Below are 60,948 nucleotides of genomic sequence, written 5' to 3'. Positions count from 1 at the left end.
TCATCTTTACCTGGGTTTACAAGCGTCTGCCTCACCATCACCAACACCGCACCGTTTCATGACACAAGATTAATGGAAATCTAACTGATAATATAAAACTGGAGCGTTCTACCCGTCAGGGTTGCTGTTTATCACCAACACTATTTGCAATTTATATTGAACCACTGGCACAACACCTAAGACAACATAAGGATCTCAAGGGTATTGATATACATAATGAATTTCATACAATAGGTCTGTTCGCGGATGATGTAATCTGTTATTTATCAAACCCGGAAAATTCGTTGCCTTGTCTGATCAAACAGTTAGAGATATTCGGCTTCTACTCAGGATATAAATTAAATTTGAAAAAGACGCAGGTTTTGACATTCGGTTATACACCATCAGAAACGATTCGTGGACAATATAAATTAAATTGGAACTCTACTTTGATGACATACCTAGGAATACAATTAACGAAAAAGATAGATGAGCTATATAAAGCCAACTTTATTAGAGTGGACCAAGAAATGAAGAGGGACATTAGAAGGTGGGATGCTCTAACACTAGATTTCAGCTCTAGAATTGAAACCATAAAAACGAACGTATTACCAAGGTTATTGTATCTTTTCCTGGCATTACCTATAGAAATCCCGGACAGACGTTTAAAACATGGAACCGGATTATATCTGGATTCATATGGAACGCCAAAAAACCCAGAATAAGATTCGCAACTTTACAATTACCAAAAGAGAAGGGAGGTATGGCATTACCGGACTTTAGAGAATATTATCACGCTGCCCAAATAACTTCCATAATAAATATAAGTGACAAAAATTATGAAGCGAAATGGAAAAATATTGAACAAAAGGTCCATGGAAGAGAACCGCGGAGTATCATTGGAGATATAGAGACCACCAAGAATACACTTGAGAAAGTTAATGCTATTACCAGTTCCTCACTGGGTAAATGGTTATATATATAATCCGGAAATGCAAACTAGAGGAACAATTATGTTTGATCCAGTGGCCAGCTTATAACAAATATTTTACTCAAGACCTAAGATTTAGCAGCGTTATGCCTAGTCCTTAAAGATGGGCACTTCAAAGGTTTCCAGGAACTACAGCAAGAATTTGCTCTAAGAACTCAAAACCATTTTAGATATTTACAATGAAGGGTTTTTATAACAAAGAGATAAAACACAGAGTAGGTCAAAATGAACATGGGATTGTCAAAATGCTGATCGAGACCTATAAGGGTAAAAAACACAGAACTGTATAAACATCTATTGGAAAATAGAGGCACTAATACTTTGGATATTAAAACAAAATGGGAAATGGAAATTCTGCTAACGGAAGACGACTGGTTGAATATCTGGAAGACCCAAACTACGACATCCTCTTCCAGAATTTGGAGAGAACATTGTTGGAAAAATATAATCAGATTTTTTATAACACCCAAATCTACTGTTCAACCGTGTTGGAGAAATTGTGGAGCAGTTAATGTTAATCGTGCCCATATTTTCTGGCTTTGTCCTAGAATTACACAGTTCTGGAAGAAAATACACAAAAAGATTGTAATAATATTAGGTTACATAATACCTAAGACCGGTCTGGTTTTATATCTTGGCCTTTTGGAGAATGTTGTTCTTAATAATGACTGTTATTTGTTTAAAATTCTGCCAAAAAGGTAATAACTAGGAAGTGGTGCCAGTCTGACCCTCCCACCACAAAGGAAGGACACAGACTGTGAAGTCATTATATGAGAAGGAGATTCTAACACTGAGGACCCAAGAAGAGCAACGTGAGGACAAATGGGAAAATGGAGAAACATCACATCAACGCTACAGGACTGATTTTGGATATGAACGGTAAATTCTGGAACAGGAGTCTCTCCCCCCACTGGCTTATATTTGTTTTGTTTGTTCTGTATTTTTTGTATTGTTTGATTTTTCTTTTTGAAAGTATTCTAAAAATTTTCAATAAAAATAAAGTTATAAAAATTTTTAAAAAATACAGAAGGACGGCCATCTTTAACCGGGAGGAGCAGCTGAACTGAACTGAACTGAACTGAACCGAACCGAACCGAACCGAACCGAACGGAAGTTCTTTCATGGAGAACTGTTTGACTCAGACTCGGTTGTTCGTTGCCGTTGCCTCAGAACGCTGCAGGACAACAGGAAGTTGCCCTCAGTGGGACTTCCTGTGCTCGGCAGGATTGGACGGATTCATCACGGTTCTGATGAGTTCTGATCGCTGCTCGTGGATCTACAAAACTCCAGGCCGAGTTGTGTTCTGCTCTGGGTTTCAGCCGTTCACCAGTTGCTGTGTTTGGACTGGTTCGGGTTCTGATCCGGTTCTGGCTCCTGAGAACTGCTTCATTCTTAGGCTCCAGAACCGATCCGGTCTGAACCTACGGGTTCCAGCGGACCTGCTGGTTCTGATGCTGATCCTGGTTCTAGAATGACAACAGAACCTGTTTTCAACTGTGAAACTCTGCGGATCAGAACTGGGTCATAACTGGTTTCTTCTACGACCAGACACACTGGCAGAACCGGTCCAGTTCTCAGACAGGTTGCCATGGAAACACTGTTCCCAGGGAGGAGGTGGGCGGAGCCAGCAGCAAAACCTGGAGTCAGCAGGTTCTCAGGTGAGCATCAGGGTGGTGGGCAGAACCCGTCCAGAACCAGAACCGCTGCAGCTGGATTGGCTGACAGTACACATGTGAGGGGGCGGAGCTCCAGGTGAGGCAAAGGAACACACACCTGCTTCAGGCTCGGTTCTGATCCAGTTGGGTCTGAGACGAGCTCTGAGACAGGACACACCTGGACCCAACCGGAACCAACTGGACCCAACCAGAACCAATCGGTTCTAGCAGGTTGGTTTGAGGCCGGGAGTGGTTCTGGCTCAGAACAGGAACTGGTTCGGCCGAGTCCAGTAGAGGTGGTACCAGAACCGGCAGGGGAAAACTATGGTTCTGATCCGTAGGTCAGCCGGTCCGGTTCCAGTCAGCAGCAGAAACGTCCCCGATCAGAACCAGGCGGCTGAGCAACCAGGTTGCCATGGCGACTAGAGGGCCAGCATGGCGGCGCTGCGGATGGTTCTGACTCAGCTTGCTGACCCGGTGGTTCTGATCCGTGGGAACCCGAGTCAGCAGATGTTAATCGGGACCTCCTGCAGAACCGCTGCTGGACCGTCAGAACGTCGTCATGGTAACCGGCAGGTCATGTGACCGGTGTCCGTCTGTCTTTCCAGGACCTTCAGCATGTCGTCCCTGGACCCAACTGGACCGGACCGGGACCGGCGCAGGAAGGTAACCATGACAATGGCGCTTCACAGGAAGCCGAGAGGAGACCCAGACCAAGACCAGAACCAGAACCAGAATCATGCGAGCTGGAGCGTAAACTTAGTTTAGCTGCAGTTCCAGCTGCAGGTTCCTCTGGGCCACCTGCTCAGGCTCGGTTCTACAGACCGGTTCTGACCGAATGGAGGACCTGATGCGTTCAGGGTCCTGATACTGGTATCAGGTCCGAACCGGCCTAAAATCGGCCCCGGTGCGTTCAGCTTGTTTTCCGCCTGCAGACTGTCGTGTCCTCCCGTCCAGCAGGGGGAGCCTCTGAGCCGCTCAGTCAGCCCCAACAGGAGGTTCTTCCAGCGGGTTCCCTTGAACTGGACCTCGGGTCCACGCTCCGGTTCGAACAGAACCTCCAGCTTCAAGATGAGTCCGACTCCTCCCAGAACCGTCTTCCCCGACCCGAGTGGACCACAGGACTCCGCGCCCAAGGCTCCGCGCAGGTAGCCCACTAGAACCGGAACCCGCTGGGTCCAGATAGTTGAGTCAGAACCGACCGGAGGATCTCAGGTTCTCCTGGTGTTCAGAATATTCAGCAGGTTCTGGTTTGGTTCTGGTCCAATTAGACCCGTTTGTGTTTCAGGCTGAGCTTCAGTGGGATCTTCAGGGCCTCCAGGGAGTGGAACCAGCAATCCGGGTCGACCCACAAGCTGATTGGACGGAACCACAGAGACAAGGCCAGAGGTGAGACTGCTGCCCCCTGCTGGCCGGAGGTGGCATCACAGCCCGGCCAGGACCAGAACCAGCAGTATTTGTCCTGCTGATTCTGGTTCTGTTCAGATGGGTCCAATAGCTAAGCGGCGCCACCCCTCGCTCTGGCTTTTGTGTTAAATGGACCCAGTTTGGCCCAGCTGCTGGTTCTGGTTCTTCTCAGGCAGGAAGTGGCTTCTTCTTCTTCTTTTTATTTGATAGAGAATCTCCTCTTGTCGCAACAGCTGTTCTGGTTCTGGTCCAGCCTGTTTGTTTCCTCTTGAGAGCCGTAGTACTGGGAGTACTGGAAGAACTGGGAGGAAGATCTCAGCAGAGACAACAACTAGTCTCTCAGAACTGGGTTAGAACCAGCAGGAGTGGCAGTGGACTGATTCCTGCGCTCTGATTGGACACCGCTGTCCTCCATGAAACGTCTCGGCGGCCTGATGCTGAGGAGGCGGAGCCAGCAGGGGGACGGCAGGACAGTACGGAGCCGGACAGACGAGGACGCTCCGTGTCTTGCATGAGGGTGAAGGACAGGGTGGGGACTTCCTGTGTGGTCCTGTGTGCGGGATTCGGAGCGCCGTCTCGGTGACTTCCTGTCCACACAGGAAGTCACCGAGACGGCGCTCCCGCGGCGTCCTCTGTCCCTCAGGAAGAGACGGGGGCGTGTCCAGGGGGACGTCCACTGTTCTACAGTAAGATAAATGTGTTTGTTACCATAGCAACCACCTCATGACACTTGTCCACCAGGCCTCCAAAAGGACAGAACCGGGTCGGATTCTGATGGATTCAGATAGGTTCAAAGGTCAGGGAGCTCCTCAAGGGAGAGGGGCAAACTGCTAGTTAGCTAATCTAGTTAACTGGTTAGCTAGTTGGCTAGTTAGCTAATCCAGTTAGTTGAACCTCATGGTCATATTTGAAGCATTGGTAACCTGGTTCTGGTTCCGGTTCTGTTTCCAGATGATGAAATGAGGAGAATAGAGCAGCTATTCATTGCCGAATCGGGCCAAACCGGGCCGCATGGCTTGTGGAAACAGTGTTTCCAGTGCTCCCAGTTCTCCCAGGACGAATGTCCAGTTAAACGCAGTCAGAACTTTCCTCTGTACCAGCAGCTAGGGATTATGGGTAATGAAGTTCTGGTGAGAGCAGCAGCAAGAAGCAGCTGAGTGTTTTCAGGCTCCTGTGTGTGTGTGTGTGTGTGTGTTAGGCTCCAGCAGCGCTGATGGAGGCATTATGGGGCCTTGCGACCTTTGCTGCCTGTGTCTCATTAACCATGGCAACAGCTGCTTAAAGAGTTGTTAGAGAGAGCAGAGCATCACTGGCTAAAGATGGAGCAGCTGGCTGCACGACCTGGACCGGGATCAGCAGAACATGGACCAGAACCCGAACCAGCTGGACCCGGACCGGAACGGGTTTAATAATGTTTGGTAGACTCGGCTGAATCAGCAGAGGTCCATTCCGCCCTCAGGTCCAGGTTTGGTTCTGATTGTTCTAACGGCTCGGCTCGTTTCCCAGAACCTCTAAGCCGGGGGCCGCATGAAAAATCAGAAATATGTTGGAGGGCCGAACCAGCAATGACTCTAATTTAATCTCGACTCATTAAACATTTTCTCATAGTCTTGTTGTAATAAAATATTTAAATCAGATTCTTTTAGTATTAAGAATATTCAGTAAATATTCATAAAAGTTAATTTGTGGTTTGGTTGAAGTGAGAATTAATACTAATTCTATCAAATTAATAGTTTGAAACAAATACAGTCATCACATCTGAGTTTATTTTTAACTTTTTAATCTCCCCACAACTGAAATGGTGTGTATTATATTAGTCAACTGATCGACTGCATATATGAGCAATAAATGGTTTTAAGTATTGGAAAGGCCTGACGGACCTGCAGTGCTGCAACCTGAAGGACCGAGTAACACAAAAGTACGGCAGAAACTTAAAGAGGTACACACACAAAACTAATATCACTTTAGGTAACAATATAATAACTCATTACAAAATGAAACTGTAATGACTTGAAGACCTGTAAGAAATTACAAAAATAAAGTACTCCAAAACTGAAGTACTACAAGGAATAGAAAGCTTCCAGTATCATGTCCAGTTGACTTGTTCAATGAGAAAAGTCCAGTCTGTCTTGAGCTTCAACAAGTGCACTGAAGTCTGGCTGAATGTCTGATGGAGCTAACGGCAGGACGGCCGCGAGGTGATCATCAGTTATGGAAGACCTGAATCTGGATTTGTTGAGCTTCATCACTGAAAATGTCTGTTCACATACATACGTAGATCCGAACAGCACAAGGATTTTTGAGCTCGTCTCCTCAAGTGTGGAAAGTTCTCCTGTTTAAGCAAAACTCGAGCAGTGGGACTGAGCCGCAGCGCTCTGCCAGAACTGTGTCAGACTGCAAGTCAATGAGCTCTGAACATCTCTGGATGCATTATCTACACTGCAAGTGAAGGGAGAAGACACCATGTGCATTTGAAGTCTTGAAATCGCCTTGAAAACTCAGCCTGCTTCTAACATGGATGAGAACCTCTGGATCTGATCTGCTGCTGGGGAGGCAGATGACTGAGATTATTAGCCTTGATTTGGCTTGACAGAATCTGCAACTTCCTACTGAAGGCTTTGACTGCACTGTACATTTCATACATAAAAAGACAATTGCTCTGCAGTTTGATCAGATGAATGAACTAAATGTCAGTCACATCAACAGTAAAACCAAGATCTGCCAGCCAGTCTGACTCTGAAAGCTGAGGGATGGCGTGTCCCTTCCTCACAGAGATCTCCTGAATCTCCTCTCTCAGGTCCCAGAAGCTTTTCAGCTCTTTTCCCAGACTGAGCCACCTGACTGCTGTGTGGTAGCTTAGGTCCTGGTGGTCAGTCTCAGTTTCCTCTAAAAGTGAGACAAACTGTCTGTGGTTCAGAGCCTTTGCTCTGATAAAGTTAACTGTTTTAGTTAACGACATCAACACATGAGCTTGCAACTTGGCTACCAATGGACCTTACCACAGAGGCCGCTTTTCATTGGCTGCTTTTCATTCTACGTGGTAGCGCGGCTACAACGTGCGTGGCCGTCTCACAAACACACTTAGCTTCCCGTTAGCTAAGTGCAGCATAATGGCAGAACTGATACAACTTCTACACCTTGAAGCCTGTCTGCTACACAGTCTGACGTTAGCTAAACAGATCAATATGCAATGTGTCTGTATCTGACATACACTAAAGATTTTATTTTAGCAGAAAAGGCTTTGGACTAAACTGTTGCTCATGTTAGCCACGTTAGCACCAAGTACAGTGTATCAGGTCTAGGCACACTCAAGCATTTCAACAAACCACAGGAATCACCCACTGATTTCAAAACGATGAATGCCCAACTTACCCAGCCTGGCAAGACCAACAGACATCAGTGATCTTGTCCACAGCTATACTGATGTAGAGGGTGTGTGGATCTGCCGTTTTCCTCATGGAGCAAAAGCATTTTGTTGTGACTCTCAATGTTGGAGGCGTCGCGAGGCTCAAACACCTTGATCTCATCCAAAAAGATGACATGAACTTGTTAGTTCATCTGTATTGTAGCAGCTGATATATTGTGAAGATCCTGTAGAAATGATGCACTAATGGAGTCAGAAATACACTGGAGAGAATCAGTCCGAGTGGAAGACGCCATGTTTACAGAGAAACAACGCGCTGCCAGGTTTTGTTTGTGAGACTTGAGGTCACTAGGTCGGCTGTGGGCGGAGCTTGGTAAGGTCCTTACAGACGACTCAGTGGCGCTCTTTCTCTGAAAAGTTCTTGTATCTCTTTTCGTGTTTGGTCACGTAGTGATGATGGATATTATATTCCTTTAACACAGCCACCTGTGCACCACTAACTAAACACACGGCCTTGCCTTTGACTTCAGTAAAGAAATATTTCGCTGTCCATGCCTTGCTGAAAATTCAGCATTCAGAACCAACTTTTCTTTTTTTACCGTGAGATGACATTTTGTGGGGATCGGCTGCTAGCATCACCTGTTACTGTGCGTTAGCATTTACCTACGTGCATTCATGAACGGTGCGTGAAGCCCTTTCAAAATAAAAGACAGCTGCGTCGCATCCACACAAAAATACGTTTTTATTTTTGACTGGGGGGCCGCGGGCCGGACAGGGATGCCCAACGGGCCGTAAAATGCCCAGGTCTGCTCTAAGCGGACCTGGGGAAAGGATTTCAGCCCAGAATGTTCTGCCTGGTTTTGGCGTTGACAACTAAGAAGAAGAAAGGTTGTGTCCATATTAGTGGGAAGTTTAGTGGAGGGAAAAACTAGGCACATTTCTATCTCTTGAAGGAATCTGTGTTCAGTGAAACTCGTTAACGTTTTCTGGCTCCAGCAGCTCTCCAGAGCATCCTGCAGGGGGCGCCAGTTCCTCATGTTGGTTTGTTGTTTCCCCTCCCCTCCAGCCCCCTCCTCCCACAGGCAGGTGGGCGGTTTCCACCTGGAGACGTACCTGACGGAGCCACGGCGCCCAGAGGCCAGCAGGCCGCGCTCCTACTCCTCCCCTCCTGACGCCGCTCACCTGGCTACCTCCACCTGCAGCTCTCTGCCCCCTCAGGCCCCGCCTCCACCTGCCTCTGCTCACACCTGGAGCCAGGTGAGTAGCTGAGGTGTTCGCTGCGGTGGAACTGCTTCCTGTGTGGACAGGAAGTCCTTGCTTCTGGCAGGGAGTGATAATCCATCTGACTCTAAACAGTTCCTAGAAACGTTAAACTGTATGGATTTTATTCAGCATGTCAGCCGGCCCGCTCACAACAGGGTCACCAGGTCATGACCTTTGGTCTGCGACCTCTGGTGGTGACCTGACCATCTCTGTGTGTTTTTTAATTTGATCCAGTGTGAGGCCACGGCTGTTAGGAGGCGCCACCTGACCTCTGAGGCGATTGGTCATTTTATTGAGGCTATTACCCATAATCCTCCTGTTATTTTAGCTGCTTCCTGTGACGCAATGGTCAGCCAATTTTTCAACAAACTGAAATCTAACCTGGACCATGTAGCTCCATTAGTTTCAACAAACTGTTTTTAATAAACAACTATGCCCTAAAAATGAAAATTTAAAGAACCTTAAAAGAAATGGCAGGAAACACAAACTGAGAACTGATCCCAAACTTTGTGAACAGTTCCACATATGCAACGCTGCTGTCCGAAATTCAAGAAATTCATATTTCACCCAAATAATTAACAGTCACAAAAATAATCCCACAGTTTTGTTTTCCACCATTGAAAATCTGATGAACTAACTTTACTGCTCGTTCACAGACTGACTCTGCGAACAGTTCAGATCAAGTCAATTAGAGCTGGAATTGGATCTGAGCAGAACCCTGTTTTTAAACCCACTGAATGTTTTTACCTGTGGAAACTCTGGACTGTCTACCTGAGCCTGATACTCAGCAAAGTTTTCTCTCCAGTCCAACCAGCCACCTGCCTCTTGGACCCAATTCATCATCACTGTTTCATTCATTTTATGGATGTTTTGAGTATGAGATTTTAAATATTGTAAATATCGTTTACAGCATTGGAGGAATACAATGATTCATAAAACTGTAAAAATAGAAGTTCTGGTAATGTGATCTGACAATAATTGATTATATTTGTATCTTAGTGAAAGAATTACTTTGAGTCTCTGTAGCGTTGTCCTTGTCCAGACGCCTGATTTGTTGCTCTAAATCCACCGACTGCTCGATTCCTTTTCCTCCTTGCTGCTCAAAGATACAGTATATAATATCTCCCCTTAAATAGGCTTTCAGTTTCCCACAGTATTTTAGGAGACGTTCATTTCAAGGAAAAACGTATCTGCTCTCTGATAAACTTACAGAATTCTGGCTCCTTCAATTTCCACGTCCTTTCAGTTTGGTTCAAATGATCTAAATGTAAATCCAGAGAAAGGGGGCGTGGTCTGAAGTTGCTATATTGTGATATTTTAGAATTGTAAATTTTAGAAGTGTAGAGCAAAATTCTTGCTCTACACTCGGGTAGAGCAAGAATTTTGCACCCATCATTAAATCAATCTGTGTGAAGACATTGTGAACATTTGAGTGAGAGTTCGCTCTGCTCTCTCTCGCTGAGGCTCCTGTCCTGCTGCTCCACAGCTGACCAGGACCAAGGCAGGCTCCCATCACACCTGCTTTAAAACCACTGCGCTGGCTCCCAGTATGGCTCAGGACTGATTTAGGATTCTTTTACTGGTTTTTAAATTTCTTAATGGTCTTGCACCATCTTACCTTGCAGAGCTGCTATTACCTTACAAACCCTCTGGCACCGGACTGATAACGGTTCCCGGAGTCAGAACTCACACTGATGGTGAGGATTCTTCCCAGTATCACGGCCCAGTTTGGGGAACGGTCTGCCAGGGAACCTGAGGGCTGCAGGAAACGTTTCTGTCTTTAAGAGCCGATCCAGACCCGATTTAACCGAATCATTTCTGCTCAGTCTGCATTTTCCATCTGGGGCTGGAGGGGAGTTGTTTGTTTCTGTTGATCTGTACAGCACTTTGATCTGCTTTTAGAATGAAGGGTGATTGATCGATTGATTGATCGATCCATCTTTACCTGTTTTCTGTCTCACCCAAATCACTAAAATCTGTTTGCTGAAAGCCAGAAAACTTGGTGAGGATTTTATTTTTGCATTCTTTGTCGGTATCAGGGAAAATCAGGACCGGCCCAAGCCTCCACGGCGCCCTGAGCAGCCGCTTAGTTTGCTTACGCTTTGGGCCGGCCCATTTCTAAACTGTGTTTTAAAATGGAGGACAGCTCAAACCTTTTGGTTTCCTTCACAACGTCTGACAGGTTAGCTGACTCGTCTGAGCCGCACCTGGAACGCCTTCTGGTTTGTCTCGATGGGAAACGAACCAGAACCAGAACCAGATCGGTCCATCCTGGGACTATTTATCAAACAGTAAAGGTTCTTCTGTTCAAACTGTCAAACAATAAACATGGACCAGTTCTGATCTGGTTCTGGTCCAAAATGTGCAGAGTGAGCCCAGAACACAGCCCTGCTGTAGCTGGTTCTGTTCTGACCGGAGCGGCCGCTCCAGACTAATGGAGGAATGAGGTCTGATGAGTGGAGCTGACCGGCCTGAGTGACCATCGTCACATTTGGAGGAAGAACGAGGAACCTTTCGCCACCCTTACTGTGAAGTATGGGAGTGGCAGCCTCATGCTGTGGGCCGGTTGCTGCAGGAGGACCCGGTTCGCGTCATGAAACAGTTAAAGCCTGGGCACAGGCTGGTCTTCCACAGCAGCCTCAGCTTTCAGCCACGGTGACCGACAGTCGATGGTCTGGAGTCACAAAGTCCTGATGGAGGCAGATCATCCATCATGAGGCGGACTACAAAATGGACTCCGTTCCCCCAGGAGGATCGGACCAGAACGCCAGGAGAAGCTTGAGGAAGGAAACCCAAAAGGTTTGATCCAAACGGGTTAAAGACGGTTATCAATGGAATAGAAATTTCTACTTTCAATTAAAGGAAAGTTACTAAACCATCTCTTAAAAATGTCTGACAGGGTTTCATTATCACACTGAAGAACAGAGGCATTGAGCCGGAACAACAGCGGCGTGTTCAGGGCATTTAGATAGCACAGGTGGGTTCTGTAGTTTCTATGACCAGAGAAGATAAAGTTCTGTTCAGGTTCTGTCAGCTGGGCCCATCTAACTATTCATTAGAAACATTCTGCTTTTATTTTCATCGCTTTCACCGGAAGTTAGTTAGATCAGCTTTTTATTTTGACCGAACGAAGCGACTGTTACCGAGAGAAGCAAGCTTTTTTCGAAAGTAGCCGAATATTGCCGAGAGCAGGCGGAGGTGTCAGACCGCTTTCCGGGCTCAGCGGGCTCTTCCATCCGGACTTAGATCCAAGATGGAGCACTGAAAACCTGCTCCATCTCCGAATAAAAGCCCTGAGGACTCTCGCGGAGAGAAGCCGCTCGGAGCAGTTCATGAACGGAGCCTGACCGGTAGGTGCTAGCCGTGGGCTCATCGGTTTCTAGATTCCCCTTGAAAAGTCTGCCATTTTAGCTGAAAAACCGTCATTATCTATTTCGCTGAACACCCTGGAGAGTCAGACCGGGTGACGTCAGAGCGGACCCGGTTCTGAAAGCATCGGCTGCGGTTTCATCACCGAACCACCGGTAAACACCGAGACGGGATTACCTGGTGACCAGATGATGCACAACACCAGGATGCTGTCTATGATGCTGCGTACGACCGCAGAGGCAGGGGCGCCGCCAGGAATCGTGGGCCCCATGACAAAACATTAAATTGCCCCCCCGCGCACCTTGTGTTACAATACAAGTCTATCTGACTCATCAAAAGAGTCACAATTTTAAAGGCTTGCAACTGCCTTGTTTTTTGTGGTCCAGTACTGATACTAGCACAATATTCACTGCTAATGAATTTTACATGCAACGGTCTGCATACAATTTTTTTTAATGATCAGTTTTAGCTCATTGAAATGTCTCTCCCCACCAGCAACAGTCACAGGCAACGTGCAAAGATACATGAAGCAATCCAGACTTCTCAAAAAATGCTATGTTATTGTATTTTGTCCAAGCTCCAGATTATAACCCTAATAAAAAAAAATTTTTCCACATTTGTTAAAGCTGTCACCATGTCGTGACAGGTAATCTGTGAAAAGATCAAGATCTCCTCCCTCAGCTGCTACTCCTGTCTAAGCACCGATCTGACCAAAAACCACCAGTCAGAACCAGGAGAGCAGTCTTGGTGCTGTCAATCAAATTCATTCACTCACTGCTAAGTGTGCTAAAGATTGTTTGAATTTCTGTCAGTAAGAAATACATTGTTTTTGTTGTGTAACTGTAAAGAAAGTAGGGAGACAGGGAAAATTCCTATAGATTCCCTGGAATGATGCTAACTAGCTTATCATTGAACACAGTGTTGCTCACCTTTTTTTTTTTTACTGGGACAGGGGTTAAAGGTTATGGTGGTATCGGGGTTAGAGCTGCTGCTGACTCACTTATCTGTTGTTAAGTGTGGTAAGAGGTGCAGGGACATGTTAAATATATGAACAAGTTGTTAAATTCTTTCCTTAATTCATTGAATGTTAGTGAAATGGAGGCAAACAGTAGCCTGTAGCTAAGCTAACTATGCTAAATGGTTGATAATCTCACACAGTTACTCACTTCTCTTGGAGAAAAACTGGGCTATACATTGACACTCTTGTCTTTTTCTCTCTATATATTTTGAAAACCTGGCTATAATTTTTCTAGGCATCATAGAAACAACCACAGATGTTCTGGTCTTTACTGACGAACCATTTTATGCAGATCCAGGGTTTTCGTACAAATATGGATGGGAGCTTTTTTTAGTCTGGGAGTGGTAACATTTTGTTTTTACTAATAAAACAATTTTAAAAACACTATGATTAATTTAGTAATGACAGGGCCCCCAATTTTTTTTCTACTTCTATAAGAAAAAAATAATTTTTGTGGAGGGCCCCCTGTCAGCCAAGGGCCCTTGGAATTGTCCTAACTTTTCCCCCCTATATATTCCCTTATTTTATTTAATCAGGTAAACCCCGTATAAACCCAGCGGTACCTGGGATTAGACCAGGTACCGCTGGGGAACTGGTCAGTTAGTGGTTGTCCTGGTAACTGGCTGTTCTAATGGGGAACTCTGGTGGTCAGTAGGTCCAGGCTGCAGAACTAACTGTTTCCACTGGAAGGAAAACCTCGTCCTTCGTCTCTGCTGTGGAGCAGCTGACAGGTTCCTCCAGTCCCACGGTCAAATAATCCCTGAACTGGGACTCCAAATCCTGCCAGCACTGACCAGGAAACTTCATGGATGCAGAGAGAAGGAGGAAGTTCAGATTTAAAGGGCAGCAGCAAAAGCGAAGGAGACGGATTAGCAGAGCTAGCTGATGGAGGCATCCAGCACATATTGCTGTGGAGTGAGATACTGAGCTGCTAGCAGGTCATGGTAGTCATGAGGTCATCAAACGCCAGCTGTCTTCAGTCAGAGGCTTCTTCAGATTCGCTGCCACACTGACTGCTACTGGAGAGCCTTCCAGCTCGCCTCTTTAACAATACTGGGATGATCCCAGTTCTGCCAACATTTAAAGTTTCCCTTGAGATGAAGAAAGTAGCAGAAAGTGATGCAGGCGGGGTCATAAAGATGGTTTATTGGGAAGATGCCTCACTCTGTCTGTGTTTTCCGTCCAGGTGGAGGTCGCTGGCGGCATGTCGGAGCAGCTGGATCAGACGGAACCCGGAGATGCCGGTAAGGCTCCTCTAATCCCTCGCCTCTCCGTCGGGTCGGCAGGTTTTGCAGCCAGGTGGGATGTTGTCTTGGCAACAGACGGTTCAGAAGCAGAACCAGCTCACTGGAGAGTTGAAAGGACAGCAGCGATCATAATCTGGGCAACAGGATCGGTTCTGACCCACGGTTCTGTGGTTCTGACCCGTGGTTCTGTTCTGTGGTCCAGGATCCGAGGAGTCGGAGAGAGACATCTACATGCGGTTCATGAAGTGCCACAAGTGCTACGACATCGTCCCCACCAGCTCCAAACTGGTGGTGTTCGACACAACGCTGCAGGTGAGACCAGAACCACGCTGGGTTCTGATGGGTTCTGTTGCAACAGCAGCTGTGTTCATTACTGAGGTTGGTTTTAATCAGATACCAGACCTCCCAGCCCCTCTGGGTCGGCCCGGTTCTGATCTGTGGGCCCTTCTGGGTCGGCCCGGTTCTGGTGGGGCGTTGTCGTTGCAGGTGAAGAAGGCCTTCTTCGCGCTGGTGGCTAACGGGGTGAGAGCGGCTCCTCTGTGGGAGAGCAAGAAACAAAGCTTTGTGGGTAAGAGTACCTTGCTTCCTGTTGAACCTTCACAATAAAAGCCTGACACGTCTCACCTGATGGAGGTGATGACGATGATAACAGGCGGTTTTTGTTCCAGGAATGTTGACCATCACAGACTTCATCAACATCCTGACCAGATACTATAAATCCCCCATGGTAACACACACACACACACACACCTGTCCCTGTGTTTGAAAGGGTGTTTTGTTGTCATAGCAACAGCTTATTTGACACATGAAAATCATAGATTTAGACCGTGCTCTGATTGGTTGTTGGAGCTGCAGGTATCAGGATTAGTCTGCTGAAGGTTTCTATGGAACCTGAAACCAGACGGGTTGACCTCTGACCCCTCCACCTCACTGAACCTCTGTGAGGCGTCAGCTGCCCCGCGTCATTGCTGCCGTCTCAGTGTGTTTCTTCCCAGGTGTGTCTCTCAGGTGTGTGTGTGTCCAGGTGCAGATCTACGAGCTGGAGGAGCATAAGATCGAGACGTGGAGAGGTAAGAGCCGACCGACCCGGAAGCCTCTGGAAAAGCCCTGAGAGTAACGTGTGCCCTCCATGTTCACAGAGCTGTACCTGCAGGAGACCTTCAAACCTCTGGTTCACATCTCACCTGACGCCAGGTAGATTCATCAGGTCATCCAGACAACATGGAGGTTCTGCTGGACCGCAGGTCAGACCAGAGTTCCTCCTGAAGGCAGAACAGCAGCTGTTGATTCTCTCTCTCTCTCTTAACCCCCCCGGCCTCCCCAGTGTGTTCGAAGCGGTCCACTCCCTGATAAAGAACAAGATCCACCGGCTTCCTGTCATCGATCCGATCAGCGGCAACGCTCTCTACATCCTGACTCACAAGAGGGTCCTGAAGTTCCTGCAGCTCTTTGTGAGTCTGGGGGCGAGTTGGGGGGACGAGTTAGTGGGGGGCGAGTTAGTGGGGAGTGAGTTAGTGGGGGCGAGTTAGTGGGGGGGCAAGTTAGTGGGGCGAGTTAGTGGGGAGTGAGTTAGTGGGGGGCAAGTTAGTGGGGACAAGTTAGTGGGGCAAGTTGGGGGGGCGAGTTAGTGGGGAGTGAGTTAGTGGGGGACGAGTTAGTGGGGGTGAGTTAGTGGGGAGTGAGTTAGTGGGGGCGAGTTAGTGGGGAGTGAGTTAGTGGGGGCGAGTTAGTGGGGAGTGAGTTAGTGGGGGCGAGTTAGTGGGGGGGCAAGTTAGTGGGGCGAGTTAGTGGGGAGTGAGTTAGTGGGGGGCGAGTTAGTGGGGGGCAAGTTAGTGGGGACAAGTTAGTGGGGCAAGTTGGGGGGGCGAGTTAGTGGGGAGTGAGTTAGTGGGGGACGAGTTAGTGGGGGTGAGTTAGTGGGGAGTGAGTTAGTGGGGGCGAGTTAGTGGGGGTGAGTTAGTGGGGAGTGAGTTAGTGGGGGGCGAGTTAGTGGGGAGTGAGTTAGTGGGGCGAGTTAGTGGGGAGCAAGTTATTGGGGAGCGAGTTAGTGGGGGCGAGTTAGTGGGGAGCGAGTTAGTGGGGGACGAGTTAGTGGGGGCGAGTTAGTGGGGAGCGAGTTAGTGGGGGCGAGTTAGTGGGGAGCGAGTTAGTGGGGGACGAGTTAGTGGGGGCGAGTTAGTGGGGAGCGAGTTAGTGGGGGGCAAGTTAGTGAGGACAAGTTAGTGGGGCGAGTTAGTGGGGGGCGAGTTAGTGGGGAGCGAGTTAGTGGGGAGTGAGTTAGTGGGGGCGAGTTAGTGGGGAGCAAGTTAGTGGGGGGCAAGTTAGTGAGGACAAGTTAGTGGGGCGAGTTAGTGGGGGGCGAGTTAGTGGGGAGCGAGTTAGTGGGGAGTGAGTTAGTGGGGGCGAGTTAGTGGGGAGCAAGTTAGTGGGGGGCAAGTTAGTGAGGACAAGTTAGTGGGGCGAGTTAGTGGGGGGCGAGTTAGTGGGGCGAGTTAGTGGGGGGTGAGTTGGGGGGACGAGTTAGTGGGGCGAGTTAGTGGGGCGAGTTAGTGGGGAGCGAGTTAGTGGGGGACGACTTAGTGGGGGCGAGTTAGTTGGGGACGAGTTAGTGGGGAATGAGTTAGTGGGGAGCAAGTTAGTGGGGGGCAAGTTAGTGGGGAGCGAGTTAGTGGGGGACGACTTAGTGGGGGGCGAGTTAGTTGGGAATGAGTTAGTGGGGAGTGAGTTAAGGGGGCAAGTTAGTGAGGAGGGAGTTGGGGGGACGAGTTAGTGGGGGGCGAGTTAGTGGGGAGTGAGTTAGTGGGGGCGAGTTAGTGGGGGGCAAGTTAGTGGGGCGAGTTAGTGGGGAGTGAGTTAGTGGGGGGCAAGTTAGTGGGGACAAGTTAGTGGGGCAAGTTGGGGGGGCGAGTTAGTGGGGAGTGAGTTAGTGGGGGCGAGTTAGTGGGGGTGAGTTAGTGGGGAGTGAGTTAGTGGGGGGCGAGTTAGTGGGGAGTGAGTTAGTGGGGCGAGTTAGTGGGGAGCAAGTTATTGGGGAGCGAGTTAGTGGGGGCGAGTTAGTGGGGAGCGAGTTAGTGGGGGACGAGTTAGTGGGGGCGAGTTAGTGGGGAGCGAGTTAGTGGGGGCGAGTTAGTGGGGAGCGAGTTAGTGGGGGACGAGTTAGTGGGGGCGAGTTAGTGGGGAGCGAGTTAGTGGGGAGTGAGTTAGTGGGGGCGAGTTAGTGGGGAGCAAGTTAGTGGGGGGCAAGTTAGTGAGGACAAGTTAGTGGGGCGAGTTAGTGGGGGGCGAGTTAGTGGGGAGCGAGTTAGTGGGGAGTGAGTTAGTGGGGGCGAGTTAGTGGGGAGCAAGTTAGTGGGGGGCAAGTTAGTGAGGACAAGTTAGTGGGGCGAGTTAGTGGGGGGCGAGTTAGTGGGGCGAGTTAGTGGGGGGTGAGTTGGGGGGACGAGTTAGTGGGGCGAGTTAGTGGGGCGAGTTAGTGGGGAGCGAGTTAGTGGGGGACGACTTAGTGGGGGCGAGTTAGTTGGGGACGAGTTAGTGGGGAATGAGTTAGTGGGGAGCAAGTTAGTGGGGGGCAAGTTAGTGGGGAGCGAGTTAGTGGGGGACGACTTAGTGGGGGGCGAGTTAGTTGGGAATGAGTTAGTGGGGAGTGAGTTAAGGGGGCAAGTTAGTGAGGAGGGAGTTGGGGGGACGAGTTAGTGGGGGGCGAGTTAGTGGGGAGTGAGTTAGTGGGGGCGAGTTAGTGGGGGGCAAGTTAGTGGGGCGAGTTAGTGGGGAGTGAGTTAGTGGGGGGCAAGTTAGTGGGGACAAGTTAGTGGGGCAAGTTGGGGGGGCGAGTTAGTGGGGAGTGAGTTAGTGGGGGACGAGTTAGTGGGGGTGAGTTAGGGGGGGGCAAGTTAGTGGGGGCGAGTTAGTGGGGAGTGAGTTAGTGGGGGACGAGTTAGTGGGGAGTGAGTTAGTGGGGGACGAGTTAGTGGGGGTGAGTTAGTGGGGAGTGAGTTAGTGGGGGGCGAGTTAGTGGGGAGTGAGTTAGTGGGTCGAGTTAGTGGGGAGCAAGTTATTGGGAAGCGAGTTAGTGGGGGCGAGTTAGTGGGGAGCGAGTTAGTGGGGGACGAGTTAGTGGGGGCGAGTTAGTGGGGGACGACTTAGTGGGGGGCGAGTTAGTTGGGAATGAGTTAGTGGGGAGTGAGTTAAGGGGGCAAGTTAGTGAGGAGGGAGTTGGGGGGGCGAGTTAGTGGGGAGCGAGTTAGTGGGGGTCAGTTGGGGGGGCAAGTTAGTGGGGACGAGTTGGTGGGGAGTGAGTTAAGAGGGCGAGTTAGTGAGGAGCGAGTTGGGGGGCCAAGTTAGTGGGGAGCGAGTTAGGGGGGCAAGTTGGGGGGGCAAGTTAGTGGGGAGCGAGTTAGGGGGCAAGTTAGTGGGGGCAAGTTAGTGGGGGCGAGTTAGGTGCGAGAGCTTTTCTACCCAAGACGTTCAGAGAGACAATGGAAGAGGCTTTCTAGTGTAACACCTTTACATTTCAGGTGTAAAGGGTAATCTTTCAATAACACCTGATTATCAAGTGGTATTTTCAAATTTCTTGTCAACTTTAAACATTTTTTAACTGAAAAACACAACGGGCCGCTGGATGAATGACTGCTTTAGCTGGTTTTCTGGGGCAAACCTTGCTGTTGGTACACTGTACCTCATTGTCTCCAACTATGTCTTCTTTTCTTGTCTCTTGACCTCTACCCCTTTCGGCTTCAGGTGTGTGAGATGCCCATGCCGGCCTTCATGAAGCAGACACTGGAGGAACATGCGGTGGGAACGTACTCCAACATTGCCTACATCCACCCCGACACACCGCTCATCACGGCCCTGTCTGTGTTCACACACCGCCGGGTCTCTGCGCTGCCCGTGGTGGATCATAGCGGTAAGCAGCTGTTTCCGTCGTCCTGTTAAGAGTTGATTTCTGAGAGAGTCTGATGAGCTGGGATCCTGTCTGCCTGCAGGGAAGGTGGTGGACATCTATTCCAAGTTTGACGTGATTGTGAGTATTTTCGTCCTCTGCTGGTTCTGGAGAAGTTGTCAGATTTCTGACTGCTGTGTTTGTTCAGAACCTGGCAGCTGAGAAGACCTACAACAATCTGGATGTGACGGTCACCCAGGCTCTAAGACACAGATCGCAGTACTTTGAAGGCGTCATGAAGTGCAACAAGCTGGAAACGCTGGAGACCATCGTGGACCGGATCGTGAAAGCTGAGGTACCAGGATACAGAAGGTGTCAAAAAGTTTCAAGGTTTTTATTGTGAAAGGTGCTGCAAAGACCCAAATCTGGTTGATTTTGAGTCTTTGTGTTTGCAGGTCCACAGGCTGGTCGTGGTTGACGATGAGTCTCATATCATTGGCATCGTGTCGCTGTCGGACATCTTGCAGGCGCTGGTTCTGATGCCTGCTGGTACCGACTTTATTTACTGTCTGTTCAGGGCTTCAGCCTGTCAGTAGATCCTTCAAGATCTGGTGATCCGGGTTTCTGTCTGCAGAAATTCTCAGTGGAAACAGGGTTTCCCCCAGTGCATTGTAAGCCTGGCGGGCTGCCATGCTTTACTAGCCCCCCCTTTACTAGCTTTACTAGCTAGGCCAAGCGTTGCTTCTTTTTGATTTTAGAAAAATTAATAATTAAAAAAAAGGATTTTTTTTTTGTTTTTTTACTAATTTAATCCGTTTTGAAAGCGTCTCTGTTGATCAGAGTGTTTCACTGGCAAAGCAAATTAATTCCTAAAATATATGTTTATAGTTTATGCATTTAAAGCCGGAGTGCGGACCAATCACACAGCTGGCGCCTCTGTGCGATGCTGATGAATGAGCTTTGAAGTTTACCTCAGCGCGGATCGCGCGCCCCCTTTCACTCAAACTGGACACAGGCTGACCTGTATGGATATTTACATCAACCCCAACAGAATCATGTTTCTTCGGAGTAGCCTACTCAACATCAAGGTAGGAGTTTAAAACCCACCGCGTTAGCTCTGGTTGCACAGCTCTATAACTTGTAGTTGCTTTCAGACGTGCGCGGTGAGAATGATTTATCTTTGTGAACAAAGAATTATGTGGCGTTTCCATCTCAACACGCTGCCCAGCGTGTGGCGCTGTTTGTGCTGTAAAGTTCATGTCTGAGTTCCCAGTTAGTCGGAGCGTTAGCGGTTAACTAACCAGTGCTAACCTGATCATGCAGGTTCAGCCCAGTTAGGAGCTTTTGTGTTCGTGTCATAGTCACGCATCACACTGGTTTAATCTTATTTTATTATTTTTTGTAGTATTATTTTTTTGGTTACACAATGCAACAAATCATATCAGACGCTTTGTCTACTTAGTCAGAGTTACTGAGAACGGAGATCTGAGAAACTCGTCCCATAAACTGGAGCAACCAAAACAGTTTCTGTGGCTCTTATTAAAACTCAACAGACAGAAATGTTAGAGCTGCTAAAGCCACATTAGCATTAAATTAAATTAAATCTCCGTTTGTTGCTCATCATCAGTGCAGCAGATTGAACTCATCCTGCAGGGCCGGTCCAAGGCTGCATGAGGCCTGGGGCAGAATCTGACCTAGGGGCCCCTCTTGCTGGGGACCCCTAGGTCCAACCCAGCTTCTGGGTTGGATTTAATCTGGGAGAGAGAGAGTAGATTAACTGGCCAAACTAAAAACAATCAGTTATAATTACAGTTTATTCATTTGCTCAAACTCAAAGATTAAACTCACAGCATCAGACTGTTGCTATGGTAACAAAACAATCTAACTATGAATATTGTTCTTTGAACTTTTACAAAGTAAATTTGCCATAAAATCTTACATATAAATGTTAAACAATTTAAATATTTTAATTTATGTTGAAACCATTAAATCAAATTTAGCAGCATCGATCATCTTAATAAATAAATGTTACATTTATGTATCTGTGTTAAAATATGATCATTTATGGCCCCTGAAGCCCTGGGGGCCCGATGGAGCCGCTGACTTCATTTGGATTAAACAAAAGTGCAAATAATTGATATTCATCTTAATTATATTTTTTGATTTGTTGTTTTTCAGACTGGTTGTTGGTTTAAATAGTTTCACTGGTGAAGTTTTCCAGTAAGATTTAATTACCCAGTAATATTTTTACTTTTCCTGTCTAGTTAACATGTTTTAATACAAAAACCTGGCGGACCGGTGGCGGACCGCCCGCCGGGCTCAGCAGGTTTACTGGGGGAAACTCTGGTGGAGATGTTGGTTCCCCCTCACAGCAGAACCAGAACCAAAGGTCTTAGATCCAACTGGGCCCTCATCCGTGTGTCTCTGTGTTTCCAGGACTGGGGAGGAAGGAGTCCATCACCTCCCAACCAGAACCCCTGAACCCAGCGGAACCAGAACCAACAGCTCCAAATGGGTCGGACCAGGACCCTGTTCTGGAGTCGGAGGCAGAAAGCATCCCGGGACCGGGAGGCGAGCCAGAGACAGAAACCGAAACTGATCACAACCAGGACCAGAACCAGGACCAGGACCAGGAAAAGAACCAAGACCAGAACCAAGACCAGGACCAGGAAAAGAACCAAGAGCAGGACCAGAACCAGGAAAAGAACCAAGACCAGGACCAGAACCCAGACCAAGACCAGAACCAAGACCAGGACCAGAATCAGAACCAGGAAAAGAACCAAGACCAGGACCAGAACCCAGACCAGGACCAAAACCAAGACCAAGACCAGGACCAGAATCAGAACCAGGACCAGGAAAAGAACCAAGACCAGGACCAGGACCAGAACCCAGACCAGAACCAGGAAAAGAACCAAGACCAGGACCAAAACCAAGACCAGGACCAGAATCAGAACCAGGACCAGGAAAAGAACCAAGACCAGGACCAGAACCAAGACCAGGACCAGGATCCCCAAGGAGCCACAGAGGAAGCTCCTGAGAGCGGCCAGCAGGGGGAGCCAGAGGAGGAGGAGGTGGCAGGCGGGGATGAGGGGGAAGAGGGGAAGTGACATCATCACAGTGCTTCCCCTTGGACTCTGACGACCCACCGCGCTCGGGTCAACCCACAGAAGAAGAATCAGGACAGGGTGGACTGTGATTGGACTGCTGCTCAGGTGGGCAGAGCCAGACTAACATGCTGATGCCAATCAGAGGAAGGTTCTGGTTCTGCCTGCTGGGTTCTGGAGAAGCTTCAGGAAGATTGGTTGCCATGGCAATGGATTGGTCCTCTAGCCCCTCCTGGTGGAAGTCTGTCACTGCAGCCTCATAACAGCCATGAAGCTCGACCACAACCAGAACCGGGTCACCCTGAACATCTGGACCTTCTGATGGTGGCAGAAACATTTGAATGAGCCAATCACTGTTGAGCTGCTGCATCATTTCCTGTTTCACTGACGTAGCCAATCACAGGTTGTTACTTTGGTGGAAAATGATTTTATTCTGGAAAGTGTTGTTTCTACTTCCTGCTGTACTGTAAAGGGGCGGGGCCCCAGACAGTTTGGACCAATCAGATGAGAGAATATTTAACTTTGTATATTCATATTTTACTGTTCCCATAGAGACAGAGAAATGTAGTATTTAACAGCTGTGATGTCGTCATGGTGCGTCTGTGACATCACAGTTTCCATAGTGAGTCGCTTTGCTGCTGCTGTGAAAACGAATTAAAACTGCTGATCTGAGATCTGCCAGTCTGGTTTTACTGGTCCAACTGGGGACCGTTATGTGACAGTAATGACAGGAAGGATGGCCGCATGTGTAGCATCCAACTGGTCCAACTGATCTAACTGGAACATTGAGGAATTTAAGGTAGCTAGCTTTAGCTTAGAAAACCTTCATCAGGTCTGTCAACACTGACCTCATGACCAGAACATACTGGGTCTAACCCAGTGATTTGAGTCAGGGGAGACAGGTGAGGCAGAGCCTCATCTGTCTTCATGGAAAAATAATTTATATTTCTATTTTCACCCTGTGGTTTGTACAATAAAGTATTTATTTTTCATTTAGCTTAACCAATTCTGATTATTTTTTCTTCAGAATTGCAGAATTTTTGCAATTTCCCATTCAAATGCTCAGAAGTGAAGTCGGTGAGGCAGCAGGAAGCTGAGCCTCACCTGGGATTGATCAACCTCTGGCTAACTGCGCTGGCTGCTACTCAATGTTTCTCCTGTCTGTACGCTGACAATAAAATGGTTAGAAACATTTAATACATAAACTGATTTTCCATAATTTAGCTTATGTACATAATGTTCAGTGTTTTTTGTCACCAACTCTGTGTGTGTAACGTGTTTCTGTGCTGAGCAGCGATCAGAAACCAGAGAACAGATTGGAGGTGAGGCAGGCAGTTCTCTGGCCTCATGGCAGGGGGCGCTCATGATCCCAGACATTGAGACTCCACAACTGCAGAGTAAGAGACAGAAACAGCGAGCTAGCTATGCTAGCCATGGAGCTAGCCATACAGTAAATAAGTGTAGTGCAGCGATAGATTTGTTTTCTCCTCTCTTCCAACGTCAACATGGATGACTATATTTCTACACTTAAACAGTTTTCTAAAGTGGATTTTCAATTGAAGCAGGAAATAATAACTTAAGGAAAAGCAACAGCGGAGCTGAAAGGTTTTCTAAGAAAGAAAGAAGGGAACCTCAGAGTGGCTTACAAGAAAAGACTGGCTTTGTGGATGTCCAGCTAGCAACGGCCTTTTCTGCTTTCCGTCCTTTTCTCAGCTTGTGGTACTAATGGGCTCTTTGCTCCTCAGCTTCCGCGTTCGGGGAAAAGCGGCTCAATCATTTCCGATCTATTGAAAATGTCTCTTTCCACTGGTTGTGTCCAAGGTAACAATTAATGATGAACATCGATCTGAAGCCCCGACAATAAGCTGGAGAAAAGTTTTAAGATGTTCGCCTCGTTATACACAGATACGAAGGTGAGTTTTACTTTCTTTAAACTGGCTAACATTAGCTGTAGCTTATGCTAGACATTTTTCTTGTAAAAATGTATCTAAACATTTTTCATCCATTCTAACGGACAATGTTTTTACCTTGTGTTCAAGTATATTAGGTGGTTTATTGTCGTTAGTGTCAGAGACCAAGTAACGGGGATTTTACGGTTCAGGCTTTTTGCTTCTGCAGCCTGAGGAACAACAAGCCCATAGCTTAACAGTAGAGCAGCTCTGGTGTCGGAGTTCTAGTTCAGCTGACTGTTCAGGTTTAAAGTTGTTGCTTTTAGAAAAATATGGCCGTGTTCCTTAAGGTCTCCTTGTTATTTCGCAAAATAATAATGTTAGCATGCATCAAATCTTATAAATGCGCAATAGCAACTCGAATGAAAATATTAAAACACCTAACATTAATACAGAAGAAAAAAATAAACATTTGAACAATATAAATGAAAGGATTACAATGGATTATAAAACTTGCCTCTTCCCAGTGGAACGAGTAACAAAAGGGAAGAAGAAATGAACAACTTAACATTTATAATGGTGCTGGAGGACCCTGAACAAAAGAAGAAGAAAGTAGGGCGGAGCTGGAGGACCAAACCCCTCACAGCAGACACAGAGGAACACAAAGACAGACAAGTATAAGAGGACAAATAAATTAAAGAAAACATTTTATGAAAATATACCACAATATAGACCCAGTTACACTAGCAAGACAATGAATGATAGATTTAACGATCTTGAAGCAACCCCTCGCTTCCATTGGACCCAGGCATCTTTATTAAATCTCGACCGGATGGAGGAGCCCGGTCCCAGGATGCAGCCAGAGAACAAGGCTCTTCGCCTGAAAGTGATCGATTTTGAGGCCCGTTCCAGGCGGCAGAATATTAAAATCATCGGGTTGCCGGAAAAGATCGAGGGTGGACGTCCAAGAGAGTTTCTGATGAAGTTCATTCCAGAACTGCTTGGTGCGGATCATTTTCACACAGCTGGAGGTGGACCGGGCGCGTCGGCTGGGAAGCAGGCTGCCTGGTGACGACGCGCGGCCGCGAGCGATGATGGCACGAATTCACTACTTCCATGTGAAGGAGACGATTCTACGACTGGCCCGTCAGCAGTTCCCCCTCCGTCACAAGGAAAGCCGATCATCATCCTCCCTGATTACCCGGCGGAGGTGATGAGGCAGCGGCAGGCTTTTGACAGTGTGAAGAAGCGTCTGCAGGGTGCTGGAGGAGGTCCGGTGTCCGGTATCCGGCGCGTTTCCGTCACCGTCGGCTCTACGGATGAGACGTTCTCCTCTCCGCGGGACGCAGAGGAAACTTTCCAGTGACTGAGCATCTGGAAGTTACAGACACTGTGGTATGTGCTTTTTGCTTTGGGTCATGCGGAGCCGGAATCGCGTTTAGAACAGCTTGATGTTTTGTACCATAATCTAAGTTTGCTAAATTTGAGTGGGTGAAAGAGCCTTTTGTGGAGTTGGCTCGGTATTTGTACGGCCCGGATTCCTCTATCTGCCTTTGTGGGGTTTTTATTCTCACTTTGTTTGGGAAAGTGGGATGGGGGCAAAGGGGTAATTTTTTGTTGGTGGTTCTTATTCAAAAAATATTTTACGTGTTTCAATACACTATCAGACTAACACGTGAGTGCACTGAAGCCATTCTGTTAAAAAATTTCTGTGTGTCATAACACATCATTACAAGGCGGTGGCATAACTTTTACCAGTTGGAATGTCAAAGGTTTGGGGCATGTCCTAAAGTATTTTCTCACTTAAAGTCCTTATCAACGGACATTGTATACCTTTTAAGAAACACACATCAGACACATACTGAGATGCAGTTGGACCAACCAAATTTTTCAGTCCACCTTTGCGGGTAAAGCTCAAGGGTTGGCAATTCTGATTCGTAAAACAGTTCCATTTAGACATATTTCTACTGTGACTGACCCAAATGGCAGATTTATATTGGTAACGGGCTATTTATAGTCCTTTTGTAGGATATCTGTACAGATAACACTATACTATATTTTAAATCAGTGTAAATGAATTGTGACCAATAAGGTCAATGGGTAGTTTCTCAGAAGATAGATACGACTCATGAAGGAGCAGACAGAGACTACAAGTCCTCTTCCAACCCTTCGATTTTACAAAACATTCTTGTACTAAAATATGAATAATACACTATTCTGTCCAGGCAGGTGCTTGATCAGCGGTTAGGGTTAGGTTAAATCAAGCAGAAGCACTTTGAGCTGAGTGATAAGCCCCATAAATTATTGACTCGTCGGCTGCGGGGCTTACAGGCCAACGGGGCAATAAAATTAAGTCCAAGGCGGGAACAATTATAATCGAACCAAGAAGCATAAATGAATATTATGAACGACTATACATGTCCAAAGCAAAAGGAAACGTCTTAAACTGGCTCAAAGATCTAAATGTCGCAAACATCACTGTGGAAGAGATCCTAGATGTAATCAAATCGTTTCCCGAGTTCAAAGGTCAGGTCCAGATGGTTTTGGAACTGAGCTCTATAAAAGATATGCCAGGAAGATCGCTCCTCTCCTCCGCAGGATGTTCGCTCACTCTCTTGATTCAGGAAGAGACTCATATGCATGAAGCTAATATAACAGGGAGGAGACAGAGTTTCATCATATCTTCCTATTTCATTACTGAATTGTGACATTAAAATATTTGCTAAAGTTCTGGCAAATAGGCTACATAAATATATTTCTCCTATTGTTCACCCGGACCAAATGGGCTTTGTCCCTAAAAGGTTTTCATTTTTTAATATCAGACTGTTGATGAACATTATGTATCGTAAATATGACAGTAAGTTTAAGGGAGCTGTTCTTTGCCTGGATGCTGAAAAGACATTTAACCAATTGGAAAGGCCTTACATCCTGACTGTACTTGAGGAATTTGGGTTTGGTAGTAAATTAGTGTCTTGAATTAAAACAACGTATGCTCAACCATCTGCCTCAGTCCTCAGACCAGGACAGGCCAGAACCTTTTCTCCTACAGCGGGGAACCGCCAGGGTTGCCAACTTAGTCCTCTGCTTTTTGTGGTTGCTATGGAGCCCCTTGCCATTAGTATTAGAAAACACTACTACTGAAAATAATCAAACCGATTCAATTGGGAAACATTGACCATTACATCTCATTGTATGCTGATGATGTTGTTGTTTTTCTATCACATGCTGAGCAGTCAGTGCCGACTCTCCTGGACCTTATTCAGTCATTTGGTGAGATTTCAGGTTATACTATTAACTGGCAGAAGAGTGAACGTATGTCATTAGGTGCAAGCCTTACTTCTGAATTCCTTGATAATTTAACATTTAAGATAACTAACAAAGTGAAATATCTTGGAGTTATTTTGCCAAACGACCCCAAACAAATTTTCAAATTGAACGTTAAAGAAAAAGTGGACAATCTTGGAAGGATGATCTCAACGATGGGCCGCATTATGCTATTGACATGATCTCCTTGCTTAAATTTTTATATCTTTTTCAGGGTCTGCCTATCTTTTTAACAAAGGCCTTTTTTTAAATCGTTGGACTCAATAATTTTGCCTTTTGTCTGGGGGTTTAAAGCTCATAGAATATCAAAAACTCACATAAACCAAGAGAGATGGGGGGGATTAGGATTACGCTGCTTTCAGCACTATTATTGGGCGGCGAATGCCAGGGCCTCAGTATACCGGCAGGAAGCTGAGGCTCCAGAACCATCTGCAAATTCCCTCTTGGGTGACTAATGAAAGAAGTTGTGTTATAAACAGTTCTCTTCTTTATCTCAGCACCAATATCTCCTACAAATAGTGGAGTAAATAATTGGATTGTTTTGAATTGTTTGAAAATATGGAAACAAATTAAGTTACACTGTAGTTTACCGGAGTCCTCAGTTCATGCTCCAATTTATCAATCAATCAATCAATCAATCAATCAATCAATCAATCAATCAATCAAATGTTATTTGTATAGCACATTTCAGCAGCAAGGCATTTAAAGAGCTTTACATCATTACAAACACAGAAACATAAAGCAACATAGAATCAATAATCAAAACACGACATTAAGTCAAGTTACATCAGTAAATTTGTAATTGATTACATTTCAAATACAATCCTAAACAGGCGGGTTTTTAGTCGAGATTTAAAAGAAGTCAGTGTTTCAGCTGTTTTACAGTTTTCTGGAGGTTTGTTCCAAATTTGTGGTGCATAGATGCTGAAAGCTGCTTCTCCTCGTTTGGTTCTGGTTCTGGGGATGCAGAGCAGACCAGAACCTGAGAGGTCTGGAAGGTTGATACAACAACAGCAGATCTTTAATGTATTGTGGTTCTGAGCCGTTCAGTGATTTATAAACTAACAACAGTATTTTAAAGTCTATTCTTTGAGCTACAGGGAGCCAGTGGAGGGACTTTAAAACTGGTGTTATGTGCTCTATCTTCCTGGTTTTAGTCAGAACGCCAGCAGCAGCATCTGGATCAGCTGCAGCTGTTTGATTGATTTGTTGGACAGACCTGTGAAGACGCTGTTGCAATAATCAATACGACTGAAGATGAAGGCATGGATGAGTTTCTCTAGATCTGGCTGAGACATTAGTCCTTTAATCCTGGAAATGTTCTTCAGGTGATAGAAGGACGACTTTGTAACTGTCTTTATGTGGCTCTGGAGGTTCAGGTCAGAGTCCATCACTACTCCCAGGTTTCGGGCCTGATCGCTGGTTTTTAGTTGTAATAACTGAAGCTGTGCATTGACTCTAGATCTATAACTCTAGATCTATAACTCTAGATCGTTCCTCTTTAGGTCCAAAAATAATAACTTCAGTTTTGTTTCTGTTCAGCTGGAGAAAGTTTTGGCACATCCACACATTTATCTGTTCAGTGATTGGATGGGGTCAAAGGTCACCTGGTGACATCGTAATGTAGAGCTGTGTGTCATCTGCATAGTTATGGTAGCTAATATTATTTCCTGTTATAACCTGAGCTAGTGGGAGCATATAAATATTGAATAAAAGGGGTCCTAGGATTGAACCTTGGGGTACCCCACATGTGACCTTTGACCTCTTTGATGAGAAGTTTCCTATTGAAACAAAGAAATCCCTGTTCTTTATGTAGGATTCAAACCAGTTAAGCACTGGACCGGAGAGTCCGACCCAACTCTCCAGTCGATTCAGTAATATGTCATGGTCAACACTGAGGTCCAACAGAACCAGCACTGTGGTTCTGCCACAGTCCGTATTTATATGGATGTCATTGAACACTTTGACTAGGCCAGTCTCTGTGCTGTGGTAACCATGGAAACCAGACTGGAAGGAGTCAAAGAGGTTGGTTATCGTTAGGAAGCTAGTTAATTGTTTACACAGCTTTTTCAATAACTGCTGATGAATCAGAGGTCAGAGGTCAGAGGTCGGCCTGTAATTCTGCAGTAGTGATTTGTCCAGATTGTTCTTTTTTATAAGTGGTTTGATTACTGCTGTTTTCAGAGCCTGGGGGAAAACGCCTGATGAGAGCGATGAGTTTACTATCTGGATCAGATCAGCAGCAATAACAGGCAGGACTTTCTTAAAGAAATGTTCTAGAGTTATAGATCTAGGACATCCAGGCAGCAGGAACTGGAGCTTATTGACTTATAATTTCCTGTAGGGTTTTATAATTAAGTAGTTGGAATTGGGTCATTTTTCCTGTATTTGTTTTGTTTGGGCACAGCATTGGTACTGACTTTATAGTGGATGTTTAGATTAATCCTCTGATTTTATGAATTTTCTCTGAAAAGAAGCTGGAAAACTGGTTGCAGGCGGCAAAACATTGGAATTCAGGTGGTAACGTCACAGGAGGGTTTGTGATTCTGTTAACTGTTGCAAATAAAGCTGGAGCATTGTTAATGTTTTTGTTTATGACATCTGCAAAGAAAGCCTCTCTTGCATGTTTTAGTGTTAAATGATAGTTACGTAGTCTTTCTTTATAGATGTCACAATGAACGTGGAGTTGAGTTTTACGCCATTTTCGTTTTGCTCTACGGCAGAGTTGTCTTGCAGATCTAACTGTTTGTGCATTTCTCCATGGAGATTTCTTTTTACCAGACACAACCTTCATTTTAATGGAATCAATAATATCTGAAACTTTAGACTGAAAATCATTTACCAACTTATCTGCATCATTACAGCTTAAGGGTGAGGAAGAAGAGTAGATTTGATTAAAAGTTTCTGCTGTGTTTTCTGTGAAAGAACGTTTTGTGATGGTTGCTGTTTGTCCAAGTGGGTTAAAAGATAAAGAACTTTCAAAGATAACAGGAAGTGATGCGACAGGCGACATCAGTTACAGAGACATTGGAAATATTCACACCCTTACTGATAACCAGGTCCAGTGTGTGTCCTTGAGTGTGTGTGGCTTGTTTGACATGTTGTGTTAGACCAAAATGTGTGTGTGTGTGTCTGGGACATAAGAGTGGATAGGGGGCTGACCCCAGCCCTAACCCTAACCCCAACCCCCCATCAACCAGAAGAGATCAAAGCCTTTAATGAATGAATAGTTGCTATCAAAGCCCAGTGTTTCTTAAACTCCACGTTACTCTGCATGTTTCCTGTAGCGAATCGTGTTGGGACCGTTGTATAGACTTACCGGTCCAGAATAAGTGTCCATCATCCGCTTTGACCTCCCCACAGGTTCTGCAGCACCATGCAGAAGTAGCACGGAATTTAGACTTTAACTTTGGTGATGAAGAAGCAGATGATGATCTTACAGGCGGTGTTGATGAGACACTGAAGGAGTTAGAACATGTTGGAGGAGCGACAGAACCGGTTTCTGAGCAGCGCCTTCAGCGTTTCTGTGGAAGAAACCCGGAAGCAGCTCAGTTTGGGTCGATCCAGCAGCGCACCGCCGTCTTCACGCAGCAGGCAACGCATCGCTGAGCTCCGTCTGACAGCCGGTGAGTACGACCTCTGACCCTTCTCTAGCCACGCAAACGGAACCAGAGAGGAGGTCAGCCAGCTGTTTGCGGTTTTCTGTTTCTGTCCACTGATGGAGATAACGGCTTCTTCCTCTGAGCTGGTAGAAAGTCAGACTTCAGCCAGTCTGAACCTGCACAGCTTCATCTGCTGTGCAGAATTTTAATGTTAATGTCAGTTTCTGTTTGATACCAACAGTTACTGGGAAACAGGCAGGAATGGGGTTTAAGATCTAGCTTGACTCAGGGTGCGTGGCCTAATGCTGGTACCTTACCCATCGCATTACCATCCTACTGAGGGTCTGTGATTAAAAACCCAGCTGTGCACATCCAGCGGAGACTTCAACCGTCCCACAGATCCAACCTTCTGTCTACTGGAGCACTAAATGTGCTGGTTTCTGTGACGTCACATGGCAGGAAAGGGATGTAGGGATGGGGGGGGACCATGGAGGGCAGGTCGCGTGGTGCTTACCTGAACTTACCTGAGATTTTCAATCAGAACATCAGACTGCAGTCTGGGCTGTTGAGAGGGGCATGTTTGGCTCACACTGTAACCTGACACCACAGGTGAGGCCCAGTTCTGTGGAACTCACCTGAAAGTCGTCAGGCGACTTTCAGAGCAGGTATGCATACAGAGTTCTGCATCTAGGGTCATGTTGAGCAGAGAAGCATCTTCTGAGATCATGAAAATACACATTGTGTTTCCTCTTCCACAACACGGATCCTGATGGTTTAGGTCCAGAACTCTGTTGAATTAACACGTGGCCTCTTCAGGTGAACCTTCCTAATATGTTACCAGGAAGCAACGTCATGGTTGCCTCCACTATAAAATTAGATTTTTCCACATTTTTTGCCGTATACAACAGTCCTGGAGAGATACCAATGAAGCTGCCTGAAGCCTCCATCTTTCCTGAGCAAACAGACGTTACCGGTAGAGGAAACTCTGTGTTGACCTTCCTCTACCAATAGAGGGGGCTCATCTTCATCGCCAGTCCAAGGTCCGGTGTCCTCCAATGGTTAGACGTGTCCCTGGTCCAACACCTGAGTCAAATGGCTCAGCTACTTCCTTTGTGCTGTCAAGTTCTCCAGGATCCAACTGATGAGCTGATTATCAAGAAAACTTCTGACTCGCGTTTTCCTCTGATTTCAGCTGTAGGTCAAGATGTGCACAGAAGAGAATCTTATTGATGTCATGGATGATATGCTAGATGGGGATTTCAGCACCTTCATATGGCATCTGAAGAAGGAAACCTGGAACGGTATGCAACCAATCAAAGGCTCCCAGTTGCAGAGGGCAGAGAGGATGGACGTTGTGGACCTGATGGTGCAGAAGTATGAAACCACTGGAGCCGTGCAGGTCATGAAGAATATACTGAAGAAGATCAACAGGAATGACCTGGTGAAGAAGCTGGCAGATCTGTGTCCTGAAGATGCAGCTCAAGGTCAGTCAGAGAGCTTCATGTCAGATTAATGACCATGAAGCTCCATGAACCACTGACTTCATGTCAGTGGTTCTGGAGGACCAGCATCTGGTCCTCCAGAACCACCCCAATGCTTCTCGACCCAAAACTGACCCACAACTTTTAAAGTCAGCTCCAGATTGCAGATGTTTGGTCAGTTTAATTTTGTAGCAATTCTTTGCTGTTTGTGTTTTTAATGTTGTAAAATATTCTTGGGTGTTTTGAAAGGCGCTGTCAAATAAAATGCATTATAATTATCATCATAGTTTGACCCAGTCATAGAAATTCAGGGTTTGTTGTAGTGACCGGGTTCTGTTAAAGTTTTAGTCCATCATCAGCATCCTGACATGAGTTTTTGACTCGTTCTCTAGTTGGTAGTCCAAAGGCGTCTTCAAGCTCCCAGGTCGACTCGGTTGAGGTGCTGAGATCGGTGAGGACGCAGCTTGTGGGGAAAATCTCCAAGCAGGTTCTGCAGCAGCTTCTGGACAAAATGCTGGAGAACAAGATTATGAACGACTGCGAGATTGATCTCGGTCCTATGAACCAGGGGGATAAAGTCCGGGCCGTGGTCGACATGGTCCGTAACAAGGGATCCAAGGCCAGCTCGGCTTTCATCGCCGCGCTGTGTGAACTGGATCCGTGTCTGGCAGAAGATCTGAACCTCAAGTAGAAGACAGAGGAGAGCCGGTCCCAGAGACCGAGACCCTCTGACCCAACACTCTTACAGTTAACCCAACAGAATCTTTCATCAGCTCCAGTGAGCTACAGAAACATGTTTAATCCTCTGGTTAGGAGAACCAACAGGAAGTCCAATCAGAACCACATCATGTCCTGAAAAACACTAACCCATCACCCTAAAAGATAAAGTTCTACATTAAATCACCAAAAACATGGTTCCATCCGATACCACCAAGCACAGAACAGATGGACCCATTATCTGCCTAGCAATGTAGCCGGATAAATTCTGATTGGATTAAATTAACCTGAAAACACTTCCTGATTGGTTTGTCTCACTTTCAAACATAAAACTTAAAATAAAAAATGTTTTTACTAAATACAATGCCATCGATGAGTTCTTCAGGGCGTCCAGCAGTCTGATGATGATGAAGCTATTTCTCCACCTGAAACCTGTTTGCTGGGTTCTGTTGATCCGACAGGTCCGACAGGTCCAGCATTGGAGTGTGTGTTCTTTCATTGTCTCTGTAACTGCAGCTGATCACTGATTCTAATAAAACATTTTGACTCCGAGTCTCTGCTGGTTCTTCTCCAACATCAACAAGCTGGAGTCTAGACCAGGAAGCAGAACCTCTCTGCACTACCCGCTAACACGCCGCTAACCCACTGCTAACACACCGTTAGCACACTGCTAACACCCCATTGACACACTGCTAACACCGTTAGCACACTGCTAACACACCATTAGTACACTGCTGACACATGGTTAGCACACAACTAACTCCCCATTGACACACTGCTAACACCGTTAGCACACTGCTAACTCCCCACTGACACACCTGTAACACACTGCTGACACACGTTAGCACACTGCTAACATCCCACTGACACACTACCAACACACCGTTAGCACGCTGCTAACTCCCCACTGACACACTACCAACACACCGTTAGCACGCTGCTAACATCCCACTGACACACTGCTAACACACCGTTAGCACACTGCTAACATCCCACTGACACACTGCTAACACACCGTTAGCACGCTGCTAACATCCCACTGACACACTGCTAACACACCGTTAGCACACTGCTAACATCCCACTGACACACTGCTAACACACCGTTAGCACACTGCTAACATCCCACTGACACACTGCTAACACACCGTTAGCACACTGCTAACATCCCACTGACACACTGCTAACACACCGTTAGCACACTGCTAACATCCCACTTACACACTGCTAACACACCGTTAGCACACTGCTAACATCCCACTGACACACTGCTAACACACCGTTAGCACACTGCTAACATCCCACTGACACACTGCTAACACACCGTTAGCACACTGCTAACATCCCACTGACACACTGCTAACATCCCACTGACACACTGCTAACACACCGTTAGCACACTGCTAACATCCCACTTACACACTGCTAACACACCGTTAGCACACTGCTAACATCCCACTGACACACTGCTAACACACCGTTAGCACACTGCTAACATCCCACTGACACACTGCTAACACACCGTTAGCACACTGCTAACATCCCACTGACACACTGCTAACACACCGTTAGCACACTGCTAACATCCCACTGACACACTGCTAACATCCCACTGACACACTGCTAACACACCGTTAGCACACTGCTAACATCCCACTTACACACTGCTAACACACCGTTAGCACACTGCTAACATCCCACTGACACACTGCTAACACACCGTTAGCACACTGCTAACATCCCACTGACACACTGCTAACACACCGTTAGCACACTGCTAACATCCCACTGACACACTGCTAACACACCGTTAGCACACTGCTAACACACCACTTCACCTGCAGCCAAAATGTAAAGGAGTAAAGGATAACGTAACACGAACAAATCATGAAAATCTCCAAGATAAATACGATTGGACAGAAAAATAAAAAATAAAACTCAATGTGTTTTATTCAACACAGATGTTTCTTCTCACAGACTTTTCCAGTTACTGACCATCTGCCCTGATCGCATAGAAAGTTCTCCTGGTTCAGGTCTGCTCTGTCTTCTCTGACCTCCGGTTGGTCGTATCAGACGGCTGCTGTTTCTGAGCCTGGTTCTGGTTCTGAGTCCGGTTCTGGTGGAGATTTCTTCCTGTTAATGGGGAGTTTTTCCTCTCCACTGGTCAGTCTGGTTCTGGTTGAGTTTGGTTTATTAGATAAGCACTGGCCCAGTAGAACCAACACCAGGTCAGAACCAGAACTAGATCAGAACTTGGTCAGGTTCACGGTCCAAGGTCCTGGTTCTGATCCGGTTTGGTCTTCAGGGAGTTCAGGCGTTCAAACCTCTGATTAAGATCCACCAAGGATCTCCTGGGCTGGAACCGGGCTGTGAAGTTTCATTGGACCGGAACCAGGCGCTGCAAACGTTTAGGGACTTTCTGCTCATTGCATCTTGTTTCCACGGAAACTGAAATAGTCTCTAGTTTCTGTTTCTGTCAGAACCCCCGACCCGACTCCTGGTACTGATTCTGGTTCTGATCCAATCAGAACCTGAATCTGATCCCGATTGGATCCGTGCCAGAACTTCAGTAGTAGACTCCAGAGACCACAGATTGGACCTCAGGCTTCTGGATAGGGTACCGGACCCAACAGAACTAGAACAACAGGAAGTGATCAGCGGCGGATCAAAACATCTCAGTGAGTGGAGAGCTGCTGCCCCCGGCTGGAGGCCTGCAGCTACTGCAGGACAGCCAAAAGTATTCACACCCCGGAACCCGTCCAGGTTCTTTTTAAATTATTATTATTAGACAAACAGTATACAAAGACTCGTTGAGGTACAAAGAACTTTGCAACAAAGGTAGGGAAAAAAAGAAACCAAGCATGGAGCTAAGACTAAAGACGAAAACATAAACAGTAAAGCAAATGAATAAAAATAGAGCAAGATTTAAAACAAAAGAAAAGTAGAGATACTGACAGTTACCCTTTTTTGCATAAACAGATTTCAAATGTTTCAATGAGGTGTAATACAGTTTAAATTAATTAAGAAAAAATCATAAAGTGTAGAACCTCTGCATTTACAGCAGGATTTATGATATTTAACAAGCAAGAAGACAATATTTACCATGTCAGATATTTGACTATCAAGATCATCAACATAGTATAATATATGGGAGATGGTTATCTCTTCAATTTTAAGGGACAACCAATTTTTAATAATGTCTCTCCATAGTTTAAAAGAAAAAGGACAGAAAAAAAGAGATGATTAATGATTCTTCTGGACATTCACTAAAGGCACAACAGGCTGAATCAAATTTAAATCTTTTGTGCAAAAATTCAGCCACTGGGTAAAAATTGTGAGATTTTTTTTTACCCCTCCAGGGGGTCTTTGTGTGGGCTCTAGTGTCCCTTATATGATAGTGGGCTAACAGGAAACGGGGAAGGACGGGGGGAAGACATGTCGGGTCCGGGAGTCGAACCCGCGAAGGCTGCGTCGAGGACTCAAGGCCTCCAAATACGGGTCGCACTAACCGCTACACCACCACGGCACGCCCCAAAATTGTGAGATTTTGAAGCGAGTCTCTTTAACCTTTGGTGAAATTGGCCATTTTACATACTTGGAGAACGAATTCTCAATTCTAGACAAATTTGTTGTTATCAAGATATTATTATTGTAATCATTAAATAATTTAGATTTGAAGGCCGTCACAAGTATAACATACTCATCCAGGTTCTCCTTTCAGCCACAAACTGAAACAGCAACAGGAAGCGGGTCACAATCAGGAAGTAGAAAGAAAATGATATGATAAACATTTTTTAATAATTTAAAACTGTAGAGAGCGTGTTGTAAAAGTATTCATCCCCCTGAGAGAATACTTCTGGAACCACCAGTTGCTGCAGTTGCAGCTGCTAGTCTTTAGGGTTCGTCTCTCCCAGCTTTGATCATCTACTGACTGAAAGTTTTGCTTCTTTGCCAAACAGCTGAAGCTCAGATTAGATGCAGAGTTTATGAACAGCAGTTTTAACAGATTTTTTTTACCCCTCCAGGGGTCTTTTGTGGCTCTAGTGTCCCTTATATGACAGCAGGCTGACAGGAAACGGGGGAAGACATGCGGCAAATGTCGTCGGGTCCGGGAGTCGAACCCGCGACGGCCGCGTCGAGGACTCAAGGCCTCCAAATACGAGTCACGCTAACCACTACACCACCACGGCACGCCCTTTAACAGATTATTTAATATCAAGCCCCGCACCAATGCTGTACCCAAACATAACAAATGCAAAAAGAATTACTCGATTTCAACTGCTTAATTCTAAAAGTTTAGAAGACGTCATTTATAAATGAAGCTCTTCCTCCTGCTGTCTAGAAAACAAAACCCGGAACTTTTCTTAAGAAAGTCCAGCCTTTATTGATCTGATCTGAACTCTGGCTCTCATCATGCGCTTTAAAATCAGCAGATATCAAACCTCTGATGAAAACAACAATCTGGACGAAAATCTGCTGCAGAATTACAGGCCAACCTCTGACCTCTGACCTCCTGTTCATCAGCAACATTACTGAAAAAGCTTCAATAGTTAAATGGCTTCCTAACGATAACCAACCACTTTGATGTCTTTCAGTCTGGTTTCCACCATACTAAGACTGGCCTAGTCAAAGTGTTCAATGACCTTCATATAAACACAGACTGTGGAAGAACCACATTTCTGGTTCTGGTTCTGTTGGACCTCAGTGCTGATCATGTTACTGAAACAACTGGAGAGCTGGTCAGACTCTGTGGTCCAGTTCTGGACTGGTTCCAGTCTGACATAAAGAACTGGGATTTCTTTGTTTCAATAGGAAACTTCTCAGAGAGGTCAGAGGTCACATGTGGGGTTCCCCAAGGCTCTGTTCTAGAACCCATTTGATTCAATATCTATATTCTCCCACTGGCTCAGGCTATAGCAGGAAATAAGATCAGTTACCATGACGACGCAGATGATACACACCTCTACATTTTGATGTCACCAGGTGACCTTTGACCCCATCCAAGCACTGAAAACAGATAAATGTGTGGATGAGACAAAACTTTCTGAAACTGGAGTTATTGTAGAGGAACATCTAGAGCTGTAGATCTGGAGTAACAGATCTAGAGTTACAGATCTAGAGTCAGCACACAGGTTCAGTTGTTCCATCTGTAAACTACGTAGAGATCAGGCTGACCTCTGCCCTGCCCCTCCAGAGCCACATAAAGCCGGTTCCACAGTGGTTCTTCTCCCAGCTGCAGAACATTTCCAGAACCAGAGACTAAAGTCTCGGATCAGAGAAACTCATCCAGGCTTTAGTTTCTCTTCAGTGGCTTTGATTCCTGCAGCAGCGTCTTCACAGGTCTGATTGACAACCCAACGGTCCAGAACGCTGCTGCTGGAGTTCTGACTAGAACCAGGAGGATAGAGACACCACCCGGTTCTACACCAGCCGGTTCTACACCAGCCAGAAAAAGGAAAGGAGCTACACAAATAAACTATGATTGATCATCATCATCATTCTCTGAACGGACTCTGACTCCGGGACTTCCGGCCCTTCTGGCAGCACCTGAACGCATCACCTCTCCAGTTACCGCGGGGTTCGGGAGAGGGGGTTCTGGGTTCTGCCTTCGACCCGGAAGTGCTCCTCTTACGCACGCACACGCAAGGACGCTCTCTTCATCAATCCCGCACCCACCGGACACTCAGCGCGCAGTGCGGCGTGGACCGGACCAGACCGAACCGAACCGGAGCGGAACCGCAACATGACCCTGCAGCTGCCGCCGTGCGTGATAGACTGCGGGACTGGGTGAGGACACGCGCACAGAGGACAGAGTGACATCACGAGAGATATTTCTGCAGGCGTGTTGTTTTAAGTTCCGTTAAAGGGACAGTAACCCGAATCAGCTGCTAGTGACGTCATTACAACAACAACAAGCTTATTGGTTCTCACTATTTGGCCAGGACTGGTTCTGCTGGGTCGGTACCACAGTATTTTCCGGGTATTCAGTTTATTCACTCACACAATTTAATAAATTCTATAATGAGCTCATAACATGTTTTACCTGATAATACAGATCATAACTGCAAAATGATGGTGAGTGAATCAGGTTCCCAAAGAAGCTATTAAAAGCTTATATTGGAGCCTGTGAACATAACATTTTTATTAAGAAAGAAACATCGTTCATTCCTCAAACTATCCTATAAATGTATCAATAAAGGAATTGAATCTTTAATTTGTTAAAAAAAAAAGTGGAGATGAGTTTCAACCTTTTAATCTCATTCCAAACCTTTGGACCCTCCAAGCAAAGTTTGTCTTATAATAATAAGTATTTTTCTTCTTTTTTACCATAGATAATAAATCCATTCCTAGAGTTATTAATATGCTGAGGGCCACTGATTGGAACAAGCTGTCAATCTATGATTAGTTAATTCTGGCTCCCATTTACTTCAGTGACCTGGAGGAGAGCGAAGCGACGGCCTAGATGGGAGGTGGAGAACACCAGAACCAGAACCAGAACACGGCGCTTATTATCTTTTGAAGGATCTCAAGTTTCCTGAGTTACCTGGGCTAAGTGTTGCACCATATAACAAGTTTTCTAGATTGTAGGTTAAAAAATGTAAGAACTGGTCTATGAAGACCCTCAGGAACTTTATAGAACTCACTCTCATTATTTCTTCATTTCCAATTTTAAGATCTATATGATGAGCGAATGATAAAAATGTATTCGGTCTAAACAAAATAAAATGAGTTTTGCTGATGTTAGGAGATAACTAAACCAGGTATTTATTTTCTACAATTCTACGTTTCATGTAGTTCATTTAGATTTGCATGTGAAAAAACCAAGTTTGTGTCATCAGTAAAAAACTTTATGAAATATTTTAGTAGAGTTTACAAAGTCATTAATATAAATCATGAAGAGCATAATGAATCCTGTGATAGTGGCCCATGTCTGATGTCCCCATTTTTGGTGATTAATTACATAATGATGTCTACCAAAAATGTAACTTTTAAACCAGCTATAATCCCATAGTGGGATTAATATATTGCCCAGTGATATATTAAAATCTACTGTGTCAAACTTTAGAAATGCCAGCGCCATAATCTCCCCGTTCTGGTGCATCAGTAATTTTTTCAATAAGGTCCAAAATAGCCCAACAAGCGAAGCTCTTTTTCCTGAATCCATACAGTGAATTTGAAAGAATCAAACGTTTATTCAAATATTCAGTTAATCTGTTGTGGACAACTCTTTCAAGAACCTTTGATAAAGCTGGAAGAAGAGAAATAGGGTGGTAATTGCTAATATTTTTATTTCCAGATTTGTAAATTGGAATGATTGGAATTTGAATGATCTACTGGGTCGGAACCACAGCGTTTTAGCTGTTTAGTGTTTCTGTCGGGTCAGAACCACAACCAAGCCTTATTTCCTGCTTGTTTTGCTCCAATCAGTGAATCTGTGTGTTGATTGCTCCTGTCTGGGCTGATCTGCCGCTCTCTCCTTCTGACTGCAGATACACTAAGATCGGCTATGCAGGAAACACGGAGCCGCAGTTCATCATACCGTCCTGTGAGTACCAGCTGAGCCTCCTCAGTTAAACAGTTGGTTCTGTTCCGCTTCTACTGAACAGAATCAACCTGGGCTCCTTTGCGGTCTCCGCCAGGCATCGCCGTCAAGGAGTCGGCCAGCGTTGGAGAGCAGACCCAGAGGAGGCTGGCCAGAGGAGTGGACGACCTGGACTTCTACATCGGAGACGAAGCCATCGATAAACCCAACTATGCAACCAAGGTGAGCTGGTGGAGGAGGAAGAGGATGGAAGCTGATCGGGTCAGCAGACTGACTGACGGTTTGCTGTTCAGTGGCCCATCCGTCATGGGATGGTGGAGGACTGGAACCTGATGGAGAAGTTCATGGAGCAGGTCATCTTCAAGTACCTGAGGGCCGAGCCAGAGGACCACAGCTTCCTGATGGTACAGACTGTGTGATGTCAACACAACTGCAATTTTAAAGTAATTAAGACAGGCTGATCCAACACCAGAATCTAAAACTAACTGCCTTACAGTCCTTGAATGTTTTATAAAAGAGAGAAATCCTACATCAGAGCACCTTACTTATTTATCTACAGGAATGACAGGTTTTATATAGTGACATAAACATCTGTCCTTCCCTTTCTGACATGGGGGTTCGGTTTACCATCCAGTAGCAAATCACAACCGTTCAGGTGTCTGAAGACTGAACCCAGCAAGAGTCACCTTCACATTCAGGAGCTGAGCATCAGGAAGGGTTCAAGGCCAGGAGGACACCGGTCACATGATGAGGCTTAGAGATGTTGACGTTCAGCTGGGTGTCCACAGCTCCAGAAAGGTTCATTGTTCTAAGAAAGGTTTGAGGTTTTCTATTATGCCATTCAGACACTGCAGCAGGTTTCCAGGTGACTCCTGGGTCTCCTAGAGGCCAGCAGGGGGAGCTCTGCGCATCAATGAAAACGTACCAGGTTCCTTCCTGAAGGATACAGCGAGTCCTCAAGGATCCAAAGTGAAGCCGCTCCAAAGGCCATGTGAAGAACACACTGGGTTGTAAGGGGTCCTAATAGAAGTCAGCTTCCTGGAAATGTAAAATAAATATTACTGAAGAAGCTGAGAGTGTGAGAGCTGTAGCATCTGTTGTTCAGGGATTTCTACAGTCTGGTTTTGGTATGGTCTACCTTGTAGTGTCGGTACTGTCTATGTCATGGTGTTATTACAGTCCATGTTCTTGTATCTATGTTCTGGCATCAGAACAGTCTTTGCTGTGATTTTCAGCAGAAGGTTAATGGCAGTGCCTCCTGTCCAGGTAGGAAGGTCTCTAAAGAGGCAACAGGTGAGTGGATGTTTTCTTCTTCTTGCTCTCACCTCTGTGTGTGTGTTTGGGCCTACCTGAGCAGACAGAGCCTCCTCTCAACACTCCTGAAAACAGAGAGTACCTGGCTGAGATCATGTTTGAGACCTTCAACGTACCTGGGCTCTACATCGCAGTGCAGGTGAGAGCCACCTGAGTGTTCCAGGATGCTGCAGACCTCCCTGGCTAACCGTGTTCCTCCCGCAGGCGGTGCTGGCCTTGGCGGCATCCTGGACATCTCGCCAGGTGGGACAGCGGACCCTCACCGGCATCGTGATCGACAGCGGAGATGGAGTGACGCACGCCATTCCTGTGGTTAGAGCCGCACTCACCATCAACAGTTATGCTGCGGCGGACGTTGCTCACTGATTGGTTGTCTGCGGCAGGCTGAGGGTTACGTGATTGGCAGCTGTATAAAACACATCCCCATCGCAGGGCGAGACATTACCTTCTTCATCCAGCAGCTGCTCAGGGACAGAGAGGCGGGCATTCCTCCGGAGCAGTCACTGGAAACCGCCAAAGCCATCAAGGTGTTTCTCTGTTGCTGCTCGCTGTCTTCTTCTGTTTCCTCTGCTGCTCACCGAATGTTTTACCCTCGTTTCTAGGAGCGGTACTGCTACATCTGTCCCGACATCGTGAGGGAGTTCGCCAAGTATGACTCCGACCCTGGGAAGTGGATCAAGCAATACCAAGGAATCAATGCAGTCACCAAGACCCCCTTCCACATTGACGTGGGCTACGAACGCTTCCTTGGACCCGAGATCTTCTTCCATCCCGAGGTCCCAGAACCAACTCACACGTCACATCTCAGGCTTCATCTGGTTTCACTATAGAAACACAATCAGAATAATCAACCCATAATTCAAACTCAGGTACCATCATCCCAACTGATCCTAGTTATCAATCAATGCATCAAGTTCAGAGGAAAGTTGATGGGGTGTCTGCCTCAGTAAACAGGGATGAAAGGATCTGCCTTTCTCCTTCTAGAACCTGCAGGAATCCAGTGACGTGCAGTCAAGTGAAGCAGTGCCTCACCTGTAATCCTTACAAGTAAAATAGGTGCATGAGAAGCAAAGTAGATACTAACGACAATGAAAGAATAGCAATAATAGCAATCTGTCCACTTGGCTTTTCTTTAAATTAGGGTTTTTTGTTGGTAATATCAACATTTGTGTGATCAAAGTTGCTGAATTTCTGCATTGCCTGTTGAAATACATGTCAGAAGTTTTCACCAGACCTCTAGGGGCGCTGTGTCACACAAAGTGAATGAAGCAAGCGGTTTTGCATGCTTTTCGCTGGTCTCTTAATGTCACAATATACTTGTTCAATTACATGTTCTCCATATGCTGACGTTCCAGTTTTACTACATTTGTACTAAATTAAAGCTCAGCTTGAACAGGTTGGACTTTGGTTTAAAGTGTTGGCTGACGTTCATTTTAAGCTCATTTCAATACTTTTTCCATGTTTTCCAGTTTGCCAACCCAGATTTCATGCAGCCCATTTCTGATGTCATCGATGAGGTCATTCAAAGCTGTCCGATCGATGTGAGGCGGCCGCTCTACAAGGCGAGTCTAACCACTGTCATTATCTCAAACACAGATGGTTTGGTGGTAAGATGTGTCACTGTGTTGGACCGTTTCCTGCCAGACTGACTTGAGCCTCTGCTTCTCCGTTTCCAGAACATCGTTCTCTCCGGAGGCTCCACCATGTTCAGGGACTTTGGGCGGCGGCTGCAGCGAGACGTGAAGAGGACGACGGACGCCCGGCTGAGGTTGAGCGAGGAGCTGAGCGGAGGACGCATCAAGGTCAGAACCGCCGGTAGCCTGCCCTCCTTCTAGCTCCTCCTAGTCATCAGCTGTCTGTTAAGGCAGAATGATGCTGCGGGACGTCTGTCTCTGTTCAGTGACTTGGACCGTCAGCAGCAGAAGCATGTCGGTACTGGACCGTGTTTATCTCGGCGTGTCTGTTTCTGCAGCCGAAGCCGATGGAGGTCCAGGTGGTGACCCATCACATGCAGCGCTACGCTGTCTGGTTTGGAGGCTCCATGCTGGCGTCCACGGTGAGGATGGACGAACTACAATCGGTCTGAAGCGTTGAGCTTCTCCTGCTGCCCTCATGCTCTGCTGTTGCTTCTGTTCCTGCAGCCCGAGTTCTTCCAGGTCTGTCACTCCAAGAAGGACTACGATGAGATCGGCCCCAGCATCTGTCGACACAACCCCGTCTTCGGCATCATGTCCTGATGGGGCCCGTCATCATGCTGTCTGCTCGGCACCGGATGCCTAACTGTTAGCTTCGTGTGATTCCTGTGAGCTTGTTAGCATACTGTCTCTGCAGAAAGAAAGAGTTAGCATGTTAGCTAGAAGGCATGATGATCATTCTGCTGCAGCAGAGATGCCATTTTATTTAGACCACAGATAGCTGCTGCTACCTAGCAGCTGATGGTAGCTGTTAGCTGTTATCTTCTGTTATCTATTAGATGCAGCTAGCTGTTAACTATTAGCTGTTGCCATCTACCAGTTAGCCATTGTGAGCTATTAACTGCTGCAATCTCTTAGTAGTTAGCCTCTGTGAGCTATTAGCTGCCGCAAACTGTTAGATGTTGTTAGCTGTTAGCTTCTGCTAGCTTTCAGCTGATGGCAACTATTACCTGTTGCCAGCTGTTATTAGCTAATACTAGCTATGAGCCGGTGTTAGCTTTTAGCTGCTGTTAGCTGATGCTAGTTGTTAGCGGATATTTGTTCTCAGCTGCTGCTAGCTGATGTTAGCTATCCTTAATTTCTGATGTAGTGCCAGGGTTTCCTGCTGCAGCCTCTCCTTCCTAATTTCTTGTGGTTTCATCGCGTCCTCTCAGGTGTTTCTCTTGGCTCCAGACCGGCTGCTGAAGCTCGAGATGCCTCAGCAGGTGTAACTGAGCTAGAACTGGTAAAGGTTGATCAGTTTCCCTTCTTTCTTCCTGATTCTCTATCATCTGTCGTCAGGCTGCCTGCAGAGCTGCAGATATTGGGTCCTCTCTGACCACCCTGCTGGCTTCCTGGGGCCCTCCTCCCTCATGTTTGTTCTCTCTAGCAGAGCTCTGGACCTTCAGTCTGGACCTTCAGTCAGCCATATTGGGCTGTGTTCTTTGTCATGAGATGTACACTATCGGGTCTGCGAATCTGCTCTAATGTTTCTAATCGAACTTCTGTCTTGGCTGGACGCCTCCATCAGCTTCCTGCACTAATCCTCCACAAGGGGGCGCTGTCTGGTTGGATTCGTTGTAGATGTTTTCTCACCAACGCTCTCAGTGATGTTTTGAACAGATCACCACACTGATGCTGTACTGAATACACGACATGCAGAGATGAACCAGAACCAGCAGGAGGTTGGACCTGTGTTAAAGGGAGAGTACAAATTTTCTCAGCTGATCCTGTTTGTTTTTCTGCTTCACCCACAGCTCTAAGAATCTTTATATTTGTAAAGAAATGAAAACTGACCTTTTGTGGAGAAATTCTAAAGTCAATAAAATTTAAACACTCACTGACGTGTCTGCTGGATTCACTGAGAGACGTGGTGCGTTCAGGTGCTGTCAGTCAGTCACTGACACATAGACAAGGCAGTAAGGCCTGACTTCTCCGAAAAAAAAAGACAAAATATTTTTTCATCTCAGATTATTTTATTAAGCTTGACATTAAAACTTGACGCTCATTGTTGATTTTAGCTGTTCTCTATATAATAATGCATTACAATCCTACAGACAGAGAAAACACATGACTTACTCAACAAAAGGTTGCAAAGAGAAAGAAACTGTTTCTATTCTTCATAAATGACCTTGGCCATTTCAGTGTCAACACATTATTCATAATAACATCTACAGCGTTGGGCCTCCATCTTCATCATTTTAACCTCAGCCGCCTTCCTCATTATCGCTCTTATTCCTCCACATGGAGGTAAAAGTTGGTTTATTTGTAATTTTATTTATTTTTCGTGATGGGGATGAAGAAAGCCGAGATATTCTTATCCCTTTATACATATACACACTTTTATTATGAAAAGCCGAGTCTTATTTTGTCAGCCGGAAGTGATGTCACTGTCAACAAATCGATTCACTTGTTTGTGCTTTAATAAACCAACGCTTCTTGTTTCTTTTTAATGTATCCGTCTGGGCTTTTCCGAACCGGCATCGAACCTAAATCATATCCCCGCAACTGCCTCGGCTAAAACCTAGCAAGCGGAAGTCGAAGCGTTCCCGCGCAAATGATCAAGAGGAAGAGGAAGGTCGGACAGAGATGAGTGAGAGCGGGACTCAGGTGAGCTTGTGATGCGGACAGGTGACCTGGTTGTGGTGGTAGAGCTCGCTACATGACCGGGTTTAGAGTCCAAATCTTTTAACTCCGGAACTGTCTTTGTTGGCTTTTCCAAAGAGCTACTAGTACAGAAAATATCTACAGCACTGCAAAAAAAAAAAAACACTTACAAAATATTTTCTTCATCTCAGATTATTTTATTAAACTTGACATTAAAACTTGATGTGAAGTTTTAATGGACTTAAACAGTTAAAGTCCAGGTCAGGTTCAGCAGTCAGTCTAGCCCTAAGGCTTTTCAAAGTAAAAGTTCATCTCAGGTTTGGTTGTAGTGTCCTTTCATCAGTGGTACAGTATATATTCTAGTGTTGGTTCAGTCTATGTTCTGGTACCATCCAAGTGTTGGTGTCTCCCTGCAGCTGCTTGCCCGTCTCGAGGCCCGGCGCTGTCTGAAGGACATTGAGCCTCAGCTGTTTGCCGATGATGGAGGACCTGACCGTGGTACGTAACTCCACCCACTTCTTCTCAGCTGACCAGTAATCAGGCTGTTTCTGACTGTGTGTCTGACTGTGGCAGGGGAGGTGGTGGAGGTGTACGGTCCGGAGGGGACAGGTGAGGTTTCATTGGCTCCACGGGTGCTGTGCCCTGACCTGACCCACTTGAGACCTGTGTTCTGGTGTCTCCAGGAAAGACGGAGCTGCTCTACCACCTGCTGTGTCGCTGCGTCCTGCCGGAGGCGGCTGGCGGTCTGGAGGTGGACGTCGTCTTTGTGGACACAGACTACAGTCTGGACGTGTTCCGGTTGGCCAGTGTTCTGGACAGTCGACTGAGCGCAGGTGAAGCTAACGACATCTGCAGGGTGTGAAGACTTCAGATGAGCTTACCGGAACATGACTGGTTCCTTTCTCTCCAGATGGTTCTGCCGGGTCTGATGATGCAGTTCTGCGCTCGTGTCTGTCTCGCCTCCTGGTGGTCCGCTGCTCCTCCTCCTCCGAGCTCCTCCTCACCCTTCATTTTCTGGAGACCACCTTGTCTTCTCGACCCAAAGCAGCGCTCCTTCTTATTGACAGCATCTCGGCGTTCTATTGGTCGGATCGCAGTGAGGGCGGAGCCAGCGTTGCCAAGCAGGAGGAGAAGCTCAGCAGGTGTTCAGAGCTGCTGGGTCGACTGCTCAGGTGGATCCTTTAAGTGGGTTCTAAATGTTCTGTAGAGGCTTGATCTCTGACGGACTATCTGAAGAGCCTAACTGTCCATCTGAGCTTGTACACTGAGGGTGGGGGGTTTGATTCAGTTCTGGGTCATTAGAAGGTTCCAGTGGGTGGGGGTGGAGGGCTTGGTGGTGCAGAGGTGAAGCATAGTCCACATACAGAGGCCTTAGTCCTCGACGTGGACGTCACAGGTTCGAGTCCTGGCCTGATTACCTTTCCCCCTCTCTTATTACTGACTGTCCTGTCAATTCACTGTCAGATAAAGGCCACTAGAGCCAATGAAACCTAAAAAAAGATGCTCAGGTGGAAGGTTCTTCAGCAGGTCCAACTGGACATATAGAAAGTTCTCGTGTCCTTTAAAAGGCCTGAACAAATTCTTCAAGAACTGAGATGTCGGACGGAAAGTTCTTCCCAGAGAACAGTCCTCTGGTTCATTTGGTCTTTAGCACGACTGACCCGTTCAAATCCAGTAGAGTCCAGTCCATTGCAGTACATCAGTAGCAACCTTGATCAGAAACTCCGATCAGTGACCCTGTCCTGTGATGGTGGCCCAGGTTCATGGTTCTGGAGCTCAGTCCATGACCCGAGGAGCCAATGTTCAGTACTGGATCAAGGAACCAGATCCAGATGTTCTCCAGACCAGGAACCACTCCATCTGATCAGCTCCAGTAAAACAACACTGTTCTTGGGGAGGATATCCAAGCCTTAGAGTTCAAAGTTCAAGGTTGCATTGGTCCATCACGTGGTTCTGACAGCTGTGGATCAACAGCTGATGTCCTGTTCTGTGGTTCCTCCCCAGGGATTACAGAATCACCATCTTTGCAACCTGCCACCCCATCAGGCGGACTTCCAGTGGACCACCCTCCTCCTCCTCAGAGGCAGACCGGTCCCATCTCTGCCGAGCCTGGCAGCGTCTGGTGACCCACCGGCTGGTGTGCTCCAAACAGGAAGCTGAACATAACCCAGCAAATGGAGACCAAGGGAGCGGAGAGCAGAGGAACCGGCAGGTCTTCACCGTCCACTGCTCCTCCTGGACCGGAACCAAGGGTTCCAGGGTCAGCTCCTTCAGAGTGACGGATGGTGGTGTGGAGTTCGTTTGGACCCATAGACCTCCTCCTGGTCTTTCTGTTGTACTTTAAAGACTCACTGTTGATGTTTGTAACTTTATTACGATGACATGTTGGAATTGAATAAAACCAGAGATGGATCGGAATCTGGATCATGAGTTGTTTGGTTTTACCGGTAGAGATAATCAATAAAGATGACTGTAGAAATAATCAGGAAAGATTAGTAGAGATAACCAGAGTAAAAATCAAAAGCAGTTTTTAATATTTGTTTCACTGATGAAGGGAACTAACCATCGATCCAGAAGTAATCATACCCTGGTTAAATGATGATTAAACCAAATTGTTAGTACCCGCTTATTACCTGGGTACTATCCAGGTAACAACCAGGCTAGGGCTGGAAACTAGCTGGTTAATACCTGGTTAGTAGTCTGTTTTTCAACCTGCCACCCTACTTTGCAACTGATAGTTTGATTTTCCGTCTAATCAGGTAAAACTGATTTCCTTGTTGCTGAAAATGGGTTGTGTTAATAAACCTGCCTGGTTCAACATATAGCTAGCAGGACCATATCCAGCCATCAGTACCGGACCTCAATCTAGTCACTCCCTGGTTCTGGAGCTGGACAGGGAGTTCTCACAGTAGTGATTCTGCAGAACCATAGGTGTTCAAAGTCCAAAATCTTGGATTCGGTGGTTCGGATCGCATGACGGTTCTGCACAACCAAAGATGGATGTTTTTGACCCCGTCTGACTGTTGGTTCTGCTCATGTACCATCAGCTGAGCAGGTTCTACAGAGTTCATCAAGTTCTCCTGGAGGAATCCTGTTGAAACCAGAACTGAACCGAAAGACCTAGAACGTTCCTTCTGGACGGATCTGTCAAGTTCCGGTGTTGTGTTTACTGCACGTGCAACTGCAGTCCTGATCCCCCCGCTTCCGATCCGGCCCAGGTTTCCCTGGTCTGATGACAGCAGCCGCATAACAGGAGCAGCCCCCCCAACAGATCCCTCCGCGGGGTCACACACACTTTTTACACAACACAAACAAACCAGGCGGTTACAATAGAGAGTTGGGCCACACGGGCACTGTGCTGGGCCACAGTCTGGTGGAAGGCTGCCCTCATCCCGGCGCTGGTTCCAGGACGGAGCGGCCACCTGGTGGAGCTGTAGGACAGGTTTTCTGGGATCTACTTCTCCTGCTGGGGCTGACAGGCGGTGCTTCGGTCGCTCCCAAACATGGCCTCCATGACGGTGCGACCACTCCAAGTTTGATTTCTCACTGATTATCTGCGTCCAAACTGCGTGTGTTTCCTTCTACAGCTCACGGGAATGTTTCCACGGAGCAGCTCTGTACGGCAGACACCAGAAGCAGATGTTTTCTGTCGCAGAAGTTCGGTGCTGATCACGTCGCTCTAAGTTGACTGAAAACTGGAGAGGAAAAGGAGAACCGCGTCAAATCAGTAAGCAGCCTGTCTCGGTCCTCCTTCCGCCGCTAACTCGCCCCGAACCGGGGGCCAAGGCCGGCTGTCCGCGCTCCCTGCCCTGCTGTCAGTAGCCTGCACCGCGCGATAGACAGCCGAGGAGCTAATGCTAATGCTAACGGTGAAGTGAACGGGGAGGCTACCTGCTAACGGCTACACCGACTGTCATTAGCAGCTTGAGTCCGGGCATCCAGGCAGGCTTAACAGGCTGATGCGGTGTGGGAGGCCGCCTACCGGTCTCCCAAAGCCGGCGGCTGTTAGCCGACTTTGGTCCGCTGACAGATGGGTGTGTTAGCATGGAGCTAGTTGGTTAGCCACACAGTTTTGGCTCACCTGACCAGGACTCACCTGTCCGAAAGGGCCTCCCTGACCTCTGATCGGTACCAGCTCATCAGATGGAGATACGCAGTTCGTTCCTGGTTCTGAAGGGTCCATTACTGTCTCAGGTAGAGGTTCTGGTGTCGTTCTACATGGTTCTGATGTTCCCAGTTGTTCTCTAAGGTTCTACTGGGTCATACAGGATTTACATGGTTGATTTTAAGTTCTCTAAGGGTCCAATCTTGGATCTAAGATGGGTCAGGTACTGTTGACTTGAGTTTTGGGGTAGAATCTTTGTGGTTCTGATGGATTGGCTGTAGTCCAGTGTTGGTTCTAGGAGGTTCTTTGGTGTTCAGGTCCAACGCTCAGGTTCTGAGGCAGAATTAATCCAGTGAGTGATTCTAGACGGTTCTTCTGCTGCGGTAGTTAGAGGTTTAAGACGTATTTGATGGTTCTGGTCCACTGCTTGTTGACTGTAGATGAAAGTATAGCAGAAGGTGCAGATGATCCACCTGGAGTGGCTCCTGGTTCTTCTATCAAGAACCACGAGCATTTCTGGTTCTTGATAGAAGAAATGAAAATATCCAGAAGATCAAAGAACTTCAATGAGCTGCAGAAAAACCAACCAAAACTGATCAAAACACAATAAACAACTGGAAAATGAGAAACATTAACAACCAAAAAGACCTGTCTAGTGCAGCTCATGAAATCCAGCAGAGACTTGACTTAAAGAATACGGCAAACCTCAGCTGATGAGACCCATCAGGTCCAACCAGTAGCAGATGTTGGGTTGGTTAGGGTAATCAAAGGTTCTCCACCACAACAGAACCCACCCAGACTTTCCTTGATCTGCAGCTCATCATTGGCTGCGCTTCCACTGCCCATAAAATTGCACTTGGAATAGCAAAAATAATTTTGCCTAATGTAAACACTGTAGTATCAAAGTCAGACTAAGCAGACCCAGATTGGACTAAGCCTGCTCAGTTTGCATCCTAGTTCAGCCTGAAGAACATCACAGAGGTATTGTTGCATTGTTAGCAACAATGCAACAAAACATCCATTTTTCAATAAAAAAAAAATTGCACTATTATGAGGTAATTTTTCAGCCATTTAAAATGGGTGTATGTTGGGGTGTGCTGTGGTGGCGCAGCGGGTTAGCACGCCCCACGTTTGGAGGCCTTAGTCCTCGACGCGGACGTCGCGGGTTCGACTCCCGGTCCCGACGACCTTTGCCACATGTCCTCCCCCCTCTCCTCACCCTCCTTCCTGTCTGCCTACTGTACAAAAAATACGAGCCACTAGCGCCGCAAAAACTCTTCGGAGAAAAAAAAAATGAGTGTATGTTGTAAAACTGTAATTAATCGCATCATCAGTTTGTACCCAGTACTTTTGTCACTCTGGCCTCCTGGGATGATGCCCAGCTGTCTCCAGTAGAGCTCTCACAGCATCAGTTCATCAAAAGTTGATCAATCCAACACGTTGACTCCATGGCTCTTGTGTTAAATCACTGACTACTATTTTCCCAAAACGCATCATACATGGCTTCTGCTGAGTAGGCGGGGCTTGTCGCTCCACTGCCTGAATAAGACGCAGACCTCTCCTCTGATCGACTGATAGATGATGAGCGCCATGGCTGAATTATTAGTTTATAATTATGTTTATCCATTTCTGCCATGATTCTTGAGGACTTATGGCGTAAACAAGGTTATTCATGTGTGATTTTCAGTGGATTTCTTATTTAAAGGAAATAATGCAGTAGGGCAATTTTATTTTTCTACATTAGCTGAACATAGATTTGTGCACATTTATAATGGAAACCCAGCTAGCATCCCAGTTGCTCCATCTGCCGATGGACCATGGATGAAAAAATAGATTAATGGATGGATGGATGGACGTTTGTTAACAGATGGATGGATGGCTGACGGTTGGATGTTGGCTCACGGATGGACGGATGTTGGTTCATGGATGGATGTTGGTTGACTGATGTTGGTTGATGGATGGATAATGGATGGTTCGCGGTTCTGCCTTCACACTGTCTGCTTGAATTGGTTAGACAGTAGAACCAGTACGTGTCCCATTTCACCAGAACCCCTCAGTCACCATTAAACAAGAGTTTTGATATTAAAGCTACAAGTTGTCCAACTAAAAGAGATGAAATCATGTAGAAATAAACATACGAGACAGAAATTTTCTGAACTAAAATGGTAAAATAATAGGACAAAAACATTAGTTGGTGATTCTGCAAAGATCCCACCTCTGCGTGGTTGGTTGCTACCAGCTGGCACCTGCAGATCTTTGATCTTCAGTTAGATGTGTTGGTGTGAACCATTTCTGCTGCCAGACTCCTTATCTCACAAGCTTAGTGTGGCGTCTTCTTGTGGTCGGGGTGGAGTCATGTATGGTAACAGAAAACTTTAACCCTCGTCTGTCTGCTTGCACCTAGAATGCCCTCTGAGGCTCAGGAGCCTCGAGACAGAGGGCCCCCCCACCCCCTCACGCGGGCTGGACGCAGCGCTCAGCTGGCCAAAGCTGCAGCCACTAGCCCCGCCCCTGAGAAGCGACCCCGCGGGCGGCCTCGGAAGGATGGGAACCACGGCCGCCCAGCGCCTCCTGCTCCTCCTTCACCCAAATCTAAGAAGTAAGTGCACCACTAATGATAAATGGTAAATGGCCTGTACTTGTATAGTGCTTTATCATGTCCAGAGGACCCAAAGAGCTTCACACTATATTCAATCATTCACACACACATTCACACACTAATGGTGGCAAGCTACTGGACAATTGCCACAATTGTTGGGAGTGTGACCCAACTCCGTCAGTGTTGGGTCACACTGATGGAGGCAAGGCTGCCATCAGCCTTGCCTGACCAGCAGGCAAGGCGGGTGAAGTGTCTCGCCTTAGGACAACTTCTTGGGCAACCCTCCACCATTGTCAAATGGAGACACCTGATTGGTACTGGGATTAGTTTGGTCTCAGGTCCGATTCTGTTCTCTAAACAGAAACTGGTCCCTCCCTGAGTGTTTGGACTATATAATCACAACATATGACGAGGCGATATTGACTTGATTCAAAGGGTGTTGATATTTTTCTGCCCCGGGTTCATTTCAAATATAGTCTCTTTCACTTGAATTTTTCTGAGCAAGAGCCTCCTAGACTGTGAACCTGCTCTAGTACCAGCACCACGAGGAAGTGGGTGTTAGCAGTTGGCGGATATTAGCTAGAGAGCGGACGTTGGTAGATGTCTTCCAGTTTGCTGTCCCTCGTCATGGAGCGGACATTAGCCAGGGTTCAGAGCAGACAATAAACAGGGAGCGAATGTTAGCCTAGGAGCGAAGAGGATGCTGGCCAGTGAACAGATGTTAGTTACTTCACCCATGGAGTGGACATCAGTCAGGGAGAGGAGTGTAGGATAGGCAGGATGCGAACATTACTGGATGTCATTCAGGGATTGGCCACTCACCAGGGAGCACACGATAATAGACGATAACAGACACTGGCTACAGAGCAGAAAATATCAGACGCTGGCCATGGAGTCCGAATTGCTGAAATTTCAGAACCCCACCTGGATGGTTAATGTTATCTGCATCTCTGGTAAATCCTATAGAGAGCCTCTGCACTCTCTGTAGGACCAATACGTCAGGGACGCTGGGGCGGATGAGAAATGGGGAAGAAATTCTTAGAGAAGATTGTGCGATGTTGTGAAGTTACTCTATTGAACGAGGTGGAAAAGGAGATAGAAAACGGAGTAAATAATGTAGCACTGAATCAAACCATCTGTATCGTCTGATCAGTGATTGCTGCTATGCAGGTATCAATACCTGCATAGCAGGTATTGATACCTGCATAGGTGACAATGCAACAATACCTCTGTGATGTTCTTCAGGCTGAACTAGGATGCAAACTGAGCAGGCTTAACTTAGTCCAATCTGGGTCTGCTTAGTCTGACTTCAAGCAAGGTACTAACACCTAGGGTCCTCATAGATATACGACTGTGCCTAAAAGTGTGTTTGTGGTTAGAATGTCAGGAGGAAGTGGTGAGGGGCATGATGGTAAAATAGGCACCGGGGTGAGGGGTGGACTTGGCTCCTGGGTTTACTTCCTACCAAACACAGAATGTGACGTCATTCTGCTCATGTTCTTCAAGTGTTTCTGAATGAGAGCAGAACCAGGTTTCTGGCAGCAATTGCATAAATATCAACAGTTCCTGTTGATCTGTGTTCCTGCAGGGGGCGAAGCCGAGGAAGAGCCCAGGTAGAGGGTGAAGAAAGCACGGGGACTACAGAGAAGAGGCGACTCCAGAAAAAGACAGGTGGGCCTTAATGACAAATCAGAGCTCTGCTCACAGGAACTCATTCATTCTCAGGAGGACCTAGAAAAAAGCTCAGCTTCATTTTCTGATTGACTCAAACTTAACTGACTTCACCAAGTTTCTGCACTCTCAAATGAATCCTCGGTTTGATCTCCACAGAGCCCAAGGATCCCCCGGAGGCCAAGGGACCGCAGGAAGCCATGGAGCCGCTGGAGCCCCCAGAGCCCAAGGGACCGCAGGAAGCCAAAGAGCCCCCAGAGGCTAAGGAGCCCAATCAGCTGCTGGAGCCCAAGGAGTCACTGAAACCCCCAGAGCCCAAGGGACTGCGGAAAACCAAGGACCTGGTGGAGCCTCCAGAGCCCAAGGATCCCCCAGAGCCCAAGGAGCCACCAGAGGCCAAGGGACCTCCAGAACCCAAGGAGCCTAAGGGACCCAAGAAGCTTGTGGGGTCCCGGAGGTTCATCTCTAGGCAGAAGTCCCACAATAACCCTGAACCAGACCTTGAAATGAGCCAGGTTGGGCCCAGTCCTAGTCCTGAGCCAGCTCCTGAGCCCAGAGTCCCAAAGTGCAGCTCAAAACCAGCCCCTGTTTCTGAGGAGGAAGACAGTACCAGAACCGGTCCCTTTACTGTTGACCTGTTATCTCAGGTCCCTGTGGAGGATCCTCAGGTTGGCGCTCCAGAACCAGGGGAACCCACCCACAGCCCTACCCCTATTGAGACCAGCTGTCCTAGTAGGGTTTCCATGGACACCAAGCAAGGCTGTATTGTCGGTCCGGTGCAGCAGAATCAAGAGCTGAGTCCCCACTCCAGTCCTCCAGTGTCCCTTTGCCTGGAGGACGAGGACGAGGGCTCCCTTTCCCCCCTGTTCCAGCACTCCCCATCAGAGGAATCAGGGGGCTCACCTGCCCCAACCCTGGGACACGCCAAGAAACGGTGAGTCTGGGTGTTACCATGGAAGCACTCCTCCTCAGGCCTCCGCTGCTACTGATTGTCATGAGGGCAGAGCTGTGGGGAACCTTCTGGATGGCTTCAGAGCAAATATTCCCTGGACTAAGTGTAATTAAATGACCCATTGCCATGGTCACACAGGACCCGCCTGAGTTCATGTGTTCACCTGTCCTCCTGCAGGCTGAAGCAATGTGCCTTCTGTTACCGCGGCGACCAGCCTCCTCTGGGCCAGGGCCGCCTTGTGGTGTTCGGTCCGACCCCAGGCTACATCCCGCTCCACATCCTGAACCGCCGCACCTCCTCCGATCGTGTCGATGACTGCCATGACCACTGCTACCATGGAGACAGGGCCCCGCCCACGTATGTGACCTCACTTCCTGTTCAGAGATAAAGAAGAAGAAACTGTTGGTTTGAAAAGATGAGGCTGACCAGCTGATCTGTTTGTTGTCAGGTGCAGCAGCCCAGCACAGTGTGGTGAGTACCGGTGCACCTGATCTCCAGGTGATCGTCTGATGGTAGATTACCAGGTGATCCACCATCAGGTGATCACCTGGAAAATACCAGGTGATCCACCATCAGGTGATCCACCATCAGGTGATCACCTGGTGACGGGCTGCAGGTCAGTCACGGTCCCTCTGTGTTTCAGAAGATGAATCTTCTTCAGAGTTCATGCGACAACTCGGCCCCATCGGCCTTCCACACGACATCAACGTCCAATCACTGTTCGACCCCACAGGTAGCCCTTCGTCCTTTCCCTTCTCCTCCTCTGTAAACGTGTGCTTACCTGGCTTTGTGTGCAGGTCAGTGCTGTGCTCACCTGCAGTGTGCCGCCTGGTCAGAAGGTGTGCGGCATGGCGATGGCCAGTCTTTGCTCTTTGTGGACAAAGCCATTGACTCAGGAAGCAGCCAGGTGAGTTTCTGACAGGAAATTGTTTTGGGGGGTTGATGGATGAAGAGCACAGCCTTCTGCCTGGGTGTCCAGGTGTTTTCAGGTCTTTAGAACTTCAAGAACTCTGATGCTGAATGGGCTCTTGGCTCGGATCCGGATGAACTCTGGAACCCATCACTCAAATTAATAAGCCCCACCCCTTGTCTCACCTGTCCAGGTATGTGGGTTCTGCCAATGCCTGGGTGCTTCGCTGCGTTGCCAGGAGACGGGATGTGGGCGGAGCTACCACTTCCCCTGTGCTGCTGCTGCTGGCGCTCATCAGGACTGGACCCGAAGGCTCACACTGTGCCCTACGCACGCCGGCCCAGGTGGGGGAACTCAGAGCTCCGCTTCCCCCCACTTCGCCCCGCTGTTGCCATGGAAACACACTAACCTCTGTCTACACAGGCTCCTCAAGATGTTTGTCGTGTTTGGGCGGAACCGAACCCGGCAACTTGTTGATGTGCTGTTGCTGCGGTAGCTGTTACCATGGCAACTGCCTGGAGCCAGCTCTCACCCTGTCCCCTCTGGTCCGGTCTGGGTGGCAGTGTCCCGCCTGCAGGGTGTGTCGCAGCTGCAGGTGACACACCTTCTGACTGAACTAGTACCTGACTGTGGAGCACCACTGTTGGCTGGACTCAGGTTCAGCAGGTCAGAGGTCGTCCTGTCGGTCCTGACCAGCTCTATGTGTGTGTGTCAGGTTACGGGGTGACGAAGGCCTTCTGCTGGTGTGTCAGCGCTGTGATAAGGCCTACCACACACACTGCCTCTCTCCTCCGCTGGACGGCACACCCAACAGCGCTTGGACCTGCAAGGTCAGAAAATCTCTGTCAGGTACAACTGCCCAGGTGTGTTGCTTCTAAACTCATTGGGCCTGTTTTCTCCAGAACTGCAGAGTCTGTCGCCGATGTGGTGTGACATCATCGGGTCAGTGGGCCAATCATCAGTTTCTGTGCGAGTCATGTGACCCTGCCCTGCCCTGTCCTCTCTGTTACCGTGCTGTTGACTTTGCCTCGCTGCAGGACAGTCTGGCCTGCAGCAGCTGCTACAGGTAAACATGCTTAGAGAGGGGTTATCCTCCGACTAGAAGCCAGTTTTCAGTTTCCTTCAGTAAAGATGGAAGTAAACGAACAACTACCAGGTCTTGCAGCTCTTCGACAAGATGTGACGTAAATGTGTTTACTTTCCTTCCTCAGTCCTTTGAGTGTTTGATGTTCTCTGTGCTTCAGGTCTGTTCATGCTGAGTGTTCGGGCCAAGCTGGGGAGTGCACAGCAGAGTCTGACCTCTACCTCTGCTCCTCCTGCAGCCCTTTTGAACAGCAGCTAGCCCCTCCCTCTGACACCTCTCTGGCGCTTAGTCCACCTGCTGCTCCTGATACAGGCCAGCTTTTCTGCCTGGAGCTGCCAACTAGTCCTCTGCAGAGTCCGAACTTAGAGCTCCAACCTAGTCCCACACCCTCTTCTGGAGACCATCCAATAAGTTCTGTAGCAAGTGAAAGCATTCTTGGAACGTCTCAGAAAGACCTCCAACTCACTCCTCCACGGTCTCCATCCTATCGGAAGACCGGTGTTGCAGCATCACTAGAGGTCCTCGAAAGAAGTCCATCTCCACCTACCGGATATCAGAGGCACACATCGTCACCAGAGCAGACTGACCTGCCGTCGTCACTTAATCTCGCAAAATACGAACCACCTGTTATATCACCATCCACCTTCTGTCAGAGCCTGGAGCATGCTGCAGCCGAGCCCCAGCAGAGTCCTGCGTCTCCTCCAGCTGTGCCCCAGCGGAGTCCTGCGTCCCCTCCAGCCCAGCCCGACCGGGGTCCTGCGTCCCCTCCAGCCGAGCCCCAGCGGAGTCCTGCGTCCCCTCCAGCCGAGCCCCAGCGGAGTCCTGCGTCCCCTCCTGCCGGGCCCCAGAGGAGTCCTGCGTCCCCTCCTGCCGAGCCCCAGCGGAGTCCTGCGTCCCCTCCTGCCGGGCCCCAGCGGAGTCCTGCGTCCCCTCCAGCCGAGCCCCAGCGGAGTCCTGCGTCCCCTCCAGCCCAGCCCGACCGGGGTCCTGCGTCCCCTCCAGCCGAGCCCCAGCGGAGTCCTGCGTCCCCTCCAGCCGAGCCCCGGCGGAGTCCTGCGTCCCCTCCAGCCCAGCCCGATTGGGGTCCTGCGTCCCCTCCAGCCCAGCCCCAGCCGGGTCCTGCGTCCCCTCCAGCCGAGCCCCAGCGGAGTCCTGCGTCCCCTCCAGCCGAGCCCGACCGGGGTCCTGCGACCCCTCCAGCCCAGCCCGATTGGGGTCCTGCGTCCCCTCCAGCCCAGCCCGATTGGGGTCCTGCGTCCCCTCCAGCCCAGCCCGATTGGGGTCCTGCGTCCCCTCCAGCCCAGCCCCAGCGGGGTCCTGCGTCCCCTCCAGCCGAGCCCCAGCGGAGTCCTGCGTCCCCTCCAGCCCAGCCCGATTGGGGTCCTGCGTCCTCTCCAGCCGAGCCCCAGCGGAGTCCTGCGTCCCCTCCAGCCGAGCCCCGGCGGAGTCCTGCGTCCCCTCCAGCCGAGCCCCGGCGGAGTCCTGCGTCCGCTCCAGCCGAGCCCCAGCGGAGTCCTGCGTCCCCTCCAGCCGAGCCCCAGCGGAGTCCTGCGTCCCCTCCAGCCCAGCCCCAGCGGAGTCCTGCGTCCCCTCCAGCCCAGCCCCAGCGGAGTCCTGCGTCCCCTCCAACCCAGCCCGACCGGGGTACTGCAACCGAGACCTATAAGGTTTTTGTTGAGACTCTGAGTACTGCTTCACCTTCTTCCGAGACCCATCAGAGTCCATCAACACCTCCAGAGGAGACGCATAAGATTCCTACTATGCCTACAAGCGAGACCCATCAGATTCCTGCAAGAAATCCAGCTGAGACTCAGGAGATTCTTGTTGAGACTCAGAGTCCTGCATCACCTTCCTCCGAGACCCATGAGAGTCCATCAACAGCTCCAGCCACGACCCATGAGAGTGTTTTAAGAACTCTTGCCGAGACTCATCAGAGTCCATCATCAACACCCTCAACCAAGACCCATCAGGATTCTGTTTCACCTCCAGTGGTACATCAAAGTTCTGAGGGGACCTATCAGAGTTCTGCAGCCCTTCCAGCAGGGATCAGTCAACTCTTACCAGAAGAGGCTGAAGTCTCTGGTGAATTTTCTCTAAAGACAGCACAAAATCCTTCCTCCACTACAGAGGAGCCCCTTAAGAATCATGTAATAGAGAACTCAAACATTGTCCTAAACCATCTTCCATTCACCCTGTGTCAGAGCCCTTCAGCACCTCAAGAGGAGGCCCATCGGAGTGTTGCAATACCAGCAGATGATTTTCCTCAGACCTCTACTAAACATCCTGCATCAATTCTAGAGGACAGCCATCCAAATCTTGGACCACCTCCAGAGCACAGCCACCAAAGTCCCTTATGCCTTGTACAAGATCCCGATAGAAACGATGCATCATCTCTAGCGGAGACCCATAAGAGTCTTCTACCATCTCTAAAAAAGACTCAACCCCATAGAAACCTTGTTCCATCAGCAGATGAGAAGGTTGCTGGTCAGGTCCAGGGACCATCTTTAAAAGAGATCCGCTCACCCTCTCCACAGACAACCCATCAAAGTTTGCTGCTCTCTTCTGATCAGCTGATTCCTCCAATGTCTCCCCTAAAGTCTCAGCAACCATCTGTGGAGTCTCCTGGTGAGAAATATGAAACTCCTGCTCCATCTCCAGAAAGCACCTATCAATCTGGTCCACCCCCTAGCCACATGTGTGTAAGTCCAGAACCATTACTAAAAAGTTCTGCTCGGTCTCATGGGGAGACTTGCCAGTTTCAAGAACCTCCTCTGAAGAACTCGGATGAAGGTTTGGTTCCATATCCAGAGGCCGATCTCCAAAGTCTTGTTACATCTCCTAAAAATCTCAAACAAGATCATCCACCATCTCTTGAAAGGACAGAAGACTGTCCTGAATTAAACCTCGTAAACTTCTCAGAAGTAACAGCTTTGTTGCCTAAAGAGATCCATCCAAGTTCTGCTGAACTACCACATTGCCAAGAAAGTAGTGATAGAGATCACCAGGACAGCTTCAGGCTTGCACATTGTATGTCAAGCTCAACATTACCTCACCCTGCTTCCATTGACCAGCAGTCACCTTCCTCATCACCACACTGTCAGTCAGAAAACCAGGAACGTGCCCTGTCACACCAACTTGAACCTGAAAGGCTTCCTCAATCTCAGGCCAGTCCAACAGGATTTGAGTTTGGTCCAGTGTCCTC

At 47.6% G+C, this 60,948-nt stretch overlaps 4 protein-coding genes across 19 annotated transcripts in view; all 4 read left to right on the top strand.

The window, feature by feature from the left end:
* Nucleotides 1-3,105: 3,105 nt before the first annotated feature.
* Nucleotides 3,106-23,473, top strand: LOC114136781 (5'-AMP-activated protein kinase subunit gamma-2-like). The gene is made up of 17 exons (XM_028005051.1): nt 3,106-3,291; nt 3,583-3,773; nt 3,914-4,014; nt 8,463-8,653; nt 14,233-14,290; nt 14,496-14,605; nt 14,780-14,861; nt 14,962-15,020; nt 15,318-15,363; nt 15,433-15,487; nt 15,618-15,744; nt 19,031-19,196; nt 19,276-19,313; nt 19,381-19,527; nt 19,628-19,721; nt 21,609-21,820; nt 22,049-23,473. Exons 1-17 carry the CDS (start codon nt 3,244-3,246, stop codon nt 22,277-22,279), a joined length of 1,956 nt encoding a protein of 651 aa, XP_027860852.1. The 5' UTR covers nt 3,106-3,243; the 3' UTR covers nt 22,280-23,473.
* A 15,367-nt stretch (nt 23,474-38,840) lies between these two features.
* actr3b (actin related protein 3B) lies at nt 38,841-45,658 on the top strand. Of its 3 annotated transcripts, XM_028005036.1 has the most exons (12): nt 38,841-39,075; nt 40,779-40,834; nt 40,929-41,053; nt 41,125-41,235; nt 42,189-42,284; nt 42,350-42,457; nt 42,529-42,672; nt 42,748-42,921; nt 43,615-43,707; nt 43,822-43,947; nt 44,118-44,201; nt 44,287-45,658. In XM_028005036.1, the coding sequence occupies exons 1-12, from the start codon at nt 39,032-39,034 to the stop codon at nt 44,380-44,382; spliced, it is 1,257 nt and encodes a 418-aa protein (XP_027860837.1). In that variant the 5' UTR covers nt 38,841-39,031; the 3' UTR covers nt 44,383-45,658. The 3 variants fall into 3 exon arrangements, with proteins under 3 accessions (XP_027860837.1, XP_027860834.1, XP_027860835.1); XM_028005033.1 differs by lacking the exon at nt 44,287-45,658 and having other exon boundaries at nt 38,852-39,075; nt 44,046-44,201; XM_028005034.1 differs by lacking the exon at nt 40,779-40,834 and having other exon boundaries at nt 38,861-39,075; nt 40,896-41,053.
* Nucleotides 45,659-45,796: 138 nt separating this feature from the next.
* On the top strand, nt 45,797-48,843 carry xrcc2 (X-ray repair complementing defective repair in Chinese hamster cells 2). 3 transcript variants are annotated; one of them, XM_028005038.1, is made up of 6 exons: nt 45,797-46,428; nt 46,842-46,923; nt 46,999-47,034; nt 47,109-47,258; nt 47,336-47,567; nt 48,430-48,843. In XM_028005038.1, exons 1-6 carry the CDS (start codon nt 46,408-46,410, stop codon nt 48,767-48,769), a joined length of 861 nt encoding a protein of 286 aa, XP_027860839.1. In that variant the 5' UTR covers nt 45,797-46,407; the 3' UTR covers nt 48,770-48,843. The 3 variants fall into 3 exon arrangements, with proteins under 3 accessions (XP_027860839.1, XP_027860838.1, XP_027860840.1); XM_028005037.1 differs by having other exon boundaries at nt 47,336-47,597; XM_028005039.1 differs by lacking the exon at nt 46,999-47,034 and having other exon boundaries at nt 47,336-47,597.
* Nucleotides 48,844-49,323: 480 nt separating this feature from the next.
* LOC114136765 (histone-lysine N-methyltransferase 2C-like) overlaps nt 49,324-60,948 on the top strand; it is a 43,363-nt gene continuing 31,738 nt past the window's right edge. For 2 of the 12 annotated variants that reach the window (XM_028005025.1, XM_028005027.1), the window contains exons 1-13: nt 49,325-50,152; nt 52,935-53,129; nt 54,718-54,800; nt 54,960-55,734; nt 55,930-56,109; nt 56,201-56,223; nt 56,396-56,485; nt 56,550-56,659; nt 56,856-57,006; nt 57,086-57,257; nt 57,378-57,492; nt 57,565-57,728; nt 57,907-60,948. The exon at nt 57,907-60,948 is cut by the window's right edge and continues 1,823 nt beyond it. In XM_028005025.1, coding sequence (XP_027860826.1) covers nt 52,936-53,129; nt 54,718-54,800; nt 54,960-55,734; nt 55,930-56,109; nt 56,201-56,223; nt 56,396-56,485; nt 56,550-56,659; nt 56,856-57,006; nt 57,086-57,257; nt 57,378-57,492; nt 57,565-57,728; nt 57,907-60,948 — 5,099 coding nt within the window. In that variant the 5' untranslated portion in view covers nt 49,325-50,152; nt 52,935. Of the gene's footprint in view, nt 50,153-52,934; nt 53,130-54,717; nt 54,801-54,959; nt 55,735-55,929; nt 56,110-56,200; nt 56,224-56,395; nt 56,486-56,549; nt 56,660-56,855; nt 57,007-57,085; nt 57,258-57,377; nt 57,493-57,564; nt 57,729-57,906 lie in introns of all 12 variants that reach the window. The other 10 variants (XM_028005032.1, XM_028005030.1, XM_028005022.1 and 7 more) reach the window with 9 other exon arrangements.

This window comes from Xiphophorus couchianus, chromosome 21, assembly GCF_001444195.1.
Source record: "Xiphophorus couchianus chromosome 21, X_couchianus-1.0, whole genome shotgun sequence".
NCBI classification, from domain to species: Eukaryota; Metazoa; Chordata; class Actinopteri; order Cyprinodontiformes; family Poeciliidae; genus Xiphophorus; species Xiphophorus couchianus.
Note: the sequence above shows the minus strand (reverse complement) of the source record. Positions and strands in the feature narration are given on the sequence as shown.

Coding starts and splice junctions, on each gene's coding strand:
- LOC114136781 (XM_028005051.1), top strand. CDS start 3,244: ATGTCGTCCCTGGACCCAACTGGACCGGACCGGGACCGGCGCAGGAAG. Junction 14,291..14,495: donor GACGGAACCCGGAGATGCCG/GTAAGGCTCCTC, acceptor TCTGTGGTCCAG/GATCCGAGGAGTCGGAGAGA. Junction 15,021..15,317: donor GATACTATAAATCCCCCATG/GTAACACACACA, acceptor GTGTGTGTCCAG/GTGCAGATCTACGAGCTGGA.
- actr3b (XM_028005036.1), top strand. CDS start 39,032: ATGACCCTGCAGCTGCCGCCGTGCGTGATAGACTGCGGGACTGG. Junction 42,285..42,349: donor GGCTCTACATCGCAGTGCAG/GTGAGAGCCACC, acceptor TTCCTCCCGCAG/GCGGTGCTGGCCTTGGCGGC. Junction 43,708..43,821: donor TGAGGCGGCCGCTCTACAAG/GCGAGTCTAACC, acceptor CTCCGTTTCCAG/AACATCGTTCTCTCCGGAGG.
- xrcc2 (XM_028005037.1), top strand. CDS start 46,408: ATGAGTGAGAGCGGGACTCAG. Junction 46,924..46,998: donor TGATGGAGGACCTGACCGTG/GTACGTAACTCC, acceptor TGACTGTGGCAG/GGGAGGTGGTGGAGGTGTAC. Junction 47,598..48,429: donor CTGCTGGGTCGACTGCTCAG/GTGGATCCTTTA, acceptor GTTCCTCCCCAG/GGATTACAGAATCACCATCT.